At 41.8% G+C, this 72,089-nt stretch overlaps 2 protein-coding genes across 6 annotated transcripts; both read left to right on the forward strand.

Annotated features, from left to right (window-relative positions):
• The first annotated feature begins 16,576 nt into the window (after nt 1–16,576).
• Nucleotides 16,577–44,944, forward strand: LOC115161156 (nectin-3). 5 transcript variants are annotated; one of them, XR_003869187.1, is made up of 11 exons: nt 16,580–17,056; nt 17,357–17,429; nt 20,879–21,226; nt 26,751–27,056; nt 29,379–29,481; nt 31,640–31,794; nt 32,748–32,844; nt 32,973–33,003; nt 33,415–33,535; nt 34,216–34,350; nt 38,553–38,937. XR_003869187.1 is itself a non-coding variant. In XM_029711927.1 (10 exons), exons 2-9 carry the CDS (start codon nt 17,375–17,377, stop codon nt 33,532–33,534), a joined length of 1,215 nt encoding a protein of 404 aa, XP_029567787.1. In that variant the 5' UTR covers nt 16,580–17,056; nt 17,357–17,374; the 3' UTR covers nt 33,535; nt 44,483–44,944. The 5 variants fall into 5 exon arrangements, 2 of the variants coding, with proteins under 2 accessions (XP_029567787.1, XP_029567786.1); XR_003869188.1 differs by having other exon boundaries at nt 34,272–34,350; XR_003869189.1 differs by lacking the exon at nt 20,879–21,226 and having other exon boundaries at nt 16,577–17,056.
• An 873-nt stretch (nt 44,945–45,817) lies between these two features.
• On the forward strand, nt 45,818–50,908 carry LOC115161174 (nectin-2-like). The gene is made up of 4 exons (XM_029711957.1): nt 45,818–46,413; nt 46,714–46,786; nt 48,818–49,074; nt 50,622–50,908. The coding sequence occupies exons 2-4, from the start codon at nt 46,732–46,734 to the stop codon at nt 50,829–50,831; spliced, it is 522 nt and encodes a 173-aa protein (XP_029567817.1). The 5' UTR covers nt 45,818–46,413; nt 46,714–46,731; the 3' UTR covers nt 50,832–50,908.
• The last annotated feature ends 21,181 nt before the right edge of the window (nt 50,909–72,089 follow it).

Consider the following 72,089-nt stretch of genomic DNA (forward strand, 5'->3'; position numbering starts at 1 on the left):
GAAGCGCAGCGTTAATCTGGAGATCTATCGCACAATCCCCCTGTCAATGAGGTGGTAATTTGGTCAACCTCTTTTTACAAAAAGCGATCGCCAAATCGGCGTATTCAGGGGGAATGCGCACGGTGGAAACCTGGTCTGGACTCTCCACCGACGTGGCACCTATGGAAACTCCTATACACCTCCCTGAACACTCCTCTGACCACCCCTGGAGAACCCCCTGTTTCCATGAAATGAGGGGATTGTGATCAGCCAGCCAGGGAAACTCCAGCACCACCGGAAATGCAGGCGAATCGATAAGGAAGAGACTAATCTGTTCCTTATGATTCCCCTGTGTCACCATCTCCAGTGGAACCGTGGCCTCCCTGACCAGCCCTGACCAAAGTGGCCGGCTATCTAGGGAGTGCACGGGGAAGGGGGGATCTATCGGCGCTAGTGGAATGCCCAGCTTGATGGCTAGTCCGCGATCCATAAAGTTCCCAGCTGCGCCTGAATCGACTAGCGCCTTATGCTGGGAAGAAGGAGAAAAATCAGAAAACAAAATGAATACGAACATGTGACCAACAGGGGGTTCTGGGTGAGTTTGGTGCTGACTCACCTGGGGTGACCGAGAAGTGTTCTGCCTGCCCTCTCGACTCCCAGACTGACTACTCCAGCACCGGTCGGCCGTGTGTCCTCTCCGACCACAGCTGGTGCAGGAGGAGCCACCTCCTCCGGTACCCCTCGGCACGGCCCCCCCCTAACTCCATAGGAGTAGGGGCGGGAGTGCACGGAGGTGGAACGGACAGGACCCTTTCCGAATGCCCGCGGGCAGCCAGCAGATTGTCCAGTCGGATAGACATGTCGATCAACTCATCGAGGGAGAGAGAGCGGTGTCCCGACAAGCTAGCTCCATGCGGACGTCCACCCGGAGACTACACCTGTAATGGTCTATCAGGGCCCTGTCGTTCCACCCCGCCCCAGCAGCCAAGGTCCTGAACTCCAGCGCGAAGTCCTGCGCACTCCTCGTCTCCTGCCTGAGGTGGAACAGCCGCTCACCCGCCGCTCGTCCCTCCGGAGGGTGGTCGAACACAGCCCGAAAGTGGTGGGTAAACTCCGGATAGTGATCCCTCGCCGAGTCCGGACCATTCCAGACTGCATTGGCCCACTCCAGCGCTCGGCCCGTCAGGCAGGAAACGAGGACACTCACACTCTCCTCCCCCAAGGGAGCAGGTCTTATGGTGGCCAGGTATAGCTCGAGCTGGAGCAGAAATCCCTGGCACCCAGCCGCCGCTCCATCATACTCCCTCGGGAGCGCAAGACGCAGCGCGCCGGAGCCAGATGCAGTGGAGGAGGATGTGGCTGAGTTGGAGGAGCTGGAGGTGGAGAGAGGAGACCACTCCTCTCCCATCGGTCCATCCTCTCTATCATTTGGTCCATCGCGGATCCAATCCGATGGAGGACTGAGGTGTGATGGAGCACGCGTTCCGAGCAGGAGGGGGAGCCACGTTCGGTGGGAGTCGTGACACTAAGTAGTTTCAGCCTAGATTGGACCCAGATCAGTATGTGTTTTAGACATTTGTTTTTACAATAGCCCCATTTTTCAACATCAATAGGATATCATAGTTCATAAGCACAGCTAAATACTAACAATGGTCTTGTCTGTGTGTTTAAGTAACATCTCTGTTTATTAGACTTCATAAGCATCTATTCTACTGGTATCTTTTGGACTGTTTTTTTTTGGCTTGTGTTTTCTCTTCAGGTACACAGGTGATTGGACTGTAGTACTGGGAGAGGATGTGGACTTATCCTGCAGACTGATAGAGACAACTGAGGACCTCGAACAGATAACATGGCAGAAAAGTACTTGGGAAGAACCACAGAACCATAATTTTATGCTGATTTATCCCAATGGGGTTACTAAGTTTATTGCACCAAATGGATTGAATGGTAGAGTCCAGTTTATTGGGAACCCATCAGAAAACCTTGGATCTATTAGAATAACAGTTGTCAGACTATTGGATGAAGGCACCTTCACATGTATCTTCAGTGATTTCCTCAGTGGAGCATACACTACAGAGATACCTCTGACTGTGCTTGGTAAGAACTCTTCCTTCACTCTTTGCATCACTGTTTCTACGATTGACAGTGTGGAAAGACTGAATGTGATAATCAATACTAGAAAGGTAAGAACTTGGTAGTTTCATTATTCAAGTGAAGCAAGAGCAAAGCCCTCATCTACAGAACCCTCATCTTCTATCTTCCCTGTGCTTAGAAAAAAAGGTGCCCAACGGGTTCTATCCAGAGGGATACGATTCAGCCTATAACCTTTTTTTATCCTAAGAACCGTTTTTGGAAGAAATAGTTATTTGATGATTCTGTGGCAGTCATGACATTTTGTCAGCCGGTTATTGACTGTTACTTAACATAATCACGTTTAGCATCTCCGGACCTCCACATATACAAGCCGCTGATGTGCGCCTTTGGAACATCTACATAAAAAAAGTATAATAAATACATTTAATATACACCATCACAATACATTAATGAATTATTTTAATCAGGTCTAAAGAAACATTATGATATGAAGAAAATGTATTTCAGAATAACAAAATATGAGTTGGCCTACTACATGTTATCTGCTGCCATATGCTGTATGCTGTAGGCATGTTCATTTAGCTGACAAGATACGCTTTAAGTCCCGTGCCATTATTTTATTTTATATGATTTATATTATGAAGAATACAATTGAAGGATATTTTTCTTGAAACACGTCCTATATGCTGGATTTAGAGTTTAGTTGTGAATGATATCAACCTTAGAATGTCTTAGAAATCAAAACATATATGGGCTGCATGGTGCAACTATAGGCTATTGATGATTTGAGAAAGAAAAAAAGCTCTGTTCTTAGGCAGCACAGCTGTTCTCTCGTCAAGCGATTTTCACATCAGACTATTCTCAATTTAATCTTGTCTTTACTAATGTGTAAAAAAAATACATCTGTATGCACTCGAATAGGGAATGGAGGACGCAAGTTTTCCGACGGTCTGATTTTCAATGATGATAGGTAGGCCACTTTGGTTTTAAAGTGGAGCATGTGCTTAAGAGCAGCTGAGAAATAAATACAATAACACTTATTTCACTCCACGCATCAACCACTGTTTGAGGAGTATGCTCTCGCTGCCCGACAGGTGATATTTCACCTAAACGCTGTTTGCCATGGGCTCTCCAACCTTGTTCCTGCAGCTACCCAGTTATTAATTTGGGAAACCATAATGCTGATATACATATGCATAAGCTCTAATGTGCATATGGATGTTCTAAATTAATCATCACCTTGTGAGAGCTGTCCATTTCGTTACACTTTTTCAACCTGCTGTTGAATTTCTTTCTTCAAATTGATTATCACTGTGAGGTGAGTTTTAAAGTATGAAAAAGCTGTTTTGATGATAAGTGTTTGGTGTGATTTTCGATTGCACTTGCACTGTTCTCAAAAGTGATGACAAATGCAATTATGCATCTCATGGTTTATTATAAATGTCACAAAAGATGCCGTGTTGAATTGACCAAACTGCATTGGGTATATACTCATAGTTTTTTAATAAACAAAAGTAAAGCATCCACAGGGCAAAAACAATAAATGATACTCACGACAGCAACAGTTTTGCAGGCTATACAAAACACAGTGCAAAAACAACTACCACAAACCAATGACAAACACACCCTATTATATAGGACTCCCAATCAAAGGCAACTCAACACACCTGCCTTCAATTGGGAGTCCCATCCCAATTAACTATACATAGAAAACGAACCTAGAACCTATACCCACAACTAACTAACTAAACATAGAAATACATAAACACAGAGCAGTGCCCAAAACCCCCGGAATACATAAATAAAACGACCTATTACCTACACCACCACCCCAAACCATATAAAACAAATACCCTCTGCCACATCCTGACCAAACTCCAACAACAAATAACCCTTAACTGGTCAGAACGTGACAATAAAAGTGCATTTTTATGGTGAAAATTATCTTCCAAAACGTGAAACTCACCCGCAGCCTATGTATGCCAGTAGGCTCTACCGGTCATAAAGCAAATGAATGTGCTTAATTTTAAGAAGTTATTTGGACACTTTAGTTGGGATACAAACCTTATCAAAACATATTGGTATATGGGCTAGGGTACTTGAGGTGTGCGACTATGATTTGCAGTGGTGTAAAGTACTTAAATAAACATACTTTAAAGTACTACTTAAATCAGTTTTTTGGGGTATCTGTACTTTCCTTTACTATTTATATTTTTGACAACTTTTACTTTTACTTCACTACATTCCTGAAAAAAATATTATAATTTTACTCCATACATTTTCCCAGACAACGCAAAGTACTTTTTTTAAGGGGTAGATCAGCTTTAATGTTGCAGATAGATTCTAACTTACATCAATATAATTGTCTGCATCACTTCCAATCCCCCATATATTCTTTGCAAATAGATATATATATATATATAAAATATTTATATATATATACATATACTGCTCAAAAAAATAAAGGGAACACTTAAACAACACATCCTAGATCTTAATGAAATATATAATCTTATTAAATACTTTTTTCTTTACATAGATGAATGTGCTGACAACAAATCACACAAAAATAATCAATGGAAATCCAATTTATCAACCCATGGAGGTCTGGATTTGGAGTCACACTCAAAATTAAAGTGGAACACCACACTACAGGCTGATCCAACTTTGATGTAATGTCCTTTAAAACAAGTCAAAATGAGGCTCAGTAGTGTGTGTGGCCTCCACGTGCCTGTATGACCTCCCTACAATGCCTGGGCATGCTCCTGATCAATGCCTTCCTCTTGCAGGAACTGCTGACACACTCCAGCCACATGAGGTCTAGCATGGTCTTGCATTAGGAGGAACCCAGGGCCAACCGCACCAGCATATGGTCTCACAAGGGGTCTGAGGATCTCATCTCGGTACCTAATGGCAGTCAGGCTACCTCTGGCGAGCACATGGAGGGCTGTGCGGCCCCCCAAAGAAATACCACCCCACACCATGACTGACCCACCGCCAAACCGGTCATGCTGGAGGATGTTGCAGGCAGCAGAACGTTCTCCACGGCGTCTCCAGACTCTGTCACGTCTGTCACGTGCTCAGTGTGAACCTGCTTTCATCTGTGAAGAGCACAGGGCACCAGTGGCAAATTTGGCAATTTTGGTGTTCTCTGGCAAATGCCAAACGTCCTGCACGGTGTTGGGCTGCAAGCACAACCCCCACCTGTGGACGTCGGGCCCTCATACCACCCTCAGGGAGTCTGTTTCTGACCGTTTGAGCAGACACATGCACATTTGTGGCCTGCTGGAGATTTTGCAGGGCTCTGGCAGTGCTTCTCCTGCTCCTCCTTGCACAAAGGCGGAGGTAGCGGTCCTGCTGCTGGGTTGTTGCCCTCCTACGGCCTCCTCCACGTCTCCTGATGTACTGGCCTGTCTCCTAGTAGCGCCTCCATGCTCTGGACACTACGCTGACAGACACAGCAAACCTTCTTGCCACAGCTCGCATTGATGTGCCATCCTGGATGAGCTGCACTACCTGAGCCACTTGTGTGGGTTGTAGACTCCGTCTCATGCTACCACTAGAGTGAAAGCACCGCCAGCATTCAAAAGTGACCAAAACATCAGCCAGGAAGCATAGGAACTGAGAAGTGGTCTGTGGTCCCCAACTGCAGAACCACTCCTTTATTGGGGGTGTCTTGCTAATTGCCTATAATTTCCACCTGTTGTCTATTCCATTTGCACAACATCATGTGAAATGTATTGTCAATCAGAGTTGCTTCCTAAGTGGACAGTTTGATTTCACAGAAGTGTGATTGACTTGGAGTTACATTGTGAGCAGTGTATATATATATATATATACACACATATATACATATATACATACACATCCCATTTAAAATATAAATATTTTACTTTATTACTTTCTAATCCTACCACCCCTCCCCTAATTCGAGTAAACTATTGAATACTATATACATTTTATGGACACAGTCAATTTTACAATAGTTCTATTTTGTTTGTTTTTACTCCTGTCCTTCCTCTACCCTCAACCTCTCCCTTGTTCCGTGACAGGTGCATGATAATGGTCCATTCTAAATAAAAACTAATTTCACACATATGTTGTTTAGTGTATGTAAAGACGACACTAAATTAAGTAGGGATTAGTAGGGGTGATCATGTGTTATCTTGATAAGTCTGATGGGTGACAATATTAGCCTATCAATTGTGAATGATGTATTATCACTTAGGAATGAAGCCCAGGTTGCAACTTTTTCAAATAATCAGTGGTGGGAAAAGTACCAAGTCGTCATACTTGAATAAAAATATAGATACCTTAATAGAAAGTTACTCAAGTAAAAGTGAAAGTTACCAAGTAAAATACTACTTGAGTAAAAGTCTAAACATATTTGATGTTAAATATACTTAATTATCAAAAGTAAATGTAATTGCTAAAATATACTTAAGTATGAAAAGTAAAAGTAAAAATATAAATAATTTCAAATTTCTTATATTAAGCAAATCAGACTGCACCATTGTATTGCTTTAAAAATGTACGGATAGCCACGGGCACACTCCAACACTCAGACATTATTTACAAAAGATGCATTTGTGTTTAGTGAGTCCACCAGAACATAGGCAGTAGGGATGATCATGTGTTCTCTTGATAAGTGAATGAATTTCACAATTTTCCTGTTCTGCTGAAAATTCAAAATGTATTGAATTGAATTTATTTTGGGTAACAGCATATAGTTTTAATTAAAACGCTTGTTTCCAAAGTGGTCCTCAATGGTAAAAACAATAACACACATAATGATTAAATGTTAAGACAAACAAGCATGAATACATTCATTTATATTGACATCCTAAAAAGTGGCACTATTCTCTAACCTTAAAATAAACTCTACAAATTTCACATTAAAACAATCTATGTAAAGGGTACAAAAACAACAGAACAAATAAATGCAACACATTTTGTGGTTAAACTCAAATACACTAATTGATAAAAAAACATTATTTTTTTTTTAAATAAATAAAAAGGTAATCTTTGCAAATGATATCATAGGTAGGACAAGCAGCTAACAAAAACATGTGGAAATGTCCGCACTACACACAATTACAACTAAATAATTTCAGAAATACCGCAAAAATTTAAGAGTAAAGTGGAAGGGGGAAAAAGTAAGGAACTTGTCAGTCTTCCCTGCATTAAAGACTATAATTGGTGAAAGAAATGTATGATAAATAAAAAAGTATACCAGTTTCATTTAAGGACCAAAGGATTGACAGCCCTCCCATATAGATTGCAAAATAGTTGGGAAGAGATTTTTGACTTACCGATTCCATGGCACATGGTTTATGAACAGATACGCAAAATGACGCTGGATTCAAAACTTTGAATTGTTAAATTTAAATAATTATACAAAATTCTTTCAACCAAAAGAATGCTATTTATATGGGGGATACAACCTTCCCAGCTGTGCAGATTTTTCTGCGAAGAGGCAGAATCAGTAGATATTTTGTTTTGATACTGTCCATATGTAGCTTGTTTTTGGTCACAGGTCCACGAATGACTGAAGAATTGCAATAGTTACCTGGAGCTAACTCTGCAGATAGTAATACTGGGTGATCTGAAAAGTCATAGTCAATTGATCAATAATATAATAATACTTTCAGCAAACATTGTATTTTCAATGTATAATCTGTAGAAACAATGAGAATAGAAAGGTTCAGAACTTTTGTGAAACTTTACAGAACAGTTGAAAAATATATGGCAAATACAAATCCAATATAGATGGTTTTAAGAGATAGATGGGAGGGGTTGAACACAAAATAACTAATGTAAAACATACTGTGTCCGTAATACGTATATAATAAGCACACATCATTTTGGGCTCCCGAGTGGTGCAGTGATCTTAGACACTGCATCTCAGTGCAAGAGGCGTCACTGCAGTACCTGATTCGAATCCAGGCTGCATCACATCCGGCCGTGATTGTGAGTCCCATAGGGCGGCGCACAATTAGCCCAGCGTCGACCGGGGTAGGCCGTCATTGTAAATAAGAATTTGTTCTTAACTGACTTGCCTAGTTAAATAAAAGTTAAAATAAATATAGGTTATAAGTTAAATATACCTAAGTACAGTGGTATAAAAAGTACTCAATTGTCATACTTGAGTAAAAGTACAAAGTAAGTGCTATACATCATATTCCTTATACTTAGCAAACCAGAAGGCACAATCTTCTTATTTTTAATAAGGGACAGACAGATGCACACTCAGACATAATTTACAAAGACAGTAGTTGTGTTTCGTGAGTCTGCCAGATCATAGGCAGTAGGGACGACAAAGCGTTATATTGATAGGTGCCATAATTCTGTCCTGCTTGAGCATTTTAAATGTAAGGAGTACCTTTACCTGCCAGGGAAAATGTGTGGAGTAAAATGTACATTATTTTCTTTAGGAAGGTAGTGGAGTAAAAGTAATAGTTGTCAAAAATATTAATAGTAAAGTACAGATACCATCAAAAACGACTTAAGTAGTACTTAAGAGTATTATTACTTAAGTACTTTACACCACTGGTCTAGCCTATAGAAAGCTGATGGGAACTCCCTGCCCTTTTTAATAGAGGCCATCAAAACTCATAGCCTATAGAAATGTGTTTGATTAGATTTTCAATTACCTTTGCAATGATGTCAGAGTGATTAGATGGATTAGATGGACAATAGTGTGCAGAGTACCAAGCAGAGTACCAAGCAGTAAGCAATTTTGGTAGGCTACTAATGACCATCAGCAGCATCAGAGCTTGGAGAAGCCTAAACACCCCAAAACAATGCCTGTCATTATAATATTTCCCAGCATGCTCTATTGCAGGTAGATGTGTTTGCTTCAATATCTGTGTTTTTGTATGTGACTATATTAGTTGATTAACCTTATGCTACACGGAAAAAAATGACAATATTTGTCAAAATTGTTCCAGTCTTTTAATAGTTGGACTTATTGCAACCGTTACTGAGATAGTTGTTCCAGTTTAGATTATTTAGGTAGATAATGAATCAAATATCCCCAACCTGGCAGTCTTCCTAAAATGCATGTTGAAGGTGATTAAAAGTTCCAATTGTTGGATATCTTCATTCTGGCTGAGGAAGACACTTAACCCTAGCTTGCTCCAGCTGTGCTGTACTACTGTGGCTGACCCTGTAAAACAACACATTTCACTGCAATTATCTGGTGTATGTGACAATAAAACATTTTAAAATAGATGTTATTATTTATAGAGAGATCTAGGCAGAAGCATTTAAAGGGGGATCTATGAAGAACCCATAGAGATCCAATTCTAATTCCTAATTCTATGAAAGAACCCTACGTAGAGGGTTCTAGGTAGAACCAAAAAGGGATCCCGTATGGGGACAAACTAAAGAACCCTATGTGGTTGTACTTAGCACCTTCCTTTCTGAGAGTGTATCCTCTTACTCAAGCTGTAACCAGGAGAGTACAGGCATCAATAGTTTCTCTAATGGTGGAACAGATGTTGGAATATACAGAATACACCACTATATACAGCATTCCTTAACGGCATAATCACTGGGCTGTGAATGCTTTTCAGTGGAACTGGTGAAGCTGAAAAACAGATTTTGTGATGTGTGTGAAACTTAATACATCAGGTGCAGGTACCTCTCATCAGGGTGTGCTAAAACCTGTTAACTGGATTTGACCAAACCTCCAATACAGTAAATGTATAGCTACTAATGGTATATATTACAATTGAACAAATACATAACATGATATAGTTTATTTAAAGTTTGTTGGACATATAACATGAGCATTTCATGTGATGTGAGGTCTGTTTTGGTAGTTTTTCCATGTATAGTCTGAAATTTACAATGAGTGACTTGTTCATGTTTTCTATTCTCTGTTGGTTTGTTTTCTGGTCATAGTTCCTCCAGTGGTGAATGTGACAGTTGATGTTACTCCTGTCATTGGGGAGAATGAGGTTGTCTTGGCAACCTGTGTGGCTGCTGGTGCCAAGCCACAGGCAGATGTGAAGTGGAAGTCAGGTACATTTGGCAGTGACTGACTCCACCCAGCATGCCAACGGCACCACCACAGTACTCAGCCACCTGCTTGGGGTACCAACCAGAGCAGCCAATCAACAGCAGGTCCAGTGTGTGGTCAACCAGTCTGCCCTGGCAACAGAAAGGAGCTACAACTACAATTTAGACATCCACTGTAAGTATATACTCCACTACTACTGCCTTACCCTATAGACAGACACTGTAAATATATTCTACTACCACTGTCCTACACTATCGTTATCCACTGCAAATGTATACTCCACTATCACTGTCATAGACCATAGACATCCACTGTATATATAGAGTCTCACTGTCTTCACTGGCTGTAGCCTAGTAGCCCCTCTAACCAGTCCCTGTCTGTCTATACACTCTTAGAAAATAATGTTCTATCCTAGAACCAACATTTTTATTTGTCTGTCCCAATAGGAGAACCCTTTGAATAACCCCCTATTACTTCCAGGTAGAACCCTTTTGGGTTCCATGTAAAACCCTTTCAACCGAGGAAAGCCATTGATCTAGCCCGTAACAACTGTTATTTTCTTTAGCTTAAACATAGTTCTGAGGCACAGAGTGGTATGGACCTTTACAAGACTTTCATTGTACTGCTCCTCTACTGCAAGTAATCAAACTGAAATGAAGGAAGACAAGGCTTTGCCTCATCTGAGCGTTGGGCCAGTAACCGAAAGGTTGCTAGATTGAATCCCAGAGCTGACAAGGTAAACATCTGTCGTTCTGCCCCTGAGCAAGGCAGTTAACCTACTGTTCCTAGGCCGTCATTGTAAATAAGAATTTGTTAAAATAAAATCCCAAAAATCTGTGGATTAAAGTTCCACTCCTGTCATTGTTATAGTTGTAATATAGCTGTCTTGGTATTGGTGTGAGTGTAGGTCTATTTACATTCTATACCTGCAGTAACTGTAACCACCTCTCTGTTTCTCTTTCTCTGTCTCTCAAATCAAAGAAAATAAAATGTTGCTTATCACATACGCCGAATACAACTGGTGTAGACTTTACAGTGAATTGCTTGCTTAAAATCCTTTCCCAACGATGCAGAGTTAAAAAAAATTATTAAATAGTAACTAGCAAAAGAGGAATACAGTAAAATACGCAAGAAAAGAGTTATATGCAAGAAGTACCAGTACCAGATATACATGCAGCGGTACGAGGTACAGGTAGTTGAGTTAGATATGTACATGAAGGCAATGTGAAGTGACTAGGCATCCGGATAGTAATAATAATAGTAAAATAAAGAACAGAGTAGCAGCAGCAAATTATGTGTAAAAGTGTGTGTGTGTGTATGTTAGTGTGTGAGTGTCTGTCTGTATTTGTGTGTTTGTGTTGTGTCAGTATGCGTGTGTGTTATGTGCGTGTGTGTATGTGTGTGTGTGTGTGTGTGTGTGTGTCACGTCCTGACCAGTATAAGGGTTATTTGTTATTGTAGTTTGGTCAGGACGTGGCAGAGGGTATTTTGTTTATGTGGTTCGGGGTGGTGTTTTATGTAGTAGGGTGTTTGATTTATTATTTCCGGGTTTTTGGGGTTATGTTCTAGGTTTGTATTTCTATGTGGTCTCTAGTCTTTTGGATTTCTTTGTCTAGTTTATTGGGGTTGGACTCTCAATTGGAGGCAGGTGTTTTCTAGTTGCCTCTGATTGAGAGTCCTATATATGGGTATGTGTTTGGTTAAGTGTTTGTGGGAGATTGTTTCTTGCTTTGCATGTGTGAGTATTCATCACAACCCCTGAGGTATAACAAGAATGAACACAACACGGTCAGTTCTGGTACAAATGATAAAATGGTCAGTTCCGGTACTACGGTATCATGGGAGATTGGGAGTCTGCCACATTTATGTCACGAAACAAAGAAATAAAAAAAGAATGAATTAAAAATTATTTCCATGTGCTTCCATGATTAATTCATATTATTGATTGTCTTTTTACATAATTAATAACAGCGAGCAGCTAGCTAAAAAGGTCCAATCATTGGCACCCGACGGGAACCAAGAAGCTAATGTTAGCATACAAGATACGGTTGGTCCCAAATAAACAGTTATGTTGATTTGTACTAATAGCATAAACTCAGGGCGCATAAAGAGATTCAGAAGTGGTGTGCCATCAGAGGTTGCGTTCATAAATTCGTTTTTACAAAAATTTAAAACGTAACCTTTATTTAACTAGGCAAGTCAGCTAAGAACAATTTATTATTGACAATGACGGCCTACCCCGGCCAAGCCCAGACAACGCTGGGCCAATTGTGTGCCGTCCCATGGGAATCCCAATCACGGCCGGATGTAAACAGCCTAGATAACTGATGAATTTACGAATGCTCAACACCCATTGACTATGGCCAGTGTCAGTAAACGTCAGCAAAAAAAGTCAGATGAAATTGTTGCCAGCAGCACAGTTACAGTCACCAACGCTCTGGATAACATGAAAACAGCCTAACCAGCTCTGCTAGGGCGAGTAAAATGCTCAGAGTGAAGTGGTCTCTCATTTGTGTCCGGAAGTAGCTAGCAAGCTAGCCAATGTTAGCCAGTTAGCTTGGGTGCTTGACTGCCGTTGTAAAGTGAGAATGCTTAGATCAACCCTACTCCTTGGCCAGAGTTTCCAGTTATCGAACGCCAATAGGGTCATAAAGCACGTGGTCAAAACGCCATCTTTTTAATGCTACGTGTGTAAAGTGTGCAGGTGCTAAATTAACGTGTTCACGAGTTAAGATAACGCCTTCACGCGCTAAGTTAACGCCTACACGCGTCAAATATGCGCATGCAAATGTCCTTGCAGGCAGTCCAACATGTGCTAAATAAATGGCTGCAAGCGGTCCTGCACACTAAATAAACGGCTGCAAGTGGTCCTGCATACGTCAAATTAACGCCTACAGCTGCTAAATATACACCTAAACTCGCTAACTTAACGCATTCTTTAATATAATAATTTTACCAGCCAATTTCCCTAGCTCCTCCTTTCAACCAGATTTCATTAATCGGTGTACAGTCAGTTTGAGGTAACAACACCACAAGCTAAAGGTACACCATTGAAGATGGCGAGAAGGAACTTCCGTATCTGCTGCAAACAGACCCTAAATGACTGCACTCGGCTTCTGCTCTACGATAATCCTGGACTTGATGCCCTTCAGTCCATGTTAACAAGGTTGATTATTTTTAAATACTATTATTACTTAATCATAAAGTTGATCTGCTACCAAACACAGAGGACGGATCTGTTTATGGCTATGCAGCTATGTTGGAGGCTCAGACACTGAGACAGCAGTGTAAGTAACTAGTATTGTAAGTCTGATTAGGCCAAGGGAGTATTTTAAATGTGTAGCTAGTATATGTAGTATATATTTTTTTTATGAATTCTGGTATTTAAACAGCTGGATTGCTAAATGAGTTACCAGTGTCGTGTCTTTGGCTATGCCAGATTAATTGATATGACATGCTATTCTATAAAATCCTTTCTCTGTAATTAATATTACCTGATTAAGCTAATCATGTAAATGTAATTAACTAGAAAGTTGGGGCACCACGAAAGAGTGTTTATAGAGCTGTTATCTTCCGTATAAACTCTTATAGACCTAGTAATATTTTACATCAATAGCAGTCAACAGGTTACATTTTTCTCAAGGGCTTATATAGTGGAGGGAGAGAAGGGTGTGTTTCATAGTTTATAACCAATGTCTCTTCACAGGGGCGGGCCACTGATTGAGCAGAGCTCTAACCTTATGAAAACCCAATTCTCTCATTTGGAAGCTAAGATTACATTTAATCTTTTCACAAATAGTTTCAAATTTAAACATTTCAATTGCACAACAATTCCATGTGAATCTGAACTAGAATGTGTAGACATTCCACGATACAGTTTGTCATCCTATCATTAATAAGAATATCTCAGATGACAACCGAACTGACATCATATTCATTAAGTACCAACGCATATTCTCCACTGGTTGGATGTTCCCAGACTCTATGTTTAACAAAGGCTATTCAAGAGTCCTTCAGTAGAGTCACGGGAGAGAGGGAAGGGAGAAAGGTATTTATGGGGGGGGGTCATAAACCTTACCCACAGGCCAACGTCATGACACCAGTTAGCTTGCTAACGTTCCTTAGCCTCAAACCCCAGCCATAGCTGCAGTGAACGGCGCCGTCTTGTGAAGTTTTTACAGCCCTGCTTGAAAAAACATGTAAATTGTTCACTTTTACAGCCACTGAAACATGACATGGCTATGCTTTAAGACTAGCTAATTAAAGGTGACTTAATATTGAGGACTACTGACGTCAAACATCTTTTTGTATTTATAGGCAAAACAACAGCTGAAGGTCTAAAACTTCAGGCAGGCTGGCTGGCTAGCTATAATTTCAATGCTACCTATCCTTAGCTGTGCTAGCTCACGATTAGCATGAAAACATTTACAAAGCTCACATATTACTCATTTGACCTAGGACAACCCTGTAAAAATGATGCTAATATTATCAGCTTTCTAACAGCACATATATTACTTTTGAATACCATTTGAAATATTAATATTCCATCTAAGCCTATGATGTAGAAATTAACAACTTCAGGCATAAACCAGGAATGTTACCGTTAGTACTATGGCACTATTTGAACAGGAATCGCAGTTCCATGGTCTCTATTTTCATAAAACTGTCGTCTTGCAGAATGGAAACCATGCAGAGGAGCCTTGAGTGGGCTAGGGGGAGGCTGATGAATGTTGCTTCAGCAGATGACCTAACTGATCAAGTATCTCAGTTCATTCAGGAGATTCTTACCTCTGGCTAGCATGCACAACAATGTAAGCAGCATTGTAGTGGATGTGGTTGAGCTTACTGTTGAGCAATCAAACCAGGTAATGTGATAGGCCGTAGATTTCTTTCCACTCTTTGTTCTCCTGCTGCCCATTGTATTGGTTCTTGGTCAACATTTCTATTTCTGTCTTTCAAGTCCAATAGTATAAAAACATTACTTGGCCACAATTTGTGACAGCTACTATAGTTTAAAAGTATTTTTGGAATGAGAGGGGCGGGCGGTGTCACAATACATTAATAGCCTAAACACAGTGTTGTACAATTATTTTCAGAGACAATACAGGCAAGTGTGTGGCCTACAGCCTCCTGTGCCAGAACTGAAAGAAATTGCGGAATATGACTTCAGAGAGAAGTTGGAGAAGGTAAGTCACTTTATACTGTTGATGGATGTTATGTTACTGTTAATTTGCACTAAGTAAAACAAATAAATTAGGGTTGTAGTTGTTCATGAATACTTTTCCACATGGATTTGGTTTCCTTTTGTTGGCAGTCAATCTTTTTAAGGGTAGTGATAATCAGTTTAGTGTTTTGCTAATTTGTCCCAAAACACTGTTATTTAACTATCTAAGACCCCGTTACCTTGCCGTGTTGTGCATGCCAACCAGGTGAGAATCACCAGAATTAACTGTGATTCTTGGTGAATCAGGTCTTCTCTGCTGCTTTATCAGCCTCCCCTTTGCCCACTCCAAGCTCCTCTTCATGGTTCCCTTCTGCATGACACAATTGTGTGAAAATAAAGCGGAAGGAATGGGAACTGTATTCCTTTGAAGCAGTAGTATATAGTACTGTGTATATGCCTAAAGATGTTATTTTACCCTAATAGGCTTAGATGGAATGTAAATATTTCAAAAACGAAGTGAACGTGCACATTAAAGTTGAATCTGTTCGAAAGCTGAAATGTTGTAGATGTTAGCAAAGGTTTCACAAGGTTGTCACTGGCCAAATTTGCTTTATGTGAGCTTTTCAGTGTCTTCATGCTAATCGTGAGCTAGTGCAGCTAACGCTAGCATTGAAATGACAGCCAGTCAGGCTGAAGAAGTTGCCTACCTTCAGCCTTGCATTAATACAAGGCTTTCGGTTAAAAACGTAAATCGATGTCCTGCTTCAGTACTAGCCGAAAAGTCACATTTAGGTAGCTTTCTTCCTTTAGTCAATAATAAAGCAAAATACAGACAACATAGTCCAAAAATCAACAACTACCAGGATTTTGAGCAGGATGTTTTTGGAGTACCTCCATTGTCTAATATATGTATGCCTGGCCCTGCATTCAAGCAACAATCTTGCTAGTATGTAATTTACCTCGATAGTATTAACATAGTTCAATAGTCACACCCTGATCTGTTTCATCTGTCTTTGTGATTGTCTCCACCCCCCTCCAGGTGTCGCCCATCTTCCCCATTATCCCCTGTGTATTTATTTATACCTGTGTTCTCTGTTTGTCTGTTGCCAGTTCGTTTTGTTTTGTCAAACCTTCCAGCGGTTTTCCCTCTGTTCCTGTCTCTCGATTGTTCCTGTTTTCTAGTTTTCCCGGTGTTGACCATTTCTGCCTGCCCTGACTCTGAGCCTGCCTGCAGTCCTGTACCTTTGCCCCTTTGTTCCATATCCAGTGTGCGCTCTGAACGCTTTGAGAGCAAAACTCTCTGAATTTAAGAATGGACATATTGACAATGTGCTGAATTTACGAACACCCAGATTGCACTCTGAGTGGACTCTGGCAATCCAGATTGAATTTACCAACATACCAATGGTTGTGAGCTCAAGTTTGTGCTAAAAGCATTGTGCTTATTTATACATATTGTACATAGTTAATGAGAGACTAGGTTGGATGAGAGACATGGAAAAATGCAAAGAAAAATAAATATTTAAAGAACAACAACCTGAGGTTCAAGGAGGACCTACGGGTTTGTTCCATAACCAGTAGATGGTGGTACAGGCTTTCAAAGAGGTAACACACAGCCTATAAAAAGCCAGGAGTCTGCTAGTGGGGTGGAGACTAGACTCTCTCATCCATGATCCACCACATGGCTCCTATAGCTGATGTGGCTTTCCTACTGGAGGACATTTTTCTGTCAGCATTACGGCAAGAAACAAATGTCTCGGCTACTTCAGCAGAGGAACTTACAATCATCAAAGGTTAGTGGCCTATTACGTTTACAGATGCATCAGTTCTGTTCCATTATTACTGACCAATGTAGACCCGTTTGTTATTTTGTGAAAAGGTTTGGGCTACATTGCAAAATGTTTATAGTCTTCAACATAGAGTTATGATTGCAGACCATTGATCGAATAAATTGCATCTCATTCAACATCATTTTACATTTGATATAGCTTAGCCTATATAACGGTCTTACGTAAACAATGAATAGGTCCTCATTAAACGCCAATCTCAAAATGCAATATAATTCTATAATTACATTTCCCCTATGACCCTAGAAATGAGAAGAGCAAAGCATGTTACTGAAGCTGTGCTGTGTGATTCTACTCATCATCCAGAGGGATACCGAAAGTAGGTTTCCAATTGATGTCATGTTTTTGTCTCTTTTTTTCTTATTGACACTAGGCAAGCAATAAAAATCCACCAAACACACAATCCCACCATTAAATTGTAGTTATGGTCCTTTTAGGGAACAATAAGACACACACATCAGCTCAGTATGTTACTATGTTTTTAACTCAGTATGTTTACCATGTTTATAACTCAGTATGTTTACTATGTTTTTAACTCAGTGTGTTTGCTATGTTTTTAACTCAGTAGTTTTGAGACATGTTAAACAGGCACAAGTATCTGGGAATGTATTGAATATTTTACTCTTGATTAAGTGTTAGAATAGAGTCAGGGCTTTTGGCTTATTATTCTAATATATTTTTTTATTTCACCTTTATTTAACCAGGTAAGCTAGTTGAGAACAGCTTCTCATTTACAACTGAGACCTGGCCAAGATAAAGTAAAGCAGAGCGACACAAACAGCACAGAGTTACACATGGAATAAAAAAGCTTACAGTCAATAACACAAAACAAAGAAAGTCTATATACAGTGTGTGCAAATGGCGTGAGGTGGTAAGGCAATAAATAGGCCATAGTAGCAAAGTAATTACAATTTAGCAGATTAACACTGGAGTGATAGATGAGCAGATGATGATGTGCAAGTAGTAAAACTGGTGCGCAAAAGAGCAGAAAAGTAAATAAAAACAATATGGGGTGAGGTAGGTAGATTGGGTGGGCTATTTACAAATGGACTATGTACAGCTGCAGCGATCGGTTAGCTGCTCAGATAGCTGATGTTTACAGTTAGTGAGGAAAATGTAAGTCTCGAGCTTCAGCGATTTTTGATATTCGTTCCAGTCATTGGCAGCAGAGAACTGGAAGGAAAGGCGGCCAAACGAGGTGTTGGCTTTGGGGATGACCTGTGAGATATACCTGCTGGAGCGCATGCTACGGGTGGGAGTTGTTATCGTGACCAATGAGCTGAGATAAGGAGGAGCTTTACCTAGCAAAGACTTATAGATGACCTGGAGCCAGTGGGTCTGGCGACAAATTTGTAGCGAGGGCCAGCCGACAAGAGCATACAGGTCGCTGTGGTGGGTGGTTTAACCTGTTGGGGATAGGGGGCAGTATTTGCACGGCCGGATAAAAAACATACCCAATTTAATCTGGTTACTACTCCTGCCCAGTAACTAGAATATGCATATAATTGTTTGATTTGAATAGAAAACACCCTAAAGTTTTTACAACTGTTTGAATGGTGTCTGTGAGTATAACAGAACTCATTTGGCAGGCCAAAACCTGAGAAGATTCCAAACAGGAAGCGCTTTCTCTGACTATATCTTGGCCTTCTTGATCATCTCTAACCAAAACAGGGGATCTCTGGCATAACGTGACATTTTCTAACGCTCTCATAGGCTCTCAGAAAGCGCCAGAATGATGAATGGTGACTTTGCAGGCCATGGCTGAAAAACAGTAGCGCATTTGGATAGTGGTCGATCTGAGGACAATGAGACTGGAGACCCGTGCACGAGCCGACACCATGTTTACTTTCTCTCTCTTTGAACGAAAACAACGACTCCCGGTCGGAATATTATCGCTTTTTTACGAGAAAAATCGCATAAAAATTGATTTTAAACAACGTTTCACATGCTTCGAAGTATGGTAATGGTATATTTTGAATTTCTTTGTCACGAAACGCGTCGGGCGCGTCACCCTTCTTTACCCTTCGGATAGTGTCTTGAACGCACGAACAAAACGCCGCTATTTGGATATAACTATGGATTATTTTGAACCAAACCAACATTTGTTATTGAAGTAGAAGTTCTGGGAGTGCATTCTGACGAAGAACAGCAAAGGTAATCCAATTTTTCTTATAGTAAATCTGACTTTGGTGAGGGCTAAACTTGGTGGGTGTCTAAATAGCTAGCCCGTGATGGCGAGCTATCTACTCAGAATATTGCAAAATGTGCTTTCACCGATAAGCTATTTTAAAATCGGACATAGCGATTGCATAAAGGAGTTCTGTATCTATAATTCTTAAAATAATTGTTAGGTTTTTTGTGAACGTTTATCGTGAGTAATTTAGTACATTCACCGGAAGTGTTCGGTGGGAATGCTAGTCACATGCTAGTCACATGCTAATGTAAAAAGCTGTTTTTTGATATAAATATGGACTTGATTGAACAAAACATGCATGTATTGTATAACATAATGTCCTAGGACTGTCATCTGATGAAGATCATCAAAGGTTAGTGCTGCATTTAGCTCTGGTTTTGGTTTTTGTGACATTATATGCTAACTTGAAAAATGGGTGTCTGATTATTTCTGGCTGCGTACTCTGCTGACATAATCTAATGTTTTGCTTTCGTTGTAAAGCCTTTTTGAAATCGGACAGTGTGGTTAGATTAACGAGAGTCTTGTCTTTAAAATGGTGTAAAATAGTCATATGTTTGAGAAATTGAAGTAATAGCATTTCTAAGGTATTTGAATATCGCGCCACGGGATTACACTGGTCCATAGAGGATAAGGGGCTTTGGTAACAAAATGGATGGCACTGTGATAGACTGCATCCAGTTTGCTGAGTAGAGTATTGGAAGCTATTTTCTAGATGACATCGCCAAAGTCGAGGATCGGTAGGATAGTCAGTTTTACTCAGGTAAGTTTGGCGGCGTGAGTGAAGGAGGCTTTGTTGCGAAATAGAAAGCCGATTCTAGATTTGATTTTGGATTGGAGATGTTTGATATGAGTCTGGAAGGAGAGTTTACAGTCTAGCCAGACACCTAGTTATTTGTAGTTGTCCACGTATTCTAAGTCAGAACCGTCCAGAGTAGTGATGCTAGTCGGGCGGGCGGGTGCGGGCAGCGATGGGTTGAAAAGCATGCATTTGGTTTTACTAGCGTTTAAGAGGAGTTGGAGGTCACGGAAGGAGCGTTTTATGGCATTGAAGCTTGTTTGGAGGTTAGTTAATACAGTGTCCAAAGAAGGGCCAGATGTTTACAGAATGGTGTTGTCCGCGTAGAGGTGGATCAGGGAATCACCCGCAGCAAGAGCGACATCGTTGATATATACAGAGAAAAGAGTCGGCCCGAGAATTGAACCCTGTGGTACCCCCATAGAGGCTGCCAGAGGTCTGGACAACAGGCCCTCCGATTTGGCACACTGAACTCTAATAACATATTCACTAAGTAGTTTCAGCCTAGACTGGACCCAGATCAGTATGTGCTCTGGCCATCTCCTCTGACTATGGCTACCCAAATGTGGTTCGGGTCAAAAATTGAGCAATTGGCACATTTTGTTTTTGCAATAGCCACATTTCAGCATCAATAAGATATCATAGTTCATAAGCACAGCTAAATACTAATAATGGTCTTGTCTATGTGTTTAGGTAATCTCTCTGTTTATTAGAGTTCATAAGCATCTATTCTACAGGTATCTTTTGGACTGTATTTTTGGCTTGTGTTTCTCTTTAGGTACACAGGTGATTGGAGGACGCAGGACTGTGGTACAGGGGGAGGATGTGGACTTATCCTGCAGACTGATAGAGACAACCGAGGATCTCGAACAGATAACGTGGCAGAAAAGTACTTTGGAAGAAACACAGAACCATAATTTTATGCTAATTTATCCCAATGGGGTTACTAAGTTTATTGCACCAAATGGATTGAGTGGAAGAGTCGAGTTTATAGGGAACCCATCAGAAAACCTTGGATCTATTCGAATAACAGCTGTCAGACTGTTGGATGAAGGCAACTTCAAATGTATCTTCAGTGTTTTCCCCAGTGGAGCATACAATACAGAGATACCTCTGACTGTGCTTGGTAAGAACTCTTCCTTTGCTCTTTGCATCACTGTTTCTACTTTTGACAGTGTAGAAAAACTGCATATGATAATCAATACTAGAAAGCTAAAAAGTTGTTAAGTGAAGCAAGACCAGAAACCTCATTTATAGGTTTTTCCTTACCACAGAAAATCCATCTTCTCCACACTTAGAAAAAAGGGTTTCCAGAGGGTTTCCAGAGGGATATGATCGATCTACAGTGGTTTGCAAAAGTTTTCACCCCCCGTGGCATTTTTCCTATTTTTGTTTCCTTACAACCTGGAATTAAAATGGATTTTGGCGGGGTTTGTATCATTTGATTTACACAACATACCTACCACTTTGAAGACCCCCCCCCCCAAAGTCAATACTTTGTGGAGCCACCTTTTGCAACAATTACAGCTGCAAGTTTCTTGTGGTATGTCTCTATAAGCTTGGCACATCTAGCCACTGGGATGCTTGCCCAATCTTGAAGGCAAAACTGCTCCAGCTCCTTCAAGTTGGATGGGTTCCGCTGGTGTACAGCAATCTTGAAGTCATACCACAGATTCTCAATTGGATTGAGGTCTGGGCTTTGACTAGGCCATCCAAGACATTTAAATGTTTCCCCTTAAGCCACTCGAGTGTTGCTTTAGCAGTATGCTTAGGGTAATTGTCCTGCTGGAAGGTGAACCTCTGTCCCAGTCTCAAATCTCTGGAAGACTGAAACAAGAATTTCCCTGTATTTAGTGCTATCCATTATTCCTTCAAATTCTGACCAGTTTCCCAGTCCCTGCCAATGAAAAACATCCCTACAGGCTGATGCTGCCACCACCATGCTTCATTGTGGGGATGGTGTTCTCGGGGTGATGTGAGGTGTTGGGTTTGCGTCAGACATAGCGTTTTCCTTGATGGCCAAAAAGCTACATTTTAGTCTCATCTGACCAGAGTACCTTTTTCCATATGTTTGGGGAGTCTCCCACATGCCTTTTGGCGAACACCAAACATGTTTTTTTCTTTAAGCAATGGATTTTTTCAGGCCACTCTTCTGTAAAGCCCAGCTATGTGGAGTGTACTGCTTTAAGTGGTCCTATGGACAGATACTCCAATCTCCACAAAGCTCCACAGCTCCTTCAGAGTTATCTTTGGTCTCTTTGTTGCCTCTCTGATTAATGCCCTCCTTGCCTGGTCTGTGCATTTTGGTGGGCGGCCCTCTCTTGGCAGGTTTGTTGTGGTACCATATTCTTTCCATTTTTTAATAATGTATTTAATGGTGCTCCGTGGGATGTTCAAAGTTTCTGATATTTTTTATAACCCAACCCTGATCTGTTTTTCTCCACAACTTTGTCCCTGACCTGGTTGGAGAGCTCTTTGGTCTTCATGGTGCTGCTTTCTTGGTGGTGCACCTTGCTTAGTGGTTTTGCAGACTCTTGGGCCTTTCAGAACAGGTGTATATACAGTGGGGCAAAAAAGTATTTAGTCAGCCACCAATTGTGCAAGTTCTCCCACTTAAAAAGATGAGAGAGGCCTGTCATTTTCATCATAGGTACACTTCAACTATGACAGACAAAATTAGAACAAAAAAAATCCAGAAAATCACATTGTAGGATTTTTAATGAATTTATTTTCAAATTATGGTGGAAAATAAGTATTTGGTCAATAACAAAAGTTTATCTCAATACTTTGTTATATACCCTTTGTTGGCAATGACACAGGTCAAACGTTTTCTGTAAGTCTTCACAAGGTTTTCACACACTGTTGCTGGTATTTTGGCCCATTCCTCCATGCAGATCTCCTCTAGAGCAGTGATGTTTTGGGGCTGTCACTGGGCAACACGGACTTTCAACTCCCTCCAAAGATTTTCTATGGGGTTGAGATCTGGAGACTGGCTAGGCCACTCCAGGACCTTGAAATGCTTCTTACGAAGCCACTCCTTCATTGCCCGGGCGGTGTGTTTGGGATCATTGTCATGCTGAAAGACCCAGCCACGTTTCATCTTCAATGCCCTTGCTGATGGAAGGAGGTTTTCACTCAAAATCTCACGATACATGGCCCCATTCATTCTTTCCTTTACACGGATCAGTCGTCCTGGTCCCTTTGCAGAAAAACAGCCCCAACGCATGATGTTTCCACCCCCATGCTTCACAGTAGGTATGGTGTTCTTTGGATGCAACTCAGCATTCTTTGTCCTCCAAACACGACGAGTTGAGTTTTTACCAAAAACTTCTATTTTGGTTTCATCTGACCATATGACATTCTCCCAATCCTCTTCTGGATCATCCAAATGCTCTCTAGCAAACTTCAGACGGGCCTTGACATGTACTGGCTTAAGCAGGAGGACACGTCTGGCACTGCAGGATTTGAGTCCCTGGCGGCATAGTGTGTTACTGATGGTAGGCTTTGTTACTTTGGTCCCAGCTCTATGCAGGTCATTCACTAGGTCCCCCCGTGTGGTTCTGGTGGTTCTTTTTGCTCACCGTTCTTGTGATCATTTTGACCCCACGGGGTGAGATCTTGCGTGGAGCCCCAGATCGAGGGAGATTATCAGTGGTCTTGTATGTCTTCCATTTCCGAATAATTGCTCCCACAGTTGATTTCTTCAAACCAAGCTGCTTACCTATTGCAGATTCAGTCTTCCCAGCCTGGTGCAGGTCTACAATTTTGTTTCTGGTTTCCTTTGACAGCTCTTTGGTCTTGGCCATAGTGGTTTGGAGTGTGACTGTTTGAGGTTGTGGACAGGTGTCTTTTATACTGATAACAAGTTCAAACAGGTGCCATTAATACAGGTAACGAGTGGAGGACAGAGGAGCCTCTTAAAGAAGAAGTTACAGATCTGTGAGAGCCAGAAATCTTGCTTGTTTGTAGGTGACCAAATACTTATTTTCCACCATCATTTGCAAATAAATTCATAAAAAATCCTACAATGTGATTTTCTGGATTTTTTTTCTCATTTTGTCTGTCATAGTTGACGTGTACCTATGATGAAAATTACAGGCCTCTCTCATCTTTTTAAGTGGGAGAACTTGCACAATTGGTGGCTGACTAAATACTTTTTTGCCCCACTGTATACTGAGATCATGTGACAGATCATGTGAAACTTAGATTGCACACAGGTGGGCTTTATTGAACGAATTATGTGACGTCTAAAGGTAATTGGTCGCACCAGATCTTATTTAGGGGCTTCATAGCAAAGGGGGTGAATACATATGCACGCACCACTTTTCCTTTACATTTTTTATTACATTTTTTGAAACAAGTTTTTTTTCATTTCACTTCACCAATTTGGACTATTTTGTGTATGTTCATTACATGAAATCCAAATAAAAATCAATTTAAATTACAGGTTGTAACGCAACATAATAGGAAAAACGCCAAGGGGGATGAATACTTTTGCAAGGGACTGTATAACCTTTTTCATCCTCTTTGGAAGGCAAGAGGGGTTCCACATAGAAAATGTGAATAAATGTTTTATTATAACGTTTTTCCTTCTTTTAAATATTGCTGAGCATTAGTGTTAATCTAATTTAACCTTTAACATCAGGTTTTAAAATATAATGTTTTAAACTGTACCTACAGTATTCGGGAATATTTGTGCATATGATTTGTGCAATGATTCCCTTAATCATTTTACAAATTCAATACTGACATAATCAATATTTTTGCAATGATTTCTGTATTTCAAATGAGTATTTTCGGTAATTGTATAGAGCAGAGAGTGGGAGAATAGAAGGAAGTATGAGTGAACCATATGTATGGTACACAGAACATTTTACAGTTTTACCTCATGTTTATATTTCAGTGTAACATTTATATTGTTGTTTCAGGAGTTAAATTAAGTTAACACTCAGTGGTGTAAAAGAAAATCAGTGTTGGTGTTAATAGCCAGAATTGAGTGTGATTGTTGCATTTATTCTGTTTGGAGCATGGATGGGCACTTTGATTGGAGTCACAAAAATCTGAACTTATCGTAAGGGGCCACAGTTGCTCGTGAAGAGAAATGTTTTCAGTTTTAGAGTTTGCTGCAATTCTACACATTTGCCATGGAGTGTAGACAAGATTTAGCATTTTTATAACTAGCTGCCCATCCCTGGTGTACAGTAAAACACTCAAAACCACACCCATCATTATCATATTTCCCAGCATGCTCTATTGGTGTAACGGGTGTCATATAGAGGAGACCAAGGCGCAGCATGTTGAGTGATCAGCGTTATATTTGAATGAAAACGAACACTAGACACAATTAACAAAATGACAGAAACAGTTCCGTCAGGTTATACAAACTAAACAGAAAGCAACTACCCACGAAAACCAAGGGAAAAAAGGCTGCCTAAGTATGGCTTCCAATCAGAGACAACGATAGACAGCTGCCTCTGATTGGAAACCATACCCGGCCAAAACATAGAAATACCAACAGAATGCCCACCCCCCTATCACACGCTGACCTACCTAAACAGAGAAAAAACAGCTCTGTAGGTCAGAGCGTGACAGTTGGAGGTAGATTTGTTTGTTTCAATATCTGTGTTTTTGTATGTGCAATGATTACTTGATTAACTTTTATTCTATACAAATATAAATAACATAAGACATTTCTCAACTAATCCAATCTGTTACTAGTTGGACTTCTTGCACCTGTTACTGAGATAGTTGTTCGAGATTAGATTATTTAGGTAGATATTTTATCAAATTTCCCTAACCTGGCAGTCTTTCTAAAATGCATATTGAAGGTGATTAAAAGTTCCAATTGTTGGATATCTTCATTCTGGCTGAGGAAGACACTTAACCCTAGCTTGCTCCAGCTGTGCTGTACTACTATGTCTGACCCTGTAAAACAACACATTTCACTGCAATTATCTGGTGTATGTGACAATAAAACATTTTAAAATAGATTTTATTATTTATAGAGGGTTCTAGGCAGAACCATTTTACAATGGGATTTACCTAGCACCAAAAAGGATTCCCCTGTGCGGACAAGAACCCTATGTGTTTGTACTTAGAATCTGTATCTCTAAGAGTGTATCCTCTTACTCAAGCTGTAACCAGGAGAGCACAAGCACCAATAGTTTCCCTAATGGTGGAAAAGATGTTGGAATATACAGAATACACCACTATATCCAGCATTCCTTAACGGCATAATCACTGGGCTGTGAATGCTTTTCAGTGGAACTGGTGAAGCTGAAAAAACGATTTTGGGATGTTTGTGTGTTTGTGTGTGTGTGTGTGTGTGTGTGTGTGTGTGTGTGTGTGTGAAACTTAATACCTGATATGCAGGTACCTCTCATCAGGGTGAGCTAAAACCTGTTAAAACTTGATTGACCATACCTCCAATACAGTAAATGTGTAGCTACTAATGGTGTATATTGCAATTGGCTAGATAGATAACATGATTGGGTTTATTTAAAGTTTTTTGGTCATGTAACATGAACATTTGGATAAGTTTCACATGATGGGCTCTGTGTGTTTGGGTTGTTCTTTCATTTATAGTTCCACATTCATCATTGGTGCCTGTCTACTCTCTGAATGTTTGATTGTTTGTGTTCTGGTCATAGTTCCTCCAGTGGTGAATGTGACAGTCGATGTTACTCCTGTCACTGGGGAGAATGAGGTTGTCTTGGCAACCTGTGTGGCTGCTGGTGCCAAGCCACAGGCAGATGTGAGGTGGAAGACAGGTGCATTGGGCAGTTTGTTGAGGACAGTGACTAACTACAGACAGCACGCCAACGGCACCACCACAGTACTCAGCCACCTGCTTGGGGTGCCAACCGGAGCAGCCAATCAACAGCAGGTTCAGTGTGTGGTCAACCAGTCTGCCCTGGTAACAGAGGAGACCTACAACTACAACATAAACATCCACTGTAAGTATAAACTCACTGTAGCTGCTATCTAGAACCAAAAAAGGTTATTTGATTGTCTCCATATTATAATCCTTTGAATAACCCCTATTAGATCCAGGTAGAACCCATTTAGTTCCAGGTAGAACCCTTTTGGGTTCCATGTAAAACCATTTCCAGAGAGGAAAGCCTTTGATCTAACCTGTAACAACTGTTATTTTATTTAGCTTAAACATAGTTCTGAGGCACAGAGTGGTATGGACCTTTACAAGGCTTTCATTGTACTGCTCCTCTAATGCAAGTAATCAAACTGAAATGAAGGAAGACCAGGTTCACAAACAACTGAATTCTTTGTTTTGCCTCATCTGTTGAATAAAAACTTATTCGGGATCGGTGTCCCTTCCATGGGACGGTTGAGCTATCGTAGGCTAATGCGATTAGCATGAGGTTGTAAGTAAAAATACAATTTCCCAGGACATAGACATATCTGATATTGGCAGAAAGCTTAAATTCTTATTAATCTAACTGCACTGTCCAATTTACAGTAGCTATTACACTGAAAGAATACCATGCTATTGTTTGAGGAGAGTGCACAATTTTTAGCATTACATGTTATTAATAAACAAATTAGGCACATATGGGCAGTCTTGATACAACATTTTGAACAGAAATTAAATGGTTCGTTGGATCAGTCTAAAACTTTGCACAGCCACTGCTGCCATCTAGTGGCCAAAATCTAAATTGCACCTTGGCTGGAATAATACATTATGGCCTTTATCATGCATTTCAAAGATGATAATAAAAAAAGAAAGGTAGATTTTTTTCTTTGTATTATCTTTTACCAGATCTATTGTGTTATATTCTACTACATTCCTTTCACATTTACATAAAATCCAAAGTGTTTCTTTTCATATTCTTGGTACCAAGAATATGCATACCCTTGCTTCAGGGCCTGAGCTATAGGCAGTTAGATTTGGGTATGTCATTTTAAGGTTGAAAATTGAAAAAAAAGGGACTAATCCTTAAGAGGTTTAAAGTTCCACCTACTGCTCAGAGACTGGGTGTCATATCTCTGTCTTGGTATGGGTGTGTGAGTGTCGGTCTATTTAATTCTATATCTGCAGTAACTGTAACCACCTCGCTGTCTCTCTTTCACTTGCTGTCTCTCTCAATGTCTTTCTCTATCAAATCAAATGTGCCGAATATACAAGCATTTCGGTACACCCGCAATAACATCTGCTAAACGTGTACGTGACCAATACAATTTTATTTGAACTCAACTGGTGTAGACTTTAAAGTGAAATGCTTGCTTACGAACCTTCCCAACAATGCAGAGTTAAAAAAAACATTATAATAAATAAAATAGTAACTAACACAAGAGGAATACAAAAAAATACACAAGAATGGGGCTATATACAGGGAGTACCAGGACCAGATCAATGTGCAGAGGTACAGGTAGTTGATGTAGATATGCACATGAAGGCAAGGTAAAGTGACTAGGCATCAGGATAGATAATAATAAGAGTAAAATAAGGAACAGAGTAGCTGCAGAAAATGATGTGTAGAAGTGTGTGCGTGTTTCTGTGTTGGTATACATGTTTGTTATGTGTGTGTGCGCATATGTAGTGTTTGAATGTGTGAGGGATGTGTGTGGGAGTGACAGTGTAGTGTGGGTGTGTGAGTGTGTAGATGGTGTGTACTGTATTTAAAGTCTAGTGAGTGTGCGTAGTGTCAGTTCAAGATAGTCAGTGCAGATAGTTTGGGTACCATTAATTTACTATTTAGCAGTCTGGCTATTTAACAGTCTTATTGCTTGGGGTAGTAGCTGTCTCTGAGCCTGTTGGTCTGAGAGCCGATGCTCCGGTACCGTTTGCTGGACGGTGGCAGAGTGAACAGTCTATGCTTTGGGTGGCTGAACTCTTTGGCAATTTTTCGGGCCTTCCTCTGACACAACCTAACATAGAGTCCGCAACACCTTTTTTAGCGCTTTACTTTCAAGGGCGGTACAATTGCCATACCAAGAGGTGATGCAGCCAGTCAAGATGCTCTCGATGTAGAACCTTTTGAGGATCTGAGGGCCCATTCTCTTCACGACTGTGTGGGTGTGTGTCGACCGTGTTAAGTCATTACTGATGTGGACGTCAAGGAACTTAAAGCTCTCGACCCAATCCACAACAGCCCTGTCGATGTGGATGGGGGCGTGATCTCCCCTCTTTCTCTTATAGTCCACGATCAACTCCTTGGTCTTACTGACGTTGAGGGAGAGGTTGTCCTGGCACCACACTGCTATGTCTCAGACTTTCTCCCTATAGCCTAACACTCTCTCCTTCTCTCTCTCGCTCTCAGATCCACCTCAGGCAGTGAACATTACCCTTAGTGAGGCCTCTAAAGCCACAGTCTTCCTATGTGTAGCAGATGGCAACCCACAACCCAACTACACCTGGAGCAGGTACTCACTCCTATGTAAACTAGTTCAAACCAGTTTAATTGTAAATATTAGCTGCACATGTAAAAGAGTGGGGTCACTTAGAAATGTCCTTGTTTTTGAAAGAAAAGCATTTTTTTTGTCCATTTAAAATAACATCAAATTGATCAGAAATACAGTGTAGACATTGTTAATGTTGTGAATGACTATTGTAGCTGGAAACAGCAGATTCTTTATGGAATATCTACATAGGCGTACAGTAGCCCATTATCAGCAACCATCACTCCTGTGTTCCAATGGCACGTTGTGTTAGCTAATCCAAGTTTATCATTTTAAAAGGCTAATTGATTATTAGAAAACCCTTTTGCAATTTTGTTAGCACAGCTGAAAACTGTTGTTCTGAATAAAGAAGCAATACAACTGGCTTTCTTTAGACTAGTTGAGTATCTGGAGCACCAGCATTTGTAGGTTCGATTACAGGCTCAAAATGGCCAGAAACATAGACCTTTCTTCTGAAACTCGTCAGTCTATTCTTGTTCTGAGAAATGAAGGCTACTCTAAGTGAGAAATTGCCAAGAAAAGGAAGATCACAGAACTGCGCAAACTGTCTCTAGTCAGAATAGAAAGACGAGTGGGAGGCCCCGGTGCACAACTGAGCAAGAAGATAAGTACATTAGAGTGTCTAGTTTGAGAAACAGACGCCTCACAAGTCCTCAACTGGCAGCTTCATTAAATTGTACCTGCAAAACACCAGTCTCAACGTCAACAATGAAGAGGCGACCCCTGGGATGCTGGCCTTCTAGGCAGAGTTGCAAAGAAAAAGCCATATCTCTGTCCAGTGTCTGTGTTCTTTTGCCCATATGAATATTTTATTTTTATTGACCAGTCTGAGATATGGCTTTTTCTTTGCAACTCTGCGCCTACGTATATAGATATTCCATAACAAATCTGCCTTATCCAGCTACAATAGTCATTTACAACATTATCAATATCTACACTGTATTTCTGATCAATTTCATGTTATTTTTATAAATAAGAATTGCTTTTCTTTAAAAACAAGGACATTTCTAAGTGGCCCAAAACGTTTGAATGGTAGTGTAAGCTTGAATCATCAGTATGTTCATTTCTAAAGGACAGTTGTTGAATTGTGCTGGCAGTCAAATCATGCCATTGTCTTACACACACACACACACACACACACACACACACACACACACACACACACACACACACACACACACACACACACAAATAAAAATCAAATGTATTTATATAGCCCTTCTTACATCAGCTGATATCTCAAAGTGCTGTACAGAAACCCAGCCTAAAACCCCAAACAGCAAGCAATGCAGGTGTCGAAGCACGGTGGCTAGGAAAAACTCCCTAGAAAGGCCAAAACCTAGGAAGAAACCTAGAGAGGAACCAGGCTATGAGGGGTGGCCAGTCCTCTTCTGGCTGTGCCGGGTGGAGATTATAACAGCACATGGCCTAGATGTTCAAATGTTCATAAATGACCAGCATGGTCAAATAATAATAATCATAGTAGTTGTCGAGGGTGCAACAAGTCAGTAACACAAGAGTAAGTGTCAGTTGGCTTTTTCATAGTCGATCTTTGAGAGTATCTCTACCGCTCCTGCTGTCTCTAGAGAGTTGAAAACAGCAGGTCTGGGACAGGTAGCACGTCCGGTGAATAGGTCAGGGTTCCAGCAGGTCTGGGACAGCAAGTCTGGGACAGGTAGCACGTCCGGTGAACAGGTCAGGGTTCCATAGCTGCAGGCAGAACAGTTGGAACTGGAGCAGCAGCACGGCCAGGTGAACTGGGGACAGCAAGGAGTCATCAAGCCAGGTAGTCCTAAGGCATGGTCCTAGGGCTCAGGTCCTCCGAGAGAGAGAAAGAAAGAAAGAAAGAAAGAAAGAAAGAAAGAGAGAATTAGAGAGAGCATATTTAAATTCACACAGGACACCGGAAAAGACAAGAGAAATACTCCAGACTGACCCCAGCCCCCCGACACATAACTACTGCAGCATAAATACTGGAGGCTGAGACAGGAGGGGTCAGGAGACACTGTGGCCCCACACACACACACACACACACACACACACACACACACACACACACACACACACACACACACACACACACACACACACTCAGACCTTCTACTCTCTCTCTCTCTCGCAGAGTGGGCCAGCCATGGCCTGTGTCTTCAGTGAGAGCAGAGGGAGACATACTGCACCTCCTCATTCTCAGCTCTGAGCTGAATGGTCTTTATGTCTGTGAGGCCTCCAACCCCTACGGACGAGCAACTGGCTCCCTCTATGTTCACACATCCTCTGGTGAGAAGCACCTGAGACACACACACACATTATTCATACTTGTTGACAGTGGTGGAAAAGTACCAAATTGTCATACCTTAAAATAAAAAATTACTCACATAAAAGTGAAATTCACCCAGCAAATTTCTACATAAGTGAAAGTCTAAGTATTTGGGTTTAAATACACTTAAGTATCAAAAGTAAATGTAATAGCAAAATAATACTTAAGTATCAATATATTAAGCAGACCAGATGGCACAATTGTCTTGTTTTTTTCCTGTCCTGCTAAGCATTCAAAATGTAACAAGTCCTTCTGGGTGTCAGGGAAAATGTATGGAGGAAAAAGTACATTAATTTCTTTAGGAATGTAGTGAAGTAAAAGTAAATGTTGTCAAAAATATAAATAGTAAAGTAAAGTACAGATACCCCCAAAAACTACTTAAGTATTACTATAAAGTATTTTTACATACATAGTTTACACCACTGCTGGTTGCTTAACTGGTTTCTTATACTATTTTATAAGTTGCTTAAAATTGTTATGCTATCGATTGATTGGTTTGTTGATTTGATTGCTTGATTTATTGAATACTTTCTTGTCCCATAGGGAAATTTGTCTGGCAAAGATACAGGTATTCCTGTCATACACATATATGAGGTTGAGAAATGTGATGTAGCATGGATAACAAAGTTGAGCCAGATGCTCACTTATCTTTCACTGCATGTGTTAGTATCAGACTAGTGGCATTATTCCCCTTTCTACAGGAAGTTACTGTATAACCACCAACTAAGATGGTCACGATACACACTCATCTCTTACTGCATATGTATATGTCTTATAACCTGGTATTATCTCTTTGCTTTCTGCAGGAAAGTGTTTGCATTAGAGCCATGATGGTTGCTAGGGCAACAAGATTACGTGTAATTATAAATATAGACTGTTTCTTATAATAACTGTATTCCCTATCTCTTCACAGAGACCTCTGCTGTCTGTTGGGTTCTACTGGTCATTCTATGTCTGATTGTTTCTGCTGCACTTGTATGGTACCGTTGCAAATACAGACACTTTCCTTGGTAATATCAACTACTGTAATATCATGAACTGAATTTTGCATTGTGAAAATAATGCATTTGCATTAGATGATCATATATTGATTTTGTTCAAGTTAATATATTTTATTTTCCTGGACAATATTTTCTAGGAGTTCAGTCATGGCCAAGGCACCAGAACAGGTATGCTGTGGTTAGTGAGTAGTTACAGATGTAGGATCTTAATTTGAGTCAGTTTGCTACAGCAGGAAAATAATCGTGCAGCAACAGGAAATGTGAATTATTATGAAAATTATAATTCATAGACATTTTTGTAAGGGTTGATACATTTTTCATGAGGAAAATCTAATCTGAAATTTCAAAGTGGAAACTGCAAACTTTAGAAGCCTTTTAAAACCTCAAATATACTACAAGTGTTAAATGTCCTACATTGCAGGGAAGTTCTCCATTTCCCTCAACTGGGTGATCAAATGAAGTTGCTACATATGTATTTCACTGACCTCCATTGTTTTGTGACTAAACTTACGAATTAGGTTTCTCATTTGCCAATGGTTTCTATGTAATGATACTGTAATAATGTCGGTTTGATTCCAGACTATATCAGTATCTTCCAAGACGAGGAGACATGACAAGGTTGAGGATGGTGAAGATGACTCATTGGCTGCAACTGTCCAAACCAGGAAGGAGCCTGAGGAGGAGGAAGAAGTATCATGATGTATGGAACAATATACCTTATTTGTTTTTTGGAAACATTTTATTTTTAATTTGCATTATTCCAAATGTTTTATATGTTTGATAGATTGTCTGTTCATTAAGTATATTTATTGTGTTAGCTCAAAGAAATTGCCAGACAGGTTTAAGGGAATGCCAGAAAAATCTCATTCTCCAATGTTCTAACCATCTGCAAAGAATAGGCACTAGAGATCCTGGTTCGAGTACAGGCTCTGTCGCGACCGGGAGACCCATGGGGCAGCGCACAATTGGCTGGGTTAGGGGAGGGTTTGGCTGGCAGGGATGTTCTTGTCCCATCGTGCTCGAATGACTCCTGTGGCGGGCTGGGCGCATGCACGCTGACACGGTCGCCAGGTGTACAGTGTTTCCTCCGACACATTGGTGTGGCTGGCTTCCAGGTAAAGCAGGCATTGTGTCAAGAAATAGTGTGGCTTGGTTTTGTCGGACGCATGACAGTGTGGCTTTTGTTCCAGAGGACGCATGGCTCTTGGCCTTTGCCTCTCCCGAGTCCGTACGGGAGTTGCAGCGATGAGACAAGACTGTAACTACCAATTGGATACCATGAAATTGTGGAGAAAAAGGGGTCAAAAGTTTTTACAAATTATACAAAAATAAAACAGAATAAGCACATTCTCCAACCATCTAATGAACAATATCTTCTAGGACATTGGAAATCTCGATTCCATCACCGCTTCACCCAGTGCTGGTCCTCGTTTCAGATTTTTGTTCCCCTGTCTTGGACTCCGCCTTGCCGTGGTTGAGGGGCTTTGTTGCTTCAGCGGGAACAACAACTCTCCTGTATGTATGTATGTATGTATGTATGTATGTATGTATGTATGTATGTATGTATGTATGTATGTATGTATGTATGTATGTATGTATGTATGTATGTATGTATGTATGAATGTACAGTATGTATGTACAGTGCTTTCAGAAAGTATTCATACCCCTTGACTTATTACATATTTTGTTGTTACAGCCTGAATTTCAAATGGATAAAAAATATTTTTTCCTCACTCATCTACACATAATAACCCATAATGACAAAGTGAAAACATATTTTTTGAAATGTTTGCATATTTATTGAAAATGAAATACAGAAATATCTAATTTACATAAGTGTTCACAACCATAAGTCAATACATGCTAGAATCACCTTTGGCAGTGATTACAGTAGTAAGTCTTTCTGGGTAAGTCTCTAAGAGCTATTCACACCTGGATTGTACAATATTTGGACATTATTACAATTCTTTAAGCACTGTCAAGTTGGTTGTTGATCATTGCTAGACAGCCATTTGCAAGTCTTACCATAGATTTTTCAAGCCAATTTAAATATCATGCAGAAGTTTGAGTCTGTTTTATTGACCTATTAAACATGATGTGTGCAGTATGTAAATAATTAGATTTTTTTTAAAACTTTTATTTAACCAGGAAGTCCCATTGAGGTCAGAAAAGGGAGACCTGGCCAAGAAGGCCAGCTATAAAAGAAAAAAAAACATAATTCAACAGTACAGTGCAAAAACATAAATAGCTATATCAAAAAATCATATCATAGAACACTATTGTGCCATTTATGTCAGAGGTTCAGTCATGAAATTAACTTCTTAAGGACAGACGTTCCGCTAGCCAACAGCCAATGGCATCGCAACAAAACGAAATACAAAACCAACTAAAATACCACAATTAAATTTTCTCAAACAATCAACTATTTTTTACCATTTTAAAGACAAGACTCTCGTTAATCTAAACACATTGTCCGATTTCAAAAAAGCTTTACAGCGAAAGCAAAACATTAGATTATGTTAGGAGAGTACATAGCCAGAAATAATCACACAGCCATTTTCAAAGCAAGCATATATGTCACAAAAAAACAAAACCACAGCTAAATGCAGCACTAACCTTTGATGATCTTCATCAGACGACACTCCTAGGACATTATGTTATACAATACATGCATGTTTTGTTCAATCAAGTTCATATTTATATCAAAAAACAGCTTTTTACATTAGCATGTGATGTTCAGAACTAGCATACCCACCGCAAACGTCCGGTGAATTTACTTAATTACTCACGATTAACGTCCACAAAATACATAACAATTATTTTAAGAATTATAGATACAGATCTCTTTTATGCAATCACGGTGTCAGATTTTAAAATAGCTTTCGGCAAAAGCACATTTTGCAATATTCTGAGTACATAGCTCGGCCATCACGGCTAGCTATTCAGACACTCGCCAAATCGAGGCTCAGTAAACTCAGAATTACTATTACAAAAATTGGATTACCTTTGCTGTTCTTCGTCAGAATGCACTCCCAGGACTTCCACTTCAACAACAAATGTTGTTTTGGTCCCAAATAATCCATAGTTATATTCAAATAGCTCCGTTTTGTTCGTGCGTTCAGGTAACTATCCGAAGGGTGATGCGCGGGCGCATTTCGTGACAAATTTTTTTGAAATGTTCCTTTACCGTACTTAGAAGCATGTCAAACGCTGTTTGAAATGAATTTGTATGCTATTTTCCTCGTAAAATAGCGATAATATTCCAACCGGACGGGTGGAGAGGTGGTGAAGAAAGAGAGGTGAAGAGAGACAGGTGAAGAAAAACATGGAGTACTCTCGTGCCCACGCATCTCCAGGCTCTGAGCCACTAGGCTGACCACTCACAAACAGAGCTCCTAAACCTTGCCCAGAGACAGCAGAGATCCCATTCCACTTTCTGGCACCTTCAGAGAGCCTATGGAAGCCTTAGAAATTGTCACGTTACAGCAGAGATACTGTATTTTCGATAGAGAGGCAACCGAAGGACCAGAAATTATCAGACAGGCCACTTCCTGTATGGAATCATCTCAGGTTTTGGCCTGCCATATGTGTTCTGTTATACTCACAGACACCTTTCAAACAGTTTTAGAAACTTTAGAGTGATTTCTATCCAAATATACTAATTATATGCATATTCTAGTTTCTGGGCAAGAGTAGTAACCAGATTAAATCAGGTACGTTATTTTCACCCGGCCGTGAAAATACTGACACCTAGCCATAACAGGTTAACATGTGTTGACAAAATATGGAAATGGAAGATTAGTTAAGTTGTATCTGTCTCTCATGCTCCGGTACAAATGATTTTCATATATTTCCATCACCTCAGCGCTGTTGTTATCCGGTGGTCAATGCCTGAAATAGAAATGCTGTACATTCTCTTCCCCACACAACTTTTGTTTAACCGGGAGGTGTCACACCCTGATCTGTTTCGCCTGTCTTTGTGCTTGTCTCCACCTCCCCCAGGTGTCGCCCATCTTCCTCATTATCCCCTGTGCATTTATACCTGTGTTCTGTTTGTCTGTTGCCAGTTCGTCTAGTCTCGTCAAGCCTACCAGCGTTTTTATTTTCTTTTTCTTTTTACTATTTTCTACATTGTAAAATAGCATTCCAGGTGAAGCTGGTTGAGAGAATGCCAAGAGTGTGCAAAGCTGTCATCAAGTCAAAGGGTGGCTACTTTGAAGAGTCCTAAATATATTTTGATTTGTTTAACACTTTTTTGGTTACTACATGATTCCATATGTCATTTCATATTTTAGATGTCTTCACTATTATTCTACAATGTAGAAAATAGTAAAAATAAAGAAAAACCATGGAGAGTAGGCGTGTCCAAACTTTTGACTGGTACTGTAATTCCACAGTGCAGACATAGCAAGAGCATAAATAGCTATATCACAAAATACCCATCATCATAAAACACTTTATGTCTCACGTTCAGTCATGAAATCAACATGTGTTGACTGAATATGGAAATTGGAGATGAGTGAGCTAAATAAAACCAAACTTCCCACTTCAAACTAAAAAGAGTGCAGGTACCTATAAACAGCTCATTTAAGGTTACAAAACTATTGGTAGTAAGCCTCTCTATAGACCCTGAATGGGAGAGGCAGTCAGGTGAAACTCACTGATACATGGATAGTAGGATAGGGTTAATAGAAGTATCTTTGTCCTGAATTAATGAGGATATGTATTCTACAGCTGGTATGTTCTCAATGTGGGCAAAATGCATCACTCATAATTAATTTAGGGTCATCTTTCTCACCGGTCTATTTTTTTAGATTATTTCTGGTGTGATTGGAACAACAAGATCACATGAGCATCAGAAGGCCACTCAACCCACAACGCTAGATTTATTTTTAGGCAGCCTAAATTCTGGCAGAAAATAAATGGTGACAGACAGAAGTTCCAGTGACAAAGGCGTAACAAAATATATTTAAAAAAATACTTTAAAAAGAACTATCATGAACAAGAGGTCAGATAACAACAAAGAAGTCACTGTTTACAAGCCTCTGCCTTCTACACCAGATTCAGAACTGAATGCTAGTAGCTAAGCCTCCAGCCAGGTTCCTAACTTGATTAATATGCTGTTACTCTAAGAACATACATTTCAATCTAATGTGGACTAGTGGCTGTGATGGAAAGACCCGTGACGTGATCCCTATGGTAACGGCAGAGATCAGTAGAGCATGGGAGTGCCTCAACCTCACTAACATGGCTTTATTTATGTGAAGCGTTCAGCTGTGTCCCTCTGCTCACTACTTTCTTTGTACACAAAGGAGAGAGAAGGCAAGAGCAGTTGCACTGCTGTAAATAATGATAACCATTCAATAAAAATGTCAATAGTTATCTATTTTCCAAGCGCAGGAAATGACCTGATTTTCAATTTGCACATGTATTGAAAAACAAAGTTTATTTAACAGTTTGACACATTCACCAAGTCTTTCCCAGGCCTCTCTATACCACTTCGTCTTTCTCCCATCACGGTGTGACCAGTGGCCTTAAGTTGTCATTCTGCAGTGAGCATGTTTCTCTATATGTGTACACATTACAGTAGTTGTTCTTCACTCATGTTGTTATTCATAATGGACAAGATTTTCATTTTTTTGTTGGTGCTGTTATTATGTAGATCTAGTTCCTTACACCCAACTACCAGGCCTTCTTGTTGCTTATGTCTATTTCAGGGCCTGGACATATATTAACTGGGTGGTGTCACGAAACCCACCGAAGATGGCTCCCCTGCCTGCTCGGGCGGCGCTCGGCGGTCGTTGTCGCCGGCCTACTAGCCACCGCTGATCCCTTTTTCCTTTTCTGTTTGTAATGTCTTATTGGTTGCACCTGTTCCCTATTGTGTGTCTTGATTTGTGTTTATTTAAGCCTGCTTAGCCCACCCAGGTTTGTGCGGGATTATTGTCTGTCATTGTGTTTTTGGATGTGCTGGCTATTCACCGTTTATTCTCTCTCCGAACTGTGTGCCCGTTATTACTGGGTTGGTCGTTTTTGTTCACGTGCCCGTTGTGTTGGCGTTGACCGTTTTGTACCGGGAGGAATAAATGTATTATTACCTTACCTCTGCTCTCTGCGCCTGACTCCTACCACCACTCCTAGCATCTCGTGATAGGTGGATACATTATTTGAATAGTCTTCTGAATTGAAAAATAAAGCAGGATGCCACTGCTATCTAGAAACAACGTGTGACTTACTGAGATATATTGCATTTGAGCCATAGATAAAATCCCATGGGCTTGTTGTTTCTCTGTAAACAAGCCTTAGCTTTTGTTGGGTTCTGAGAATATGAAATATACTTATTCATGTCACTGAGGGAGTGCTTAGGTTTAGGGGTCTACACCAGAATGTAATGGTTATCTATAGGAGGAAAGTATATGGTGGGGGCAATTAAGCTGAGTGTAGGGAAAGTGATCACGTGGCAGGCATTGATAAGGGCAGAGAGCCATGGATTAGTGATAAAAGATGGCGCCGAAGAACATGGCTGACGTTTTACATTCTCCCAACCAATTGTGCAATTTTGCTATTATTTTTGCGTAACTTATTTTTTAAAACTTATTGTGTACATAATGATGCTGCTACCATTTCTTCTGACTGAAAATAACTTCTGGACATCAGAAAAGTGATTACTCACCACAGACTATAAGAAACCTTTTCCTTTAACGAGTCCGACGAGAAGGATATCCTGCTTTCACTGGAACTGGCCCAGATCTACACCTTTTGCGTGAAGAAAAGACACCGGAAAAGGGGACGCATGTCGGGGATCCTTCTGAGAAGCCGGAGGCGAGCGAGTAAACTCATAATGCCTTCCATTCTCCTTGCTAACATGCAATTTTTTGAAAATAAAATTGATGACCTACTATTAAGATTGTCCTACTAACGGAACATTAAAAACTGTTACATTTTATGCCATCTATTTACCACCACAAAGCGAACCTGGCACTAGGACCGCTCTCAACCAACTCTATAAGGCCATAAGCAAAGAAGAAAATGCTAACCCAGAAGCGGCGCTCCTAGTGGCTGGGGGCTTTAATGCAGGCAAACTTAAATCAGTTTTACCAAATTTTTACCAGCATGTCACATGTGCAAACTGGGAAAGCAAATCAGAGACCACCTTCACTCCACACACAGAGATGCATACAAAGCTCTCCCCCGCCATCCATTTGGCAAATCTGATCACAATTCTATCCTCCTGATTCCTGCTTACAAGCAAAAACTAAAGCAGGAAGTACCAGTGACTCGCTCAATATGGAAGTGGTCAGATGATGCGGATGCTACACTACAGGACTGTTTTGCTAGCACAGACTAGAATATGTTCCGGGATTCATCCAATGGCATTGAGGAATACACCACCTCAGTCACTGGCTTTATGAATAAGCGCATCGATGACGTCATCCCCACAGTGACTGTACATACATATCCCAAACAAAAGCCTTGGATTACAGGCACCATCCTCATCGAGCTAAAGGCTAGAGCTGCCGCTTTCAAGGAGCTGGAGACTAATCCGGAAAAATATAAGAAATCCCGCTATGCCCTCAGACGAACCATCAAACAAGCAAAGCGTCAATACAGGATTAAGATTGAATCCTACTACACTGGCTCTGACGCTCGTCGGATGTGTCAGGGTTTGAAAACTATTATGGACTACAAAGGGAAACTCAGACGCGAGCTGCCCAGTGACGCAAGCCTACCAGACGAGCGAAATGCCTTTAATGCTTGCTTCGAGGCAATCAACACTGAAGCATGCACAAGAGTACCAGTTGTTCTGGATGACTGTGTGAAAACGTTCTCAGTAGACAATATGAACAAAACCTTTAAACAGGTCAACAATCACAAAGCCGCTGGGCCAGACGGATTACCAGGACGTGTACTCAAAGCATGCGTTGACCAACTGTCAAGTGTCTTCACTAACATTTTCAACCTCTCCCTGACTGAGTCTGTAATACCTACATGTTTCAAGCAGACCATCATAGTCCCTGTGCCCAAGGAAGCGAAAGTAACCTGCCTAAATGATTACCGCCCTGTGGCACTCACATCGGTAGCCATGAAGTGCTTTGAAAGGCTGGTCATGGCTCACACCAACAGCATCCTCCCGGACACCATAGACCCACTACAATTCGCATACCGCCCTAACAGATCCACAGATGACCCAATCTCAACCGCACCCTTTCTCACCTGGACAAAAGGAACACCTATGTGAGAATGCTGTTCATCGACTACAGCTCGGCGTTCAACACCATAGTGCCCACGAAGCTCATCACTTAGCTAAGGACTCTGGGACTAAACACCTCACTTCTCTATAGAGCCAGCATGTGAGAGGCAGGTTGATTGTTGAACATCTGTACTCTTGAGTAACAGAGAGCAGAGAGAAAGTCTCTTTGTCCTGAATGAATGAGGATATGTATTCTACAGCTGGTATGTACTCACTCATCATTAGTTTAGGGTTTTCTTTCTCATCGATCATTTTTTTATTGTTATTTCTATGGTTGGAACAACAAGATCACATGTTCATCAGAAGGCCACTCAGCCCACAACTCTAGATTTATTTTTAGGCAGCCTATATTTTGGCCGAAAATAAATGGCGGTCAGCAGTAGGCATACACTAACACAATGTTAACCTTTATGTCTTTCCCTAACACTAACTGTTGCCTCAGAAACTGTACCAAACCTTAATTTACTTTGACACCCATTTCTAAACTTCAGTTTTTGAAAAACGTACACTTCCTTATTTATAACCATCACTGAGAAGCCAGAGATGGTTACCAGCCTGATAATGATTGATCATGCACTTCATGTTGTCCCTGACATATTTTTTTTAAATTGTTTTTATTTAACTAGGTAAAACCCCCACCCAGAATTACTTTCTTGAGACCAGCTTACCTCAGAAGAGAGAGCCAGGGTTTGACCATGCATTCCTCTACTGAACTTTAACCATACCACGTGGTTAAACTTTTAGACTATTGATACCGACAGAATAATAACAAGTCTTTGATATTAATTACTAGTCTGCAGCTAGAAATTCGGTGTCATTGAACGCGAAGATCGTCGAAACATCCATCTATAACGACATTAATGAATGTCGCTTTGAAAAATCCATTCTAACCGAGAGAGAGAGAGAGAGGGAACTCTCCAACAGGACGAACCTTTCCAACAAAGATCACGACGACACACTGAGCGTAAATATATATATTGATTGCAATTGTTTCCGAATGAGTGAGCGTTCATGTGCAAAGGATTAGCATATCAATTGGTAACAAGATTGATTATTTTTAAATGCTATTATTACTTAATCATAAAGTTGATCTGCTAGCTAACACAGAGGACGGATCTGTTTATGGCTATGCAGCTATGTTGGAGGCTCAGACACTGAGACAGCAGTGTAAGTAACTATTATTGTAAGTCTGATTAGGCCAAGGGAGTATTTTAAATGTGTAGCTAGTATATGTAGTATAAATTTTTTGATTAATTCTGGTATTTAAACAGCTGGATTGCTAAATGAGTTACCAGTGTCGTGTCTTTGGCTATGCCGGATTAATTGATATGACATGCTATTCTATAAAATCCTTTCTCTGTAATTAATATTACCTGATTAAGCTAATCATGTAAATGTAATTAACTAGAAAGTCGGGGCACCACGAAAGAGTGTTTATAGAGCTGTTATCTTCCGTATAAACTCTTATAGACCTAGTAATATTTTACATCAATAGCAGTCAACAAGAGGTTACATTTTTGTCAAGGGCTTATATAGTGGAGGGAGAGAAGGGTGTGTTTCATAGTTTATAACCAATGTCTCTTCACAGGGGCGGGCCACTGTGAGCAGAGCTCTAACCTTATGAAAACCCAATTCTCTCATTTGGAAGCTAAGATTGCATTTCATCTTTTCACAAATAGTTTCAAATTTAAACATTTAAATTGCACAAAAATTCCATGTGAATCTGATAACTAGAATGTGTAGACTTTCCACGATACAGTTTGTCATCCTATTATTAATAAGAATGTCTCAGGTGACAACCGAACTGACATCATATTCATTAAGTACCAACGCATATTCTCCACTGGTTGGATTACCGAAATATGGTTCCTTTCCCCCCACCGCTTCATGTTCCCAGACTCTCTATGTTTAACAAAGGCTATTCAAGAGTCCTTCAGTAGAGTCAAGGGAGAGAGGGAAGGGAGAAAGGTATTTATGGGGGGGGGGTCATAAACCTTACTCACAGGCCAACGTCATGACACCAGTTAGCTTGCTAACGTTCCTTAGCCTCAAACCCCAGCCATAGCTGCAGTGAACGGCGCCGTCTTGTGAAGTTTTTACAGGCCTACTTGAAAAAACATGTAAATTGTTCACTTTTACAGCCACTGAAACATGACATGGCTATGCTTTAAGACTAGCTACATAAAGGTGACTTAATATCGAGGACTACTGACGTCAAACATCTTTTTGTATTTGTAGGCAAAACAACAGCTGTCACGATTGCCACCGACGGTGGCGCCCCCTCCTGCTCGGGTGGCGCTCGGCGGTCGTCGTCACCGGCCTATTAGCTACCACTGATTCCCTTTTTTGGTTTTCCCTTTTTTTGGTTTTGTGCACCTGTGTTTAGTGTGGTTAATTAGCGGGGCTATTTATGTTAGCTGGTCCGCTTCCGTGTTGTGCGGGATTATTTCTAGGTTGACGGTTCATGTTCGTGTCGGCGCTATTTTACGCCGTGTGTACTTTCTCCCCTGTGTTTGGGAATATTTTGTTTCAGTAGTGAGTGTACATTAAATACGCCACTACCCTGTGCTCGCTGCTTCCTGTGCCTCATTCCTTCACCACGACTGCCAATCCGTTACAACAGCTGAAGGTCTAAAACTTCAGGCAGGCTGGCTGGCTAGCTATAATTTCAATACTACATAGCCTTAGCTGTGCTAGCTCACGATTAGCATGAAAACATTTACAAAGCTCACATATTACTCATTTGACCTAGGACAACCCTGTAAAAACGATGCTAATATCTACAACATATCAGCTTTCTAACAGCACATATTACTTTTGAATACCATTTGAAATATTAATATTCCATCTAAGCCTATGATGTAGAAATGAACAACTTCAGACATAAACCAGGAATGTTAACGTTAGTACTATGGCACTGTTTGAACAGGAATCGCAGTTCCATGGTCTCTATTTTCATAAAACTGTCGTCTTGCAGAATGGAAACCATGCAGAGGAGCCTTGAGTGGGCTAGGGGGAGGCTGATAAATGTTTCTTCAGCAGATGACCTAACTGATCAAGTATCTCAGTTCATTCAGGAGATTCGTACCTCTGGCTAGCATGCACAACAATGTAAGCAGCATTGTAGTGGATGTGGCTGGGCTTACTGTTGAGCAATCAAACCAGGTAATGTGATAGGCCGTAGATTTCTTTCCAATCTTTGTTCTCCTGCTGCCCATTATATTCGTTTTTGGTCAACATTTCTATTTATGTCTTTAAAGTCCAATATTATAAAATGTTACTTGGCCACAATTTATGACAGTTACTATAATTTCAAAGTATTTTTGGAATGAGGGGGGGCGGGCGGTGTCACAATACATTAATAGCCTAAACACAGTGTTGTACAATTTTTTTCAGAGGCAATACAGGCAAGTGTGTGGCCTACAGCCTCCTGTGCCAGAACTGAAAGAAATTGCGGAATATGACTTCAGAGAGAAGTTGGAGAAGGTAAGTGACTTTATACTGTTGATGGATGTTATGTTACTGTTAATTTGCACTAAGTAAAACAAATAAAGTAGGGTTGTAGTTGTTCATGAATACTTTTCCACATGGATTTGGTTTCCTTTTGTTGGCAGTCAATCTTTTTAAGGGTAGTGATAATCAGTTTAGTGTTTTGCTAATTTGTCCCAAAACACTGTTATTTAACTATCTAAGACCCAGTTACCTTGCCGTGTTGTGCATGCCAACCAGGTGAGAATCACCAGAATTAACTGTGATTCTTGGTGAATCAGGTCTTCTCTGCTGCTTTATCAGCCTCCCCTTTGACCACTCCAAGCTCCTCTTCATGGTTCCCTTCTGAATGACACAATTGTGTGAAAATAAAGCGGAAGGAATGGGAACCGTATTCCTTTGAAGCAGTAGTATATAGTACTGTGTATATGCCTAAAGTTGTTATTTTACCCTAATACGCTTAGATGGAATGTAAATATTCCAAAAACAAAGTGAACGTGCACATTAAAGTTTAATCTGTTCGAAAGCTGAAATGTTGTTGATGTTAGCAAAGGTTTCACAAGGTTGTCACTGGCCAAATTTGCTTTATGTGAGCTTTTCAGTGTCTTCATGCTAATCGTGAGCTAGTGCAGCTAACGCTAGCATTGAAATGACAGCCAGTCAGGCTGAAGAAGTTGCCTACCTTCAGCTGTTGTTTTGCTATTACAAGGCTATGGGTTAAAAACATAACTCGATGTCCTGCTTCAGATTTTATTTTATTTATTTATTTCACCTTTATTTAACCAGGTAGGCAAGTTGAGAACAAGTTCTCAGTACTAGCCGAAAAGTCACATTTAGGTAGCTTTCTTCCTTTAGTCAATAATAAAGCAAAATACAGACAACATAGTTGTTGATTTTTGGACTATCAGGATTTTGAGCAGGATGTTTTTGGAGTACCTCCATTGTCTAATCTACGTATGCCTGGCCCTACATTCAAGCAACAATCTTGCTAGTATGTAATTTACCTCGATAGTATTAACATAGTTCAATAGTCACACCCTGATCTGTTTCATCTGTCTTTGTGATTGTCTCCACCCCCTTCCAGGTGTCACCCATCTTCCCCATTATCCCCTGTGTATTTATTTATACCTGTGTTCTCTGTTTGGCTGTTGCCAGTTCGTTTTGTTTTGTCAAACCTTCCAGCGGTTTTCCCTCTGTTCCTGTCTCTCGATTGTTCCTGTTTTCCCGGTGTTGACCATTTCTGCCTGCCCTGACTGAGCCTGCCTGCCGTCCTGTACCTTTGCCCCTTTGTTCCATATCCAGTGTGCGCTCTGAATGCTTCGAGAGCGAAACTCTCTGAATTTAAGAATGGACATATTGACAACGTGCTGAATTTACGAACACCCAGATTGCACTCTGAGTGGACTCTGGCAATCCAGACTGAATTTACGAACATACCAATGGTGGTGAGCTCGATGTGTCATGAGTTTGTGCTAAAAGCATTGTGCTTATTTATACATATTGTACATAGTTAATGAGAGACTAGGTTGGATGAGAGACATGGAAAAATGCAAAGAAAAATAAATATTTAAAGAACAACAACCTGAGGTTCAAGGAGGACCTACGGGTATGTTCCATAACCAGTAGATGGTGGTACAGGCTTTCAAAGAGGTAACACACAGCCTATAAAAAGCCAGGAGTCTGCTAGTGGGGTGGAGACTAGACTCTCTCATCCATGATCCACCACATGACTCCTATAGCTGATGTGGCTTTCCTACTGGAGGACATTTTTCTGTCAGCATTACGGCAAGAAACAAATGTCTCGGCTACTTCAGCAGAGGAACTTACAATCATCAAAGGTTAGTGGCCTATTACGTTTACAGATGCATCAGTTCTGTTCCATTATTACTGACCAATGTAGACCCGTTTGTTATTTTGTGAAAAGGTTTGGGCTACATTGCAAAATGTTTATAGTCTTCAACATAGAGTTATGATTGCAGACCATTGATCGAATAAATTGCATCTCATTCAACATCATTTTACATTTGATATAGCTTAGCCTATATAACGGTCTTACGTAAACAATGAATAGGTCCTCATTAAACGCCAATCTCAAAATGCAATATAATTCTATAATTACATTTCCCCTATGACCCTAGAAATGAGAAGAGCAAAGCATGTTACTGAAGCTGTGCTGTGTGATTCTACTCATCATCCAGAGGGATACCGAAAGTAGGTTTCCAATTGATGTCATGTTTTTGTCTCTTTTTTTCTTATTGACACTAGGCAAGCAATAAAAATCCACCAAACACACAATCCCACCATTAAATTGTAGTTATGGTCCTTTTAGGGAACAATAAGACACACACATCAGCTCAGTATGTTACTATGTTTTTAACTCAGTATGTTAACCATGTTTTTAACTCAGTATGTTTACTATGTTTTTAACTCAGTGTGTTTACTATGTTTTTAACTCAGTAGTTTTGAGACATGCTAAACAGGCACAAGTATCTGGGAATGAATTAAATATTTTACTCTTGATTAAGTGTTAGAATAGAGTCAGGGCTTTTGGCTTATTATTCTACTATATTTTTTTAATTTCACCTTTATTTAACCAGGTAAGCTAGTTGAGAACAACTTCTCATTTACAACTGCGACCTGGCCAAGATAAAGTAAATCAGAGCGACACAAACAGCACAGAGTTACACATGGAATAAAAAAGCGTACAGTCAATAACACAAAAAAAGAAAGTCTATATACAGTGTGTGCAAATGGTGTGAGGTGGTAAGGCAATAAATAGGCCATAGTAGCAAAGTAATTACAATTTAGCAGATTAACACTGGAGTGATAGGTGAGCAGATGATGATGTGCAAGTAGTAAAACTGGTGTGCAAAAGAGCAGAAAAGTTAAAAACAACAATATGGGGATGAGGTTGGTAGATTGGGTGGGTTATTTACAAATGGACTATGTACAGCTGCAGCGATTGGTTAGCTGCTCAGATAGCTGATGTTTACAGTTAGTGAGGAAAATGTAAGTCTCGAGCTTCAGCGATTTTTGATATTCGTTCCAGTCATTGGCAGCAGAGAACTGGAAGGAAAGGTGTCCAAACGAGGTGTTGGCTTTGGGGATGACCTGTGAGATATACCTGCTGGAGCGCATGCTACGGGTGGGAGTTGTTATCGTGACCAATGAGCTGAGATAAGGAGGAGCTTTACCTAGCGTAGACTTATAGATGACCTGGAGCCAGTGGGTCTGGCGACAAATTTGTAGCGAGGGCCAGCCGACAAGAGCATACAGGTCGCTGTGGTGGGGGGTATAAGGGGCTTTGGTAACAAAACAGATGGCACTGTGATAGACTGCATCCAGTTTGCTGAGTAGAGTATTGGAAGCTATTTTGTAGATGACATCGCCGAAGTCGAGGATCGGTAGGATAGTCAGTTTTACTCGGGTAAGTTTGGCGGCGTGAGTGAAGGAGGCTTTGTTGCGAAATAGAAAGCCGATTCTAGATTTGATTTTGGATTGGTGATGTTTGATATGAGTCTGGAAGGAGAGTTTACAGTCTAGCCAGACACCTAGGTATTTGTAGTTGTCCACGTATTCTAGGTCAGAACCGTCCAGAGTAGTGATGCTAGTCGGGCGGGCGAGTGCGGGCAGCGAACGGTTGATAAGCATGCATTTGGTTTTACTAGCGTTTAAGAGGAGTTGGAGGCCACGGAAGGAGTGTTGTATGGCATTGAAGTTTGTTTGGAGGTTAGTTAACACAGCGTCCAAAGAAGGGCCAGATGTATACAGAATGGTGTTGTCTGCGTAGAGGTGGATCAGGGGATCACCTGCAGCAAGAGCAACATCGTTGATATATACAGAGAAAAGAGTCGGCCCGAGAATTGAACCCTGTGGTACCCCCATAGAGACTGCCAGAGGTCCGGACAACAGGCCCTCCGATTTGGCACACTGAACTCTAATAACATATTCACTAAGTAGTTTCGGCCTAGACTGGACCCAGATCAGTATGTGCTTTGGCCATCTCCTCTGACTATGGCTACCCAAATGTGGTTAGGGTCAAAGATTGAGCAATTGGCACATTTTGTTTTTGCAATAGCCACATTTCAGCATCAATAGGATATCATAGTTCATAAGCACAGCTAAATACTAATAATGGTCTTGTCTATGTGTTTAGGTAATCTCTCTGTTTATTAGCGTTCATAAGCATCTATTCTACAGGTATCTTTTGGACTGTATTTTTGGCTTGTGTTTTCTTTTTAGGTACACAGGTGATTGGAGGACGCAGGACTGTGGTACAGGGGGAGGATGTGGACTTATCCTGCAGACTGATAGAGACAACCGAGGATCTCGAACAGATAACATGGCAGAAAAGTACTTTGGAAGAAACACCAAACCATAATTTTATGCTGATTTATCCCAATGGGGTTACTAAGTTTATTGCACCAAATGGATTGAGTGGTAGAGTCCAGTTTATAGGGAACCCATCAGAAAACCTTGGATCTATTCGAATAACAGCTGTGACGACCCTCCCACTCTGTCTGCCATATTCTCTCTCTTTGTTCTTGTTTCCTTATTAGGATGCCGGTGCACGGAGTTTGGAAGGGTCGTCAGCTAAATGGGAAGCACCTGGGCTCGGGTGTGTCCCAGCATAAAGAGACCTCTTCCCTAGTCATTGGGGAGACTCTCTCCATGCAGACACCTTGTTGTTTTTGGATGTGCTAGTTGTGGTATCTAATAAATATATATTTTTGATACTCCTTGTCTCCACGTTGTCTCCCTTTTGTTGCGAACTCAGAGCCGGTTCGTAACAAGTGGGAGCTCGTCCGGGATCTTGAACTTGTGTTTAGGAGAAAACATGGAGGTATGTTAAATTCTGTAGGTGCTTTGTTTGCATATTTGTTAGTTTGAGTTTGGTGCTCAGTACTGGTTGCCTTTGGTTTGTGTGCTGTGTTGGAGAGAGTACATTGGTTGGTTTCCAGGCCCCTGCCCAGCCTGGAAACGCTTGTTCTACTTGCTGTTGGGACATTGGTCTGAGGAGGTGAGCGCAATCAGCTGTGTACCTCAGTGGGAGATTTGGATAGGGTAGTAAACCTTACTACCCGGAGCTATAGCCTTTTTCCCCTGATAGGCTTAGTGACGTGTTTCATTTTGGAATATGTTGGGCTTTGTTAATGTTTGTTATTTTTGTGTGGTGTCTGTGGACTGAGCAGTTGTCTCGGGGGCACATCCGTGGCTTGGTGGAATCTACCAGCGTGCTGGGGGGTTACTTCCTTGCCAGTGGGCTACAGTGCATAATTACCCACCGCAAATCTGCATGAAGACTAGGGTTGAGTTATTGTAGGTTTTGGGGAAGCTCCATTTCTCATCTCTTTTCTGTGGCGCCCGGTGTGATTGTATATTCTCTTGTTGTGGTCTGGTGTGCTCAGCATGAACCGTTGGAGTGGCTATGAACCGTTGGAGTGGCTATGAACCGTTGGAGTGGCTATGAACCGTTGGAGTGGCTATGAACCGTTGGAGTGGCTATGAACCGTTGGAGTGGCTATGAACCGTTGGAGTGGCTATGAACCGTTGGGAGATGTTGTTTGTAGCTGATGCGGTCTCGTGTGCCCTGTTCCTGAGTGTTATGTGACTGACCATTGTTTGGTTTTGTCATGTTCTAACTTTCCTGTCTGTTCCCTCCTGGTCTTGTGTTCTTCTTTCCTCTTAAATGTTGCTTCCTGTGCGCAAAGGTTGCTGAGGTCTGGGGAGAAGGAGGTTGGCTGGGGCAAGTGGAAGGTGAACATGTAACCCCTCATCAATTTGGGACGCAGAGGCTTGTGTCAATTTGGGACGCAGAGGCTTGTGTCAATTTGGGACGCAGAGGCTTGTGTCAATTTGGGACGCAGAGGCTTGTGTCAATTTGGGTGTGTTTCAGGATAAAGAGACCTCTTCCCTAGTCATTGGGGAGACTCTCTCCATGCAGACACCTTGTTGTTTTTGGATGTGCTAGTTGTGGTATCTAATAAATATATATTTTTGATACTCCTTGTCTCTACGTTGTCTCCCTTTTGTTGCGAACTCAGAGCCGGTTCGTAACACAGCTGTCAGACTGTTGGATGAAGGCAACTTCACATGTATCTTCAGTGTTTTCCCCAGTGGAGCATACAATACAGAGATACCTCTGACTGTGCTTGGTAAGAACTCTTCCTTCACTTTATGCATCACTGTTTCTACTTTTGACAGTGTAGAAAGACTGCATATGATAATCAATACTAGAAAGCTAAAAAGTTGTTAAGTGAAGCAAGACCAGAAACCTCATTTATAGGTTTTTCCTTACTACAGAAAATCCATTTTCTCTACACTTAGAAAAAAGAGTTTCCAGAGGGATATGATCGATCTACAGTGGCTTGCAAAAGTTTTCACCCCCCGTGGCATTTTTCCTATTTTGTTGCCTTACAACCTGGAATTAAAATGGATTTTGGGGGGGTTTGTATCATTTGATTTACACAACATGCCTACCACTTTGAAGATGCAAAATATTTTTTTTGTGTGAAACAAACAAATAAGACAAAACAACTGATAACTTTGGCGTGCATAACTAATCACCCCCCCCCCCCAAAGTCAATACTTTGTGGAGCCACCTTTTGCAGCAATTACAGCTGCAAGTTTATTGGGGTATGTCTCTACGAGCTTGGCACATCTAGCCACTGGGATGCTTGCCCAATCTTGAAGGCAAAACTGCTCCAGCTCCTTCAAGTTGGATGGGTTCCGCTGGTGTACAGCAATCTTGAAGTCATACCACAGATTCTCAATTGGATTGAGGTCTGGGCTTTGACTAGGCCATTCCAAGACATTTAAATGTTTCCCCTTAAGCCAATCGAGTGTTGCTTTAGCAGTATGCTTAGGGTCATTGTCCTGCTGGAAGGTGAACCTCTGCCCCAGTCTCAAATCTCTGGAAGACTGAAACAGGTTTCCCTCAAAAATTTCCCTGTATTTAGTGCTATCCATTATTCCTTCAAATTCTGACCAGTTTCCCAGTCCCTGCCAATGAAAAACATCCCTACAGGCTGATGCTGCCACCACCATGCTTCATTGTGGGGATGGTGTTCTCGGGGTGATGTGTTGGGTTTGCGCCAGACATAGCGTTTTCCTTGATGGCCAAAAAGTTACATTTTAAACTCATCTGACCAGAGTACCTTTTTCCATATGTTTGGGGAGTCTCCCACATGCCTTTTGGCAAACAACAAACGTGTTTTTTTTCTTTAACCTCTCTAGGGCAGGTGGCACCAAATCGTCCCACCTACGTAACAGCCAGTTGAATCCTGTGGCGCGATTTTCAAATACCTTAGAAATGCTATTACTTCAATTTCTGAAACATATGACTATTTTACAGCATTTTAAAGACAAGACGCTCGTTAATTTAACCACACTGTCCGATTTCAAAAAGGCTTTACAACGAAAGCAAAACATTAGATTATGTCAGCAGAGTACCCAGCCAGAAATAATCAGACACCCATTTTTCAAGCTAGCATATAATGTCACAAAAACCCAGAAGACAGCTAAATGCAGCACTAACCTTTGATGATCTTCATCAGATGACACACCTAGGACATTATGTTATACAATACACGCATGTTTTGTTCAATCAAGTTCATATTTATATCAAAAGATGAATTTACTAAATTACTCACGATAAACGTTCACAAAAAGCATAACAATTATTTTAAGAATTATAGATACAGAACTCCTCTATGCACTCGATGTCCGATTTTAAAATAGCTTTTCGGTGAAAGCACATTTTGCAATATTCTAAGTAGATAGCCCGGCATCACAGGGCTAGCTATTTAGACACCCACCAAGTTTAGCCTTCAACAAAGTCAGATTTACTATTAGAAAAGTTTGATTACCTTTCCTGTTCTTCGTCAGAATGCACTCCCAGGACTTCTACTTCAATAACAAATGTAGGTTTGGTCCAAAATAATCCATAGTTATGTTCCATCAGCGGCGTTTTGTTCGTGCATTCAAGAAACTATCCCAATGGTAAATAACGGTCATGCGCACGACACATTTCGTGACAAAAGATTTCTAAATATTTCATTACCGTACTTCGAAGCATGTCAACCACTGTTTAAAATCAATTTATGCCATTTTTCTCGTAAAAAAGCGATAATATTCCGACCGGGAATCTGCAATTAGGTAAACAGCCGAAAGAAAATACAGCACGGGGTCGAATCGGGCACGCGCCTAATTCCTTTGTCCTCTTATCGGCCACTTGGCAAATGCCCTAATGTGTTTCAGCCTGGGGCTGCCTCGTCATCGTTCAACTTTTTCCCGGGCTCTGAGAGCCTATGGAAGCCGTAGGAAGTGTCACGTTACAGCTAAGATCCCCTCTCTTCAATAAACAGAGACAAGAAGAACGACTCCTTGTCAGACAGGCCACTTCCTGCATGAAACCTTCTCAGGTTTTGGCCTGCCATATGAGTTCTGTTATACTCACAGACACCATTCAAACAGTTTTAGAAACTTTAGGGTGTTTTCTATCCAAAGCCAATAATTATATGCATATTCTAGTTTCTGGGCAGGAGTAGTAACCAGATTAAATCGGGTACGTTTTTTATCCGGCCGTGTAAATACTGCCCCCTAGCCCTAACAGGTTAAGTAATGGATTTTTTCTGGCCACTCTTCTGTAAAGCCCAGCTCTGTGGAGTGTACTGCTTTAAGTGGTCCTATGGACAGATACTCCAATCTCCACAAAGCTCCACATCTCCTTCAGAGTTATCTTTGGTCTCTTTGTTGCCTCTCTGATTAATGCCCTCCTTGCCTGGTCTGTGCATTTTGGTGGGCGGCCCTCTCTTGGCAGGTTTGTTGTGGTACCATATTCTTTCAATTTTTTTAATAATGTATTTAATGGTGCTCCGTGGGATGTTCAAAGTTTCTGATATTTTTTTATAACCCAACCCTGATCTGTTTTTCTCCACAACTTTGTCCCTGACCTGTTTGGAGAGGTCTTTGGTCTTCATGGTGCTGCTTGCTTGGTGGTGCACCTTGCTTAGTGGTGTTGCAGACTCTGGGGCCTTTCAGAACAGGTGTGTGTATATATATATACTGAGATCATGTGACAGATCATGTGAAACTTAGATTGCACACAGGTGGACTTGATTGAATGAATTATGTGACGTCTAAAGGTAATTGGTTGCTCCAGATCTTATTTAGGGGCTTCACAGCAAAGGGGGTGAATACATATGCACGCACCACTTTTCCTTTACATTTTTTATTAAAAAAAATTGAAACAAGTTATTTTTTCATTTCACTTCACCAATTTGGACTATTTTGTGTATGTTCATTACATGAAATCCAAATAAAAATCAATTTAAATTACAGGTCGTAATGCAACATAATAGGAAAAACGCCAAGGGGGATGAATACTTTTGCAAGGCACTGTATAACCTTTTTCATCCTAAGAACTGTTTTTCAGTGATTCTTTGGAAGGCAAGAGGGGTTCTACATAGAAACCCTTCTAAATGTGAATAAATGTTTTATTATAACGTTTTTCTTTCTTAAATATTGCTGAGCATTAGTGTTAATCTAATTTAACCTTTAACATCAGGTTTTAAAAGATAATGTTTTAAAATGTACCTACAGTATTCGGGAATATTTGTGCATATGATTTGTGCAATGATTCCCTTAATCATTTTACAAATTCAATACAGACATAATCAATATTTTTGCAATGATTTCTGTATTTCAAATGAGTATTTTCGGTAATTGTATAGAGCAGAGAGTGGGAGAATAGAAGGAAGTATGAGTGAACCATTTGTTGCATTTATTCTGTTTGGAGCATTGATGGGCACTTTGATTGGGGTCACAAAAATCTGAACTCATCGTAAGGGGCCACATTTGCTCGTGGAGAGAAATGTTTTCAGTTTTAGAGTTTGCTGCAATTCTACACATTTGCCATAGAGTGTAGACAAGATTTAGCTTTTTTTTATAACTAGCTGCCCATCCCCCCCACCCCAACCAATCAACACCCCTCCAAGTCAACCATGCCCACACTGCATTTAGGCCCCCTCAGATCAGACCTATGACCCTCCTGCCCACCCCATGCCACCCACTCCCGCAAAGAGGGCCTCAACATGGAAGTCAGGCCGTGAGCAGGCAAACAGGCCCAACCCCCACTCTTACACTACCCACCCTCTTCAACATATATATCAACGAATTGGAGAGGGCACTAGAACAGTCTGCAGCACCCGGCCTTACCCTACTAGAATCTGAAGTCAAGTGTTTACCGTTGCTTTGGCAATGTTAACATATGTTTCCCATGCCAATAAAGCCCCTTGAATTGAATTGAGAGAGTGTGTGTGTTTGTGTGTTTTTTTCTTTTTTGAAATGGTATTGTGAAAAAATACCATAGTGCAAACGGTAAGGCTCTATTTTGGAACATGCACTCATCAAAACCATTAATAATTGGAGTTCCAAGAGGCCACTACAGCTCTACATGTCCCCCTATTCTATTGACCACTGTCAATTTCATATTATTTGAATTTACTTGACACATAAAAAATGTCACTTCCTCTCCATCCCCACCAGTCACACAACCACGGAAGCACACTCGCATATACATGCACACACACATACGCTCATACACAGTTGCATAGGGTTGAAGTATACTATATAAGTTGAGCTATGTCAACTTTCTGTGATTCAAATCAAATTCTCCACCAATGCATCATAGTTCTATCATCACATATAGATAGTGTTTGATGTGTGCATCAACCATGTTAATCTGCTTTAATGTTGGCTAACCACACACTGTCTGTACTACAGATCTCTATTACAGGAGAAAGAGGGGGGAGAGAGAAAGGAGATGGAAAGAGACAGAGGGAGAGAGTGGGGGGAGATGGGGAGAAAGAGGGGAAGACGAAGATAAGGGTGGAGGAGTGAAACTGCTACAAATGAAGTGATAGGCACATACACATATATGTGACTGGTTTACAGTTATACAACCCTTGCAAGACTAAACCTTTCTATGTGCATTTCAATGTTTGGTGTATACCTGTGGCTGAGGTTTGAATGTGTTACTTCCAGAGTCCTATAGCAGCCTAGACATAGTCTTGAAGTTAATACAGTACCAGTAAAAGGTTTGGACACACCTACTCATTCCAGTTTTTCTTTATTTTTATTATTTTGTACATTGCAGAATAATAGTGAAGACATCAAAACTATGAAATAACACATGGAATCATGTAGTAAGCAAAAAAGTGTTAAACAAATCCAATTATATTTCATATTTGAGATTATTCGAAGTAGCCACCCTTTGCCTTGATGAAAGATTTGCACACTCTTGGCATTCTCTCAGCCAGCTTCATGAGGTAGTCACCTTAAATGCATTTCAATTAACAGGTGTGCCTTGATAAAAGTTAATTTGTGGAATATCTTTCCTTCAGTTGTGTTGTTACAAAGTAGGGGTGGTATAGAGAAGATGGCCCTAGTTGGTAAAAGACCAAGTCCATACTATGGCAAGAACAGCTCAACTAAGCAAAGAGAAATGACAGTCCATCATTACTATAAGACATGAACGTCAGTCAATCTGGAAAATGTCAAGCACTTTGAAAGTTTCTTCAAGTGCAGTCCCAAAAACCATCAAGCACTACGATGAAACTGTCTCTCATAAGGACCACCACAGGAAAGGAAGTTCATTAGAGTTAGTTCATTAGAGTTACTAGCCTCAGAAATTGCAGCCCAAATAAATGCTTCACAGAGTTCAAGTAACAAACACATCTCAACATCAACTGTTCAGAGGAGACTGTGTGAATCAGGACTTCATGGCCGAATTGCTGCAAAGAAACCACTACTAAAGGACACCAATAAGAAGAGACTTGCTTGGGCCAAGAAACACGATCAATGGACATTAAACCATTGGAAATCTGTCCTTTGGTCTGATAAATCCAAATTTGAGATTTTTGGTTCCAAACGCCATGTCTTTGTGAGATGCAGAGTAGGTGAACAGATGATCTCCGCATGTGTGGTTGCTACCGTGAAGCATGGAGGAGGATGTGTGATGGTGTGGGGGTGCTTTGCTGGTGACACTGTCAGTGATTTATTTAGAATTCAAGGCGAAATTAACCAGCATAGCTACCACAGCATTCTGCAGTGATACGCCATCCCATCTGGTTTACACTTATTGGGACTATCATTGGTTTTTCAACAGGAAAATGACCAAACACACCTCCAGGCTGTGTAAGAGCTATTTGACCAAGCAGGAGAGTGATGGAGTGCTGCATCAGATGACCTGGCCTCCACAATTTTCCAACCTCAACCCAATTGAGATGGTTTGGGATGAGTTGGACCACAGAGTGAAGGAAAAGCAGCCAACAAGTGCTCAGCATATGTCGAACTCCTTCAAGACCATTGGAAAAGTATTCCAGGTGAAGCTGGTTGAGAAAATGCCAAGAGTGTGCAATATAATATTACTGAAATGACAATTTACATTGAACTTTTACATAATGTGAAATGGGTTGGTAAAGGCGTCCGTAGGTCTTCGTTGGTACGGTGTGGTATTTCATTACTGGGGCCAATTGAAACCAAGACTATCTTTATGTTCAACAATGCAACGAGGAGGTGATTTATGAAAATTGCCAAGCAGCTGATGCTGCACAACACCATCAACATGGACCCACAAGACTGAGAGATAAAAAAGGAGGCAGAGTTATTAACAGAAAGAGGACAGCGTTGGGTGAGAGAGTGAGGGGAGGTGCTGGGTGAGAGAATGTACAGCATTTCTATTTCAGGCAATGACCACCTGATAACAACAGTGCTGAGGTGATGGAAATATATGGACGTCATTTGTACCAGAGCATGAGAGACAGATACACCTCTGTACTATATAGTCAGAAGGTGGTGCTTAGGATTTGTTGCTTTGCTTGTTTACTGCATAACAACAAACCCATGGTCTAAAGTCTAGGGATAATGCTTTTATCTAGGAATTAAATGCAATATATCTCAGATATATCTCTTTCTAAATGGCATTGGCATCGTTGCTTTATTTTTCTATTCAGAGGACTATTCAAATCATGTATCCAAGGCCGAAATAAAATAACATCTTAATAAAATGTAATGTTATTCGTCACATGCCTCGTAAACAACAGGTGTGGACTAACAGTGAAATGCTTACTTACAGGTCCTTCCCAACAATGCAGAGAGAACGAAAATAGAGAAATAATAGAAAAGTAAAAACAATGTCACGGCTTTCTTCGTCGGAGGACGATATAGCGAAATCGTCGTCCGAAAAGGTGGACCAATATGCAGCAGAGTTGGTGTTCATTTTCTTAATTTATTTACAAACGTTGAACATGGAAAAACAAGAAAACAATAAGCATGACAAATGACAGTGTTGCAGGCTAACAAAACACGCAATGCAAAAACAATCTCCCACAAATACAAGACAAACACACCCAACTAATATAGGACTTCCAATCAAAGGCAACACCAAACAGCTGCCTTCAATTGGAAGTCCACCCCAATTAACTCAACATAGAAACACACTCACTAGACTACACATAGAAATACATAAACATAGACCATAACTCAAAACCCGGAAATAATAAATCAAACACCCTCCTAACTAACACACCACCCTGAACCACATAAAACAAATACCCTCTGCCACGTCCTGACCAAACTACAATAACAATTAACCCTTATACTGGCCAGGATGTGACAGTACCCCCCCCTTAAAGGTGCTAACCCCGGAAGCACCTTAAAAAACAAAAAAAACAAAAACCCACAACCCCAAACAACAAAACAAATTTCCCCTCTACTAAAAGGGAGGGAAGGGAGGGTGGCTGCCGTCAACGACGGCACTGTGCTACACCCCCCCCTCCCCAACCCACCTATATCAGGAGGTGGCTCCGGTTCTGGCCGTTCCAGGCAGTCGGGCCACTCTGGCAGTTCGGGGCAGTCTGGCCAGTCTGGCAGCTCGGGGCAGTCTGGCCAGTCTGGCAGCTCGGGACAGTCTGGGCAGTCTGGCAGCTCGGGACAGTCTGGGCAGTCTGGCAGCTCGGGACAGTCTGGGCAGTCTGGCAGCTCGGGACAGTCTGGGCAGTCTGGCAGCTCGGGACAGTCTGGGCAGTCTGGCAGCTCGGGACAGTCTGGGCAGTCTGGCGGCTCGGGACAGTCTGGCCACTCCGGCGGTTCGGGGCAGTCTGGCCACTCCGGCGGTTCGGGGCAGTCTGGCCACTCCGGCGGTTCGGGGCAGTCTGGCCACTCCGGCGGTTCGGGGCAGTCTGGCCACTCCGGCGGTTCGGGGCAGTCTGGCCACTCCGGCGGTTCGGGGCAGTCTGGCCACTCCGGCGGCTCGGGGCAGTCTGGCCACTCCGGCGGCTCGGGGCAGTCTGGCCACTCCGGCGGCTCGGGGCAGTCTGGCCACTCCGGCGGCTCGGGGCAGTCTGGCCACTCCGGCGGCTCGGGGCAGTCTGGCCACTCCGGCGGCTCGGGGCAGTCTGGCCACTCCGGCGGTTCGGGGCAGTCTGGCCCCTCCGGCGGCTCGGGGCAGTCTGGCCACTCTGGCAGCTCCTGACTAGTGGGTGGCTCTGGCGACTCTTCACTGACGGGCGGCTCTGGCGATTCCTCACTGGCGGGCGGCTCTGGCGACTGTTGACTGGCGGGCAGCTCTGGCGACTGTTGACTGGCGGGCAGCTCTGGCGACTGTTGACTGGCGGGCAGCTCTGGCGACTGTTGACTGGCGGGCAGCTCTGGCGACTGTTGACTGGCGGGCAGCTCTGGCGACTGTTGACTGGCGGGCAGCTCTGGCGACTGTTGACTGGCGGGCAGCTCTGGCGACTGTTGACTGGCGGGCAGCTCTGGTGACTGTTGACTGGCGAGGCTGGGTTTACACACTTGAAGCCTGGTGCGTGGTGCTGGTACTGGGCGTACCAGATTGGGAACACGCACCTCCAGGCTAGTGCGGGGAGCGGGAACAGGACGAGTCGGACTGGGCTCACGCACCACTGGCTTGGTGCGGGGAGCAGGAACAGGCCGGGCCGGACTGGGGACACGCACCACTAAACTGGTGCGGGGAGCAGGGACGGGCCAGACAGGACTGGGGACACGCACCACTAACCTGGTGCGGGGAGCAGGAACGGGCCGGGCTGGACTGGGGACACGCACCACTAACCTGGTGCGGGGAGCAGGAACGGGCCAGACAGGACTGTGAACACGTACTGGTGACCTGAAGCGTGGAGCCGGTTTAGCCACTCGTCTTGGCTGGATGCCCATCCTAGCACGGCATGTGCTGGGCATGTCCACCGGACGCATCGGGCTGTGCGGGCGCACTGGCGACACAGCGCGCAACTCCGCATACCATGGCTCCTCCTCCAGCTCTTCCCTCTGCAGGTCCTCAATCAACTGTCTCATCTTCGTCTCCTCCTCCGCCGTCATCCCCCACGAGAGCAGTGGTCTGGGCTCTTCCTCTGCCCTTCCGGACCACCCCATTAGCCCCCCCAAAAATAATTCTTGGGGGTGTCTTCCGGGCCTCCTTGACCGCCGCCTGCGACTCCGTCCACCGGCTGGCTTTACCTCCTCGACCTGGGAATCCTTCCGCCAGGGTCCTTTCCCCGACTTGATCTCCTCCCAGGTCCAGAACTCCTTCCCCTCGCGAGCCCTTCTCTCGCGCTCCTTTCTCTGCTGCTTGGTCCATTGTTGGTGGGAGATTCTGTCACGGCTTTCTTCGTCGGAGGACGATATAGCGAAATCGTCGTCCGAAAAGGTGGACCAATATGCAGCAGAGTTGGTGTTCATTTTCTTAATTTATTTACAAACGTTGAACACGGAAAAACAAGAAAACAATAAGCACGACAAATGACAGTTTTGCAGGCTAACAAAACACGCAATGCAAAAACAATCTCCCACAAATACAAGACAAACACACCCAACTAATATAGGACTTCCAATCAAAGGCAACACCAAACAGCTGCCTTCAATTGGAAGTCCACCCCAATTAACTAAACATAGAAACACACTCACTAGACTACACATAGAAATACATAAACATAGACCATAACTCAAAACCCGGAAATAATAAATCAAACACCCTCCTAACTAACACACCACCCTGAACCACATAAAACAAATACCCTCTGCCACGTCCTGACCAAACTACAATAACAATTAACCCTTATACTGGCCAGGACGTGACAAACAAGTAATAATAGATAGACAATAAGTAACGATAAAAGGGTAGCAGTACTCTCGATGTGTAGGGGTACGAGGTAATTGAGGTAAATACTGTATGTACAGTCGTGGCCAAAAGAGAATGACGCAAATATTAATTTTCACAAAGTCTCCTACCTCAGTTTGTATGATGGCAATTTGCATATACTCCAGAATGTTATGAAGAGTGATCAGATGAATTGCAATTAATTGCAAAGTCCTTCTTTGCCATGCAAACGAACTGAATCCCCCCAAAAACATTTCCACTGCATTTCAGCCCTGCCACAAAAGGACCAGCTAACATCATGTCAGTGATTCTCTCATTAACACAGGTGTGAGTGTTGATGAGGACAAGGCTGGAGATCACTCTGTCTTCAAATCAAATCAATATCAAATGTATTTATATATCCCTTCTTACATCAGCTGATATCTCAAAGTGCTGTACAGAAACCCAGCCTAAAACCCCAAACAGCAAGCAATGCAGGTGTAGAAGCACGGTGGCTAGGAAAAACTCCCTAGAAAAGCCAAAACCTAGGAAGGAACCTAGAGAGGAACAAGGCAAGGAGGGGTGACCAGTCCTTTTCTGGTTGTGCCGGGTGGAGATTATAACAAAACATGGCCAAGATGTTCAAATGTTCATAAATGACTAGCATGGTCAAATAATAATAATCGCAGTAGTTGTTGAGGGTGCAACAAGTCAGCACCTCAAGAGTAAATGTCAGTTGGCTTTTCATAGCCAATCATTGAGAGTATCTCTACCGCTCCTGCTGTCTCTAGAGAGTTGAAAACAGCAGGTCTGAGACAGGTAGCACGTCTGGTGAACAGGTCAGGGTTCCATAGCTGCAGGCAGAACAGTTGAAACTGGAGCAGCAGCACGGCCAGGTGGACTGGGGACAGCAAGGAGTCATCATGTCAGGTAGTCCTGAGGCATGGTCCTAGGGCTCAGGTCCTCCGAGAGAGAGAAAGAAAGAAAGAGAGAAAGAAAGAAAGAAAGAGAGAATTAGAGAGAGCATACTTAAATTCACACAGGACACCGGATAAGACAGGAGAAATACTCCAGATATAACAGACTGACCCTAGCCCCCCGACACATAAACTACTGCAGCATAAATACTGGAGGTTGAGACAGGAGGAGACACTGTGGCCCCATCCGATGATACCCCCGGACAGGGCCAAACAGGAAGGATATAACCCCACCCACTTTGCCAAAGCACAGCCCCCACACCACTAGAGGGATATCTTAAACCACCAACTTACCATCCTGAGACAAAGAAGAGTATAGCCCACAAAGATCTCCGCCACGGCTTAACCGAAGGGGGGGGGCGCCAACGCAGACAGGAAGACCACGTCAGTGACTCAACCCACTCAAGTAACACACCCCCCCTAGGGACGGCATGGAAGAACACCAATAAGCCAGTGACTCAGCCCCTGTAATAGGGTTAGAGGCAGAGAATCCCAGTGGAGAGAGGGGAACCGGCCAGGCAGAGACAGTAAAGTTGGTTCGTTGCTCCAGAGCCTTTCCGTTCACCTTCACACTCCTGGGCCAGACTACACTCAATCATAGGACCCACTGAAGAGATGAGTCTTCAGTAAAGACAAAGACTTAAGGGTCCAAGCAAAATACCAGCCTTAGTAGAGTTTAACATTTAATAGGCCTTTGACTCTACAGCACTCACCAGTTTTCTTCCCAAAAGTTCATAGGTCATTCCTGTAGACTGCCCAAAACTAGTGCATTACAGCTGTAGGCTTATCATATAGTTATCAACTTAGGATAGTGCCTAAGCAACACACCAAGTAGGAAAACCCTAGATATGGCATTAGAGACAATGCCATGATAATCATTTTGCCAGAACATTGGACGTATATAGAATACAGTCCAATTAGATGATTTTGTGTGAGAACTATATTTTGTATATATTTTGTTTATGCTTTCATTCCTTTCCATGTTCAGTTCCTTTGACACTTAGGAAGTGATAGAGCCATAAACAAAGTCCCCGTACAACCATCACTTAGTGCCACAACCCCGCTCATTGGGGAATGAATGTAATTATATATATTTCATGAGTGTGTGTGCGTTGTTAACATCTGCCTAAGTTACTGCCCAGATCTTCCAGTCTGGACAACGGGTCCGGAACGGCGACCCCAAATCTGGACACCCACGGCCTATCCTTGTGGCGGCATGCCCGCTGTCAGAGAGCCTACCAAGGTAAACCACCAGAGAGGGTCACCGCAACGGCGATCACCAACCAGGACATCCCCTGCCCCTTCCTGGGGTACTTTGCAGCTTCCAGGGAACCTACCAAGGTACACCACTAGAGGGGACCGCAACAGCGATCACCAACCGGACATCACTGCCCATCCTTGTGGTGGACTGCTCTGATTTCAGAGAGCCTACCAAGTTCATCCACCAGAGGGGACTGCAAGGATGATCTACAAATGGGACATCACGTGGTCATGATTTTATGTTGATTTGTAACTTGCAGGACAAACAAGGTCCAAACCACCAGGGGGGTGTATGTCATGACGTTGCCCTCTTTGGGTTTTCTATACATCATCCCCCTACCTCTGTCTCCCCCACCCAGGCTCTGTGAGAGCAGTCGTAAATTCCTAAGAAAATGTCCTGCCTCATGGCCACAGTATAAGGAGAGAGTGGGTTTCTTAGAAAGAACCCAGGAATTCTTCCACCTCACAGGACTGGAGAACCAAACGACATTTATGTTCTGGAGAAGGTATAAAAGATCGGTGAAGAATCCAGCTACGAACTGGTCCGTTTGGTACAGTTTTGTGAAGCTCATGAGAGACAATACGGCCACATTTCCCTGGCTCTGTTTATATAATAGCCTCAGTTGTGAGACTTACATCTAATGGTTGTATAAAAATGAATGAATAAGGATAAAGCTATTTGGAATATGTTGGGATGCTTGTAAGATGTTAATGTGAGAGAATTGTATTTCTGTTTAAAGTTTCACCAAATCATCGGCACACCCCCATGAACAGACGGGACCTGGCATCATGAGACAGCCTTTTCTATGTTCCGAATATAATCCCCTCCCAGATTTTCTATCACCAGATCGAGCTTACCTCCATTACGAGTGGCTAAAGGTTAGAGACCATGCATTCCTCGTTCTGAACTTTAACCATACCACGTGGTTAGACTATTGATACCGACAGAATAATAACAAGACTTTGATATTAATTACTAGTCTGCAGCTTGGAATTCGGTATCATTGAACGCGAAGACCGACGAAACATCTGTCCTATAACGACATTAATGAATGTCAGTTTGAAATATCCATTCTAACCGAGAGAGAGAGAGAGAGAGAGAGAGAGAACGCGAGGACAAAACTCTCCAACAGAACAAACTTTTCAACAAAGATCCTGACGACACACTGAGCGTAAATATATGTATTGATTGCAATTGTTCCCGAATGAGTGAGCGTTCATGTGCAAAGGATTAGCATATCAATTGTTATAATTATCAACTCTTTTGTCTAACAAGCCGCCATGCCGGTTTAGCCCACTAGGGCACATTCTCCTATCATTTCCTTGTAACATATCTGTTTTTTATGCATTTCTGTGAATTACTTAGTAAATACATGATTTTAAGACTAATGATGTATGGATGACTCATAGTGAAGACTGGGTTCGTGCAGATAACCAACAATTTCCGAAGTTTGGAATGAGACTGACGAGGTAAAAAAAATACATCATTAATCAGAAGACTAATAGATCAGATATTATAATATCTGAAAGTTATATTAGGAAAATTATAACTTTGTAATCTCAATATTTTCCTTGGTGCCCCGACCTCCTAGTTATTTACAGTTACACGATTAATCAGTTTCATCGCGTAATAATAATTACAGAGTTATTTGATAAACATGTCTTCCGTTTTAATGATGCCAAAGACACGACATGGTCTAGGACAGTGGTAGTAGAATATACTTACAGTGGATGTCTATGGTCTAGGACAGTGGTAGTAGAATATACTTACAGTGGATGTCTATGGTCTAGGACAGTGGTAGTAGAATATACTTACAGTGGATGTCTATGGTATATGACAGTGGTAATAGAATATACTTACAGTGGATGTCTATGGTCTAGGACAGTGGAAGTAGAATATACTTACAGTGGATATTTATCCTGTAGTTGTAGGTCTTCTCTGTTACCAGGGCAGACTGGTTGACCACACACTTGACCTGCTGCTGATTGGCTACTCTGGTTGGCACCCCAAGCAGGTGGCTGAGCACAGTGGAGGTTCCGTTGTCGTGCTGGGTGGAGTTAGTCACCTTTCTCAACAAACTGTCCAATGCAACAGTGTTCCACCTCACTTCTGCCTGTGGCTTGGCACCAGCATCCACACAGGTTGCAAATATAACCTCATCCTCCCCAACAACAGGAAGAGCATTGACTGTCACTCTCACTACTGGAGGAACTATGACCAGAAAACAAACAAACAGAGAATAGAAAACATGAACAAGTCACTAATTATAAATGTGGAACTATACATGGAAAAACAACCAAACACACACGCACAGCCCGTCATGTGAAACTTGATCAAATGCTCATGTCACATGACCAACAAACTTTAAATAAACCCTTTTATGTTCTCTATCTGGCCAATTGCAATATACATCATTAGTAGCTATACATTTACTGTATTGTAGGTTTGACTTGGAGTCCACAGAGCCAGGAATGGCTGATATCACAGGATGCACTGGAAGGGAGTCAGCCCGGTGGAGGAGTGTCAAAGTTCTGGGCGTATTCCGCCCAGGGAAGGAACTGGATCCACTCACCCTGTCAGTCCTGGCAGTGACTCCTTAGGAACCTCCCCAGCTCCTGGTCGGTCCACTCCACCTGCCCATTGGACTGAGGCCTGGTACCCCTCCTCTGGAAGGCCGTAGTACCGGAAGACCTTCTGGAATAGTGCCTCAGCAACCTGGAGAGCGGTAGGTTTACCAGAGAGAGAGATAAAACGGAAGGATTTAGAGAATGTTTCAACCTAATAGTGGTAAAACAATCAGAAAGGGGGAGATCAGTTAAGTCTATGGACAGATTTGATCAAGGCCGCTGAGGCATGGAAAGGGGAAGTAGTTTCCCTGTTGGAGTGTGCCGGGGAGATTTGGATTGGGTACATTTGGAGCATGAGTTGACATAGTAGGCGACAACCTGCACCAAGGTGGGCCACCAGTATTTCTCGGAGAGGGATTGGATGTTGTGGGTGATACCTGGTGTCCAGTGGCGAGGGATGTGTGCCCAGGTCAACAGCCAATCTCTCACCACAGTGGGGACATAGATACGTTCTGGAAGGCAGGTAACTGGTGGATGTCCACATCTACATCCCAAAACACAGGGCCAATGATACAGGAGGACCAATTGATGGGCTGGAGGGCACTTACAGGACTCTCAACCGGCGTAGAACCACAGGGTACAGAAAAGCAGGTCCTCCGGCATCCTGGTCCACAGGCGGTGATTGTCATCCTCAACCAGGAGGTGGTGGGGTTGGGACGTTGGAACCACGGGAGGCTGAGGATTGCATTGTGTACGGGTGAGGTATTGATGAGGAAGGGAATGGATCCCATGGTGAGGGTGAGTGGTGCTGTGACGTGAGTAATTGTGCCAGATCCCAATGGTCGCATATACAGGGCTTGGACAGGAAAAGGAGAGGGGGTATGAAGTTAAGTTCAGGGAGGATGCGAGGTCCTGGTCGATTAAGTCTCTACACTAAAGCTGTAGATACAACACTTGAGGGACAGCCAGCCTGTGAAATGCGAACCAGAAAGAGTTTGGCAGAAAACAATGATAATGGAATACTCACGCCTACCCTGGGAGACGGAAGGTCACGGGGTTGCCCCTCTGCTCTAGTGGACCCTGGGTAAGGACGCACCGGACACCGCTGAAGCATGTGCCCATCCTGGCCGCAATAGGGATTGACAGCAGATGCTTCTTCCTAGCAACCCTCCCATGAATGGCATTTTGATTTGGTGTTCTTCTTATTCTTGAAGCATGCACAGTTACCTGAGATGCAGTACGGGAGGTCTGCAAATCTCTAGATGTTATGTTTGGATTGGCTTTTACCTGATTTATTATTGTTCTTGTGGCGCTTGGTGATATTTTGGAAGCGTGTCCACTTCTAGGCCGAGTTGCTGTCATGTGAAGTGCTCTCTATTTATAAATGATTTGCCTCACGGTAGAGAGAGAGAGAGAGAGAGAGAGAGAGAGAGAGAGAGAGAGAGAGAGAGAGAGAGAGAGAGAGAGAGAGAGAGAGAGAGAGAGAGAGAGAGAGAGAGAGAGAGAGAGAGAGAGAGAGAGAGAGAGAGAGAAAGAGAGAGAGAGAGAGAGAGAGAGAGAGAGAGAGAGAGAGAGAGAGAGAGAGAATGTTTTGTGGAAACCTACCAAAAAACAATTAGGCAACAACAAATTCAATCCCTTTTAACCTGTCTGGGCTAGGGGGCAGTATTTTCACAGCCGGATTAAAAACGTACCCAATTTAAACAGGTTACTACTCTGGCCCAGACACTAGAATATGCATTTTATTAGTAGATTTGGAAAGAAAACACTCTGAAGTTTCTAAAACTGTTTGAATGGTGTCTGTGAGTATAACAGAACTCTTGGACCACAATAAAAAAAATTGTGACCACAATAACTACCGTGGGATATGGGTCAACATCAAACTTGGGAAAATCCTCTGCAATATCATTAACAGCAGGCTAGTTCATTTCCTCAGTACAAACAATATACTGAGCAAATGTCAAAATGGCTTTTTACCAAATTATCGTACGACAATTAAGTAAAATGTCTACTGTTTGCTGATGATCTGGTGCTTCTGTCACCAACCAAGGAGGGCCGACAGTAGCACCTAGATCTTCTGCACAGATTCTGTCAGACCTGGGCTCTGACAGTAAATCTCAGTAAGACAAAAATAATGGTGTTCCAAAAAAGGTCCAAATTCCATCTAGACTCCATTGCCCTAGAGCACACAACAAAACGATACATACCTTGGCCTAAACATCAGCGTCCCAGGTAACTTCCACAAAGCTGTGAACAAGCTTAGAAGCACGAAGGGCCTTCTATTCCATCAAAAGAAACATCAAATTTGACATACCAATTAGGATCTGGCTAAAAATACATACATACCTTGGCTAAAAATACCAGTTATAGAGCCCATTGCCCTTTATGGTTGTGAGGTCTGGGGTCTGCTCACAAACCAAGAATTTACCAAATGGGACAAACACCAAATTGAAACTCTGCATGCAGAATTCTACAGAAATATCCTCAGTGTACAACGTAAAACACCAAATAATGCATGCAGAGCAGAATTAGGCCGACACCCGCTAATTATTGGATTCCAGAAAAGAGCCGTCAAATTCTACAGCTGCCTAAAAGGAAGTGATTCCCAAACCTTCCATACCAAAGCCATCACCTACAGAGAGATGAACCTGGAGAAGAGTCCCTTAAGCAAGCTGGTCCTGAGGCTCTGTTCACAAACACAAACATGCCGCATGGAGTCCCAGGACAGCAACACAATTAGACCCAATCAAATCATGAGAAAACAAAAAGATAGTTCTTTCTAATGTGTCAAGTAATTAACAAAAAAACTGAGCAAACTAGAATGCTATTTGGCCCTAAACAGAGAGTACACACTGGCCCAAACTTAATGAAAGCTTTGACTATGTACAGACTCGGTGAGCATTGCCTTGCTATTGAGAAACACCGCCGTAGGCAGACCTGGCTCTCAAGAGAAGACAGGCTATGTGCACACTGCCCACAAAATGAGTTGGAAACTAAGCTGCACTTCCTAACCTCCTGCCAAATCTATGACCATATTAGAGACACATATTTGGCATTGTTTAAAGTGACAAGTGATACATTTATTACATCCAATTTTTTATTATTAACCTCTCTAGGGTAGGGGGCAGTATTTTCACGGCCGGATGAAAAATGTCCCCAAATTAAACGGCATACTACTCGTGCCCAGGAACTGGAATATGCATATTATTAGTAGATTTGGATAGAAAACGCTCTGAAGTTTCTAAAACTGTTTGAATGATGTCTGTGAGTATAACAGAACTCATATGGCAGGCAAAAACCTGATAAAAATCTAAGCAGGAAGTGAGAATTCTGGTGCTTGTAGTCCTTTCAAGTCATTGCCAATCGAACACACGGTGAGTTAGGGTTCATTTTGCACTTCCTAAGGCTTCCACTAGATGTCCACAGTCTTTAGGAAGTTGTTTGAAGCGTCTACGATGAACAGAGACCGAATGAGAAGGCTGGGAACTTGCTCACCAAGGGAATGACATCACTTCATTGGGGCGCATTCACGAGGGTGGATCCTCCGTTCCAAAACCTTTTTCAAGACACAGGAACCGTCCGGTTGAAATATTACCGAATCTTCACGTTCTAAAGACCCTAAAGATTGATGTTTTACAACGTTTGACATGTTTGAACGAACGTGAATACAATTTTTTTTTACTTTTCGTCGTAACATTTTCCGCGCGCACATTTGGAGTAGCTGAACTGAACGCGTGAACAACAATAAGCTATTTGCACATAAATTATGGATTTTATCGAACAAAACAACATTTGTTGAGTACCTGAGATTCGTGGAAGTGCTTTCTTATGAAGATCATCAAAGGTAAGTGAATATTTCTAATACTATTTATTATTTTAGATGACTCCAACATGGCGGCTATCTGTATTGCCTAGTGTTTTTTTATGAGCACAGTACTCAGATTACTGCAAAGTGTGATTTCCCAGTAAAGTTATTTGGAAATCTGGCAATGCGGTTGCATTCAGGAGATGTTAATCTATAATTCTTTGAATGACATTTTAATATATTATCAATGTTATGACGAGTATTTTTGTAGATTGTGGTGCTGATTCACCTGCAGTATTGGAGGCAAAATATTTTCTGAACGTCACGCGCCAATGTAAAATACTGTTTTTATATATAAATATGAACTTAAACGAACAAAAAAATGCATGTATTGTATAACATAATGTCCTAGGAGTGTTATCTGATGAAGATCGTCAAAGGTTAGTGCTTCATTTAGCTGTGTTTTGGGAATTTGTGATGCATGCTAGTTGCTTAGAAAATGGCTGTGTGGTTATTGTGTCGATGTACTCTCCTAACATAATCTAATGTTTTGCTTTCGCTGTAAGGCCTTTTGGAAATCGGACAACGTGGTTCGATTCAGGAGAAGTGTATCTATAAAATGGTGTAAAATAGTCCTATGTTTGAGAACTTCGAATTATGACATTTTTTTGGTTTAAATCTGGTGCTCTAATTTTCACTGGCTGTTGAATAGTGTGGGAGGATTTCGTCCCACCTCCCCTAGAGAGGATTATTAACCTCTCTAGGGTAGGTGGCACCAAATCGTCCCACCTACGTAACAGCCAGTGGAATCCCGTGGCGCGTTATTCAAATACTTTAGAAATGCTATTACTTCAATTTCTCAAACATATGACTATTTTAAAGCATTTTAAAGACAAGACTCTCGTTAATCTAACCACACTGTCCGATTTCAAAAAGGCTTTACAACGAAAGCAAAACATTAGATTATGTCAGCAGAGTACCCAGCCAGAAATAATCAGACACCCATTTTTCAAGCTAGCAAAAATATCACAAAAACCCAGAAGACAGCTAAATGCAGCACTAACCTTTGATGATCTTCATCAGATGACACACCTAGGACATTATGTTATACAATACATGCATGTTTTGTTCAATGAAGTTCATATTTATATCAAAAACCAGCTTTTTACATTAGCATGTGACGTTCAGAACTAGCATACCCCCCGCAAACTTCCGGTGAATTTACTAACAATTTACTAAATTACTCACGATAAACGTTCACAAAAAACATAACAATTATTTTAAGAATTATAGATACAGAACTCCTCTATGCACTCGATATGTCCGATTTTAAAATAGCTTTTTGGTGAAAGCACATTTTGCAATATTCTAAGTAGATAGCCCGGCATCACAGGGCTAGCTATTTAGACACCCAGCAAGTTTAGCCTTCACCAAACTCCGATTTACTATTACAAAAGTTTGATTACCTTTGGTGTTCTTCGTCAGAATGCACTCCCAGGACTTCTACTTCAATAACAAATGTTGGTTTGGTCCCAAGTAATCCATAGTTATGTTCAAACAGCGGCGTTTTGTTCATGCGTTCAAGACACTATCCGAATGGTAAATAAGGGTTACGAGCACAGCGCATTTCGTGACAAAAAAAATCTAAATATTCCATTACCGTACTTCGAAGCATGTCAACCGCTGTTTAAAATCAATTTTTATGCCATTTTTCTCGTAAAAAAGCGATAATATTCCGACCGGGAATCTGCGTTTAGGTAAATAGACGAAAGAAAATAAAGCACGGGATCGACTCGTGCACGCGCCTAAGCCCATTATCCTCTTATCGGCCACTTGCCAAAAGCGCAAATGTGTTTCAGCCTGGGGCCGGAATGACATCATTCAGCTTTTTCCCGGGCTCTGAGAGCCTATGGGAGCCGTAGGAAGTGTCACGTTACAGCAAAGATCCTCAGTCTTCAATAAACAGAGACAAGAAGAACAAGATCTTGTCAGAGAGGGCACTTCCTTTAAGGAATCTTCTCAGGTTTTTGCCTGCCATATGAGTTCTGTTATACTCACAGACACCATTCAAACAGTTTTAGAAACTCTATGGTGTTTTCTATCCAAAGCCAATAATTATATGCAGATTCTAGTTACTGGGTAGGAGTAGTAACCAGATTAAATGGGGTACATTTTTTATCCGGCCGTGTAAATACTGCCCCCTAGACCTAACAGGTTAAAGTGGCTAGAGATTTGAATCAGTATGTTGGCAGCAGCCACTCAATGTTAGTGATGGCTGTTTAACAGTCTGATGGCCTTTGACAGAAGCTGTTTTTCAGTCTCTCAGTCCCAGCTTTGATGCACCTGTACTGACCTCGCCTTCTGGATGGTAGCGGGGTGAACAGGCAGTGGCTCGGGTGGTTGTTGTCCTTGATGATCTTTTTGGCCTTCTTGTGACATCGGGTGGTGTAGGTGTCTTGGAGGGCAGGTAGTTTGCCCCCGGTGATACGTTGTGCGGACCTCACTACCCTCTCGAGAGCCTTGCGGTTGTGGGCGGAGCAGTTGCCGTACCAGTTGGGGATACAGCCCGACTGGATGCTCTCAATTCTGCATCTGTAAAAGTTTGTGAGTGCTTTTGGTGACAAGCCACATTTCTTCAGCCTCCTGAGGTTGAAGAGGCGCTGCTGCGCCTTCTTCACCACACTGTCTGTGTGCGTGGACCATTTCAGTTTGTCCGTGATGTATACGCCATATACATACTCACTCACACAC

This window comes from Salmo trutta, chromosome 24 (assembly GCF_901001165.1).
Source record: "Salmo trutta chromosome 24, fSalTru1.1, whole genome shotgun sequence".
Lineage (NCBI taxonomy): Eukaryota > Metazoa > Chordata > Actinopteri > Salmoniformes > Salmonidae > Salmo > Salmo trutta.

Coding starts and splice junctions, on each gene's coding strand:
- LOC115161174 (XM_029711957.1), top strand. CDS start 46,732: ATGTTACTGAAGCTGTGCTGTGTGATTCTACTCATCATCCAGAGGGAT. Junction 46,787..48,817: donor CATCCAGAGGGATACCGAAA/GTAGGTTTCCAA, acceptor TTTTCTTTTTAG/GTACACAGGTGATTGGAGGA. Junction 49,075..50,621: donor GATCTATTCGAATAACAGCT/GTGACGACCCTC, acceptor GCGAACTCAGAG/CCGGTTCGTAACACAGCTGT.
- LOC115161156 (XM_029711927.1), top strand. CDS start 17,375: ATGTTACTGAAGCTGTGCTGTGTGATTCTACTCATCATCCAGAGGGAT. Junction 17,430..20,878: donor CATCCAGAGGGATACCGAAA/GTAGGTTTCCAA, acceptor GTTTCTCTTTAG/GTACACAGGTGATTGGAGGA. Junction 32,845..32,972: donor AAATACAGACACTTTCCTTG/GTAATATCAACT, acceptor AATATTTTCTAG/GAGTTCAGTCATGGCCAAGG.